Source organism: Fistularia commersonii, chromosome 24 (assembly GCF_037954325.1).
Source record: "Fistularia commersonii isolate RoL2024-O1a breed Wild chromosome 24, RoL_Fcom_v1.0, whole genome shotgun sequence".
Lineage (NCBI taxonomy): Eukaryota > Metazoa > Chordata > Actinopteri > Syngnathiformes > Fistulariidae > Fistularia > Fistularia commersonii.
The window spans coordinates 5,512,893-5,582,125 of NC_141307.1; the positions used below are offsets into that span (position 1 = coordinate 5,512,893).

At 47.7% G+C, this 69,233-nt stretch overlaps 6 protein-coding genes across 8 annotated transcripts in view; 2 read left to right on the forward strand and 4 right to left on the reverse strand.

Annotated features, from left to right (window-relative positions):
- Positions 1-2,504, forward strand: part of nrsn1l (neurensin 1-like) — a 2,878-nt gene extending 374 nt beyond the window's left edge. Inside the window, exons 2-3 of the mRNA XM_086171138.1 lie at positions 1-10; positions 445-2,504. The exon at positions 1-10 is cut by the window's left edge and continues 146 nt beyond it. Coding sequence (XP_086027264.1) covers positions 1-10; positions 445-762 — 328 coding nt within the window. The 3' untranslated portion in view covers positions 763-2,504. The remainder of the gene's footprint in view (positions 11-444) is intronic.
- Positions 2,505-19,219: 16,715 nt separating this feature from the next.
- On the reverse strand, positions 19,220-36,985 carry lpcat1 (lysophosphatidylcholine acyltransferase 1). 2 transcript variants are annotated; one of them, XM_086171589.1, is made up of 14 exons: positions 36,732-36,985; positions 30,532-30,671; positions 29,156-29,370; positions 28,696-28,808; positions 28,416-28,476; positions 24,912-24,970; positions 22,812-22,846; positions 22,660-22,714; positions 22,499-22,581; positions 22,282-22,407; positions 20,808-20,961; positions 20,101-20,199; positions 19,877-20,018; positions 19,220-19,781 (listed from the first exon to the last, which is right to left on the reverse strand). In XM_086171589.1, exons 1-14 carry the CDS (start codon positions 36,816-36,818, stop codon positions 19,654-19,656), a joined length of 1,497 nt encoding a protein of 498 aa, XP_086027715.1. In that variant the 5' UTR covers positions 36,819-36,985; the 3' UTR covers positions 19,220-19,653. The 2 variants fall into 2 exon arrangements, with proteins under 2 accessions (XP_086027715.1, XP_086027716.1); XM_086171590.1 differs by having other exon boundaries at positions 28,696-28,832; positions 36,732-36,957.
- A 2,734-nt stretch (positions 36,986-39,719) lies between these two features.
- Positions 39,720-41,567, reverse strand: mrpl36 (mitochondrial ribosomal protein L36). Its single transcript, XM_086171569.1, has 2 exons — positions 41,441-41,567; positions 39,720-40,216 (listed from the first exon to the last, which is right to left on the reverse strand). The coding sequence occupies exon 2, from the start codon at positions 40,193-40,195 to the stop codon at positions 39,812-39,814; it is 384 nt and encodes a 127-aa protein (XP_086027695.1). The 5' UTR covers positions 40,196-40,216; positions 41,441-41,567; the 3' UTR covers positions 39,720-39,811.
- A 225-nt stretch (positions 41,568-41,792) lies between these two features.
- On the forward strand, positions 41,793-43,983 carry ndufs6 (NADH:ubiquinone oxidoreductase subunit S6). The gene is made up of 4 exons (XM_086171447.1): positions 41,793-41,950; positions 42,875-42,928; positions 43,232-43,354; positions 43,849-43,983. The coding sequence occupies exons 1-4, from the start codon at positions 41,807-41,809 to the stop codon at positions 43,915-43,917; spliced, it is 390 nt and encodes a 129-aa protein (XP_086027573.1). The 5' UTR covers positions 41,793-41,806; the 3' UTR covers positions 43,918-43,983.
- Positions 43,984-49,916: 5,933 nt separating this feature from the next.
- On the reverse strand, positions 49,917-52,578 carry irx4b (iroquois homeobox 4b). Of its 2 annotated transcripts, XM_086171576.1 has the most exons (6): positions 52,289-52,578; positions 51,811-52,005; positions 51,619-51,725; positions 51,383-51,539; positions 50,673-50,826; positions 49,917-50,589 (listed from the first exon to the last, which is right to left on the reverse strand). In XM_086171576.1, exons 1-6 carry the CDS (start codon positions 52,331-52,333, stop codon positions 50,030-50,032), a joined length of 1,218 nt encoding a protein of 405 aa, XP_086027702.1. In that variant the 5' UTR covers positions 52,334-52,578; the 3' UTR covers positions 49,917-50,029. The 2 variants fall into 2 exon arrangements, with proteins under 2 accessions (XP_086027702.1, XP_086027701.1); XM_086171575.1 differs by lacking the exon at positions 52,289-52,578 and having other exon boundaries at positions 51,811-52,082.
- A 13,381-nt stretch (positions 52,579-65,959) lies between these two features.
- On the reverse strand, positions 65,960-68,946 carry irx1b (iroquois homeobox 1b). Its single transcript, XM_086171369.1, has 5 exons — positions 68,506-68,946; positions 67,813-68,055; positions 66,902-67,670; positions 66,731-66,794; positions 65,960-66,033 (listed from the first exon to the last, which is right to left on the reverse strand). Exons 1-5 carry the CDS (start codon positions 68,797-68,799, stop codon positions 65,985-65,987), a joined length of 1,419 nt encoding a protein of 472 aa, XP_086027495.1. The 5' UTR covers positions 68,800-68,946; the 3' UTR covers positions 65,960-65,984.
- Positions 68,947-69,233: the final 287 nt, after the last annotated feature.

The following is a 69,233-nucleotide window of genomic DNA, read 5'->3' on the forward strand; positions in this document are numbered from 1 at the left end:
GATCTGGAAGGTGGGCTTCTGATTTTGACCTTTAACACAAGGGAGCCAAATATATCCGGGTGAATCATAAACGTACGAGAAACAGCGATCGTCTTTTTCCGATGTTTTTCCGTCTGCGGCGCCGCCTATGAAACTATTCCGCGGCAAGAGCCAGAGAGTGAGGAAGACCCCCCGCTTGCCAAAATAAACAGGGATTCCTATATCTCCCATTTTATGCAGTTGTAAAGCACGTTTGTGCATGTGCTTCACTTCCAGCTGCGTCAGCTGGTGGTATTTGTAAAAATGAGAGCACGTGCCAAGCCGCTGCCCGTTTAGTTTTTTTTCCCGCCTCATAAACAGCGGAGATGACCTTTCCTAATAAGCCAAGAAGAGTGCTGAGCACGACCAGAAAAAGGCCCGGGACGGCAAAAAAAACGAGTGTCCTTTCTCCCGCCCCCCTCCCAGGTGTCCTTAACGCTGGGTCTTCTCATCCTGACCGCAGGCGTGGCCAGCCTGTCGGCCGGTTACTCCACTCCCCCCAAGATCGAATCTTTCGGAGAGGGGGACATGTTTTTCGTGGATTCCCGGGCCGTCGTCTTCAACAGGGGGATCCACGTGACCACGGCGGCCGGGATCGGGCTCTCGTGCCTGGGCTCGGCCCTCGCGGCGATGGGGGTCGTGGTCTGGATTCTCCCCAGGGGGAACTCCAGAGGGGAGGCGGCCACCGAACCCGGGGGATTCCCGCCTCTGTCCGTAGCGGAGAATGTACAACCGGCTCCTTGAACCCATCCCTGCGGGGGTAGTTCGAATCAGACGAACGCATTCAATCTCCTCGATTTACAAGTTCACCCTGCGGACTCTTCATTCTGTATCTCACCGAGCTCCATCTCTACAAAGTAAGTTTGAAACAACTTGAACTGTCCAGTCAATCTGTTATCAGGGGACGTTATAGGCTGAACCGATGAGACCGGAACAGAAGCCAGGATTAGTCAACCTTAGAAATCAAAGTAGCAAACCCCATTAAACAAAATGGACAATAACACTCCTGGGGAAATGATCATGTGAGATTTTCAATGGAATTTAGCAATAACACACACCTACACACACGTCTCTGTGTGATCGCACATCATATTCAGCTTCATCTCTGACCTTAAGTCACAGAGATTCACTCTTTTCCCGACAACAGCCCCGATTCCCCCGCCACGAGGCGGAGCACGCAACTGACGACTAGAAATCGTTAGCATTTTTTTTTTTTCCTGGCGGTGATAAAAGCTGGATGCGCTTGATTTAAATGCAAAACCTCAGAGGAAGACAAGTTAGACGCTCGGAGCGGCGTTGACCTACACACCGGCACAGGTGCTGTCTCTGTATTTTCACACATCCCTGCTAATGTCACCCCATCGCATTAAAAGCATGCACTTGCACCGACACATGCACGAGTCCGTGCTCCAATGAAAATATCACTGATTTTCTCCCCACTGTAATCTGGCTCCGTAATTGCCTGCAATCTGTGTCTCCAGGCAACAGTTGGGCTTGAAGTGCTCTATTTTCAACTCTGGACAAAGACTAGCTTCTCATTGGTCCATCACTTCCCCCCTCTTCAGTATGAAGCCATTCAGATTTTTTTTTTTTTTTTTTTCTACGGGTGAGTTTGTGTGTGTGAGTCACAAAGCATCCAAGTGAGGCTTTGCACCGTCAAAGAAAATAACTAAAACAAATTAAAATCTACCTGTATGACCAGAAATTCCATTCTCGGTTTTCAGAAAAAAAAAAAAAAAAAAATTTGGATAAAAAGCGTTTTCTTGTTCTTCTACCCACTGTGTGTGCAGCTTTACTCTTTCAGTGCTAACGGAGAGAACGGCATTTGAACACAGGTCACTGCTGCGAGGCCGGCGAATAAAATAAATGTATGCTCAGCACACCGAGGACACGACGAGATTTGCCGTCTTTTTTTTCCAAACGTTCGCGAAGACCCTCGACCCGGAGCGTGCAAATCGAATAGGGATTTTCTGACTAATTCTGCTGATGGACAGACAGAAAGAAAGGAAAAGAAAAAAAAAAAAAAAAAAACAGCAGAGAAAAAAATTGGGTCCTTGGTGAAAACAAGTCAGGAGGAAATATTGAAATATACTGAGCAGCAGTGGGACACGGGCGGCATGAATACAAATGCGTGCAAACTACTTGTACACTTCAAAATGGATTCATGGAATCTGCATTTGAGACGTGGTACGTGAAGTGTGTGTATGTGTATCCGTGTCTGTGTATGTGTGTGTGTGTGTGTGTTACAAGTGGTACTTGTGCTATTGGGATTCACAGCTGTAGGTGTGATTCAACAACACAAGCAAGTAGCAGGATCCGCCACTAACTCACACTCCTTCTAGATCATACCGTATTGATCAGGTTTGTTGTTTTTATTGAGATGACTTATTTACATATACAAGAATAATAACAACACAAAAACAGGTAAAAACTTTTCTCTTTCAGGACTATTTACTGCGCTGATGCTTGAGCTGCCCCAGATCAGGTTAGGCACCAAGTTAGGCGATGCAGCGTGTGTGTGTGTGTGTGTGTGTGTGTACGTTTGTGTACGTCTTTGTCCAAAAAAACAAAACAAAACAAAAAAAAAGCTTACTGTTCTGTATATTTCCTGTGCATCTTGTATTTGCAAGTGTTAATTGCAGTGCTTATGTCCTCTATTGTAAGTCGCTTTGGATAAAAGCGTCTGCCAAATGTAATGTAATGTAATGTAATAACACTGAACTGTAAGACCCAGATGTACAGAGGCCACAAGCTGCCATCTTTTCCTGTTTCTCTTTGCCGAGTTGTCTAGTCGATGATCTCCTTATTATGAGAAAGCAAAGAGGTTGGAAGCGATGGCGTTAAAGATAACGGCGCTTTCACAGCAGACTCCGCTCACACACGTCTCATTCGCAGGTCAAACAAACAAACAACCATTCAGGAAAAACCCAAAGCACCTCACACATGTTTTCGGACTGACGACGGGTGGGGATCGGAGCGCTAACTACTGCACCGCCTGCTGTCGGGACTTTTAAAACATATTTTTTTCTCTATACCGTATACTCTTATGGTACCCAAACGCCGCGTACGAGATTCGTCCGGCTGCTTTAAGCGTTCGGTCCTCGTCTTCCCGCGGCGAAATCATTAAGGCGACATTCCCACCCGCGAGTTCCATTACAGAGACAAGTTTTTGTCCTTGTTGTCAACACCCTCCCCTCGCACGCGCAGCACATGTTTTCATGGCTGATTTGAGCATGCCGGGTTTATTAGCCAGTGTATGCCAGTGCATAATGTGGTAGAAAAGTGGAAGCGGTGGCGGGGTTTCCTGTGAAGATGGAGCCTGATACGCTCCACTGACTGCAAGGCTGAGCGTGAGTCACTTTGCTGAGGGAGGGAACTGGGGATCGCAGGCCCGCAGTCAGCGTGCGTGTGTGTGTGTGTGTGTGTGTGTGTGTGCGCGCGCGCCTGCTGCACTGATACGATACTGTGGCATTTCATCTGCTGTGGGAGGCAGATAGGAAGCTCAAATGTCTTCTGCACAGTGCCGGCTACTTCTCGGACACACGTGTCAAACTCAAGGCCCGCGGGCCAAATGTGGCCCGTGAGAACGTCTTAAAAGGTCCGATCGTCTTAAAATAAATAAGTCAAATGCTTGCGTTGACCATAAATTACATTTCTCACTATTCATGCCGGTCATGTCACCCGCGATGTGACGGCATCCCGCTATCAGATTGCAGTGCATCCACATTAATGCGAATTGGGAAATACAAATGATCTCTAAATGTCCAGGAAGAGAAAAGTTGATGCAGATGGAAGGCTTTTTTTTTTTTTTTCAAGAAAGATGGGAATGAGTCAAATTCAGAGTTATTTAATTGCCATCGTGCAGGCACGATGAAATTTTGCCATGAGAGCTCCCGGCTCACAGCACGTAGAGGTTTTTTTATGAAAATGAACATAAATAGACAGTTATTTAGATAGTGCGCAGATTTTTACATGGTGCGGATGGCTTGAATGGTGATATGAGTATGACTGAGTTTAAAGTGCAACTTAGTGCAAGGTGGCGGGTCTGAGGATGGAGTGGTTGTCAGCGGAAGGAGTTACATTTATTTTACATTACATTTTGAGGGCAACCATTACGTTGATGTGGGGGTTTCTTTCTCGTTCTCTGATTTCCTCAAACAGGCCCAAAACATGCAGGGGACCCTAAATCGTCCGGACGTAAGAATGGGGAAGGGAACGGTCGTAATTCTCCCGCGCCGCCACTAGACGGGACAAAAAACGACGACGGCGAGAGGAGGGCGGGGGGGGGGGGAAGGTGCGGAGGACCGAAATGCGGCCGTCATATTTGAGCGCTGCCGGAGGTTCATTTAAATTCGAATTTAATTGAGCCGTAGGTGCCTGTTGTTATTTCACTTTTTGGCTAGGAAACCAAATCACACAGAAGCAAATTCCTTAATTCCGCCTCCCCTGGAAAGAGTTTACGACTGCGGTCTCGCCTCTTTAGTGTTCCGCACTCCTGGCTGCAGGGATGTAACCGCATGCATGGAGACATTTACAATCACTGAGGGTAGAATCTCTAATCTCTAATGCATATCATTAGTGTGTGTTTGTGCGTGTGTGTAGGGGAGCAGGAATGATAAAAAAATGAAAATAAAAAAATCACGTGAAAAGCTTCTGACACACTGATCCTGCTGGAGATTTAAATAATGAACAGAGATATGCTGCTGTGCCTCGCGTGTAAATGGGAAAAGCTTCTGTCTTGACGGGAAGGGGGGGGGGCAATAATCAATTCTGCTGTCGGGGGGCCCGCTGCAGGTATTTAATAAATATGCATTGTATATTTGTTGGTCCTGTTATGAAACAAGCTGACAGAATGCGAGCAGACCAACTGGAGGAGCAGCGGGAGCCCATCAAATCTCCCAAAGAAGGAAGCGGGCGGGATGGCGGGATGTTTCTTTGGTTGCCGTGTTTTAGTTGTGATTGTTTTCCCGCCTTGTGCGTTACGGCGGAGCGTCCCGGCACGTCCGCTCAATTATTTCCTTAAAACAGCGGGAGATCTACCCGGGATTATTTTGGCGAGGTTTCTATTGGCGAGCGGCACTGAGAACAGGTCCACCTTTTTTCGAAGATGGTGACGGCGTCGATCGGAATGATTGACTATTTCTTTTGCCGAAAAATAGACGCATCAGGCATACATTACTTCACCTACTGGGAGCCGGACTCCTCATTCGGGAACATCATGGTACCTCACGTTTAGCATACTTTCGATAGCGCATTCATAGGTCCACAGGTAGCGTTCCTGGAGAGGATTTCTCATACTTGAGCGAGAGTACTGGAACATAATTACTAATCGATTTTCTTCTAGACCTTTTTCCGGTTCCTCTGTGGCGTCTCCAAAGCTCGCACAGGATATAAACGTACTTCTTCGATTGCACTTTGCAGAGATCGGTGAAAGAAAGCTTCCAGCCTCTTCTGTTTATACCGATGGTTAAACTATTAGCTTAAGCTACAGCAATCTCGATTAAAGAGCGATTTTTTTTTAATCAGAAGAATACCAAGAATTAGGTGTTTTTATTCTTATATGATTTATATAATACGTTTTTTTTTTTTTTCTAAAAGCATGTACTTGTTGAAACATCACGCTAACTGGCGCTGGTGCGGCACCACCAGAGATGTTAAAGGAAATAAATAAAATCACTATCATTTGTCTGGGTGTGCCCTCGGGCTGAAATTAGCGTTTTCTTCTATAGAAGCCAAACAACTTCATTACGAGTGAACGCATTAGCAATAACCTCTGAGTGGTAGAAATGGTTATGGCTGACCCTGCTGATGTCTCACACATCCAGAAACGGGGGAATGTGATTTCCCGCCGCGGAGCGTCACCGACGGCGCCCGTTTACCGGCGAACACACGCAGGCAGGAAATGGACAGCGCGCGCAGGACAATAAGGACGGCGGCGTGTCGATGGAATTGAATCACGTGCGGTTTCACATCAATAATCGAGTGACGTGAAACCGCACGTGATTCGGTAGCACGACAAAATGCCTCACTTCCTGCCTCGCTGCAAGCTGTGCTTTTATCCCCTCAGTAGGGAAGCAAAGATACAGCGAATCGGTTTACAACATGGAACGAAGTTAATAAAACCCCGATAACGAACCCCCTTCGGGAACATTAAATCATTTCATCCACGCCCATAAAACACGCCAAGGATCACCAAGGCCGGGCTTTATGTATTCTTATCCATTATGCGAAGCCTACTACTGTTTCCACCTGGTTTTAGTGCAGAAAGCCAAGGTTACTGATCCAAACGGGTCTGGAATTTGCGCCCCTAATTTCAGATGGATTCCAAGCGGCAGAAACGACACATTAACATATCGCAATACATTGACTGTGCTGCGATTCTATGACAACAAGCTGTTTGTCACCCGCTGGGTCCCGCCGAGACTCGTGGAAGTTGATGAAATACACCTTGCCAGCTTCCCCGGCCTTGTTGCACCGACAAAATTATTCAGCATGGGTTGCGTAAACTTTCAAATCGTGATTATGATGTTCACTCTCAAGGCCGCTAATGCCGGCGATGCTAATTTGTCCGTACCGTCCCCCCCCCGCAAGTAGCCCCGAAGCGCGGCAGACGCCGAGAGCTGCGGCCGAAACGTTCAGAAAGTCATCCGGAAGGTTTTCCCGAGAAGGTTTTCTTAACCGTAAGAGGGACTGACCGCGGCACAAAAAAAAAACCCTCGCTTCTGCTTCCAGCGGACCGTCTCAGCGAGTATCAGCTCTCAGATGTATATCTGCCGCATCCAAGATGAGGATTTCCACATCCCGCAACCAATCAAGCTTTGATGAGTCGATGTTTGATGATGGTGTGAAGATGAATCGAGACGCGGCGGGCAGACCAACACCCCGTTTCGTCAGCCAGAAGCCTCGTTACAACGGCACATCAAAAACACCGGCGAGATATTCACGGCCGACGCCTTTCCATCACTCACTGTATTTACAAATGCAAAGTGAACGGCTCCTTCTGGATTCAGAGGCAAATGTCAGCCATTAATTCCATGAAGTTGTTGATAGTGTGAGTGAAAAATGATTCTGTTTTTGTTTGTCTTTTCGCTGGGAGTTTTAAACATTGATTACGTTCACATAAGGATCTGGTTCTGGGTTTGGGGAGTCTAATTAATAAAGAAAGAGAAAGATCGGCAATCAAGATCAACCTGATGTCCTGACTTTTTTTTTTTTTTTTTTTAATCCTTAAATTGCAGGTCCCCACATATCATCCATAACTCCCATGTACATCTATCTGTTATCAATCAAAACAAATGTGGTTATATAGAATTAAGGTACAATGGATTCGTTGGTTTGGATGTCAGCTGGATTGCTGTCTGCTGATTCGGAATATTAAATCATTGCACGTCATAAGGAGCCATAACGGTCGCAGGGAACCCCAAATGCACAATGAAACAGGCTCGTTCCTGAGAAAGATTAGGGTTGGAGTTTTCCCAAACGGTGAAAGCAGGTCTTGACACAAAGAAACTTGCAGTGCACGCTTGGTGAACACCTCAAAATGCAGCTACTTTCTCCACACGACATGTTAAGTTACTCACAACTGTGACATAACAATGCAGTTACTTTCACTTTCACTTTCACTTTTGCTTCAGCCTCAGGAGACGTTCGCTTGTGAAAAAAAGTTGTATTTCAATCGTATTTCTCATTTACGAATACGATATTCGCCCCACACGTTGCGTCCGACGCTGTCTGCCAATCTCCAACTTTACAGGATGTGAAGACTCCGTTTCCACCCGAGACTGCGCGTGGCGACACAAACAGGAAGTTGAAAGTCGAAGGTCCGGAAATAAATAAATCAATAAAAAGTCAATATATCTCACAGCCTTTTCGAGCGCCGGGGCGATTCCTCCGTTATGACATTAGGATGCTAATGAGGTGTCTTTTATTGAAGCCGCAATTCAACGGCGACGGTGACGGCGTCAGGTCGACCGCCGACGAACCGAAAAGTCTCAAAAGCGGTGGAGAAGATGAGGCGAGGGAAAGGGAGAAAATACGGCGGCGGTGTGAGGACAGAAAAGAAATGATATTAAAACACTTCATCACACGGGAGGGATCGTTTAAATCATTAGTTATTGATGATATAGAACCACCTCAGAAGGAGTTCTGAGGTGGATTTTCGATCTAAAGTTTAATTATGAATAAGTCTTCATCCGCTGATTTGCTATTATTTAAATATTAATGAGAAAAGTCATAATAAGGCGGCTAATTCAAGGCTGCAGGTGGAGTTGGGACATTTTTAATAAAGCGTTATTAGCAGTAAAAATAGTTTGTGGGATGACTGTCCATGTTCGGCTTCAGCTCCCTAAATGATGGCCCTTATCTTTTGTGTTCATATTGATGAAGCACTCGGAATAGTAGCGGGATTTCTCTTTCTGCCGGTCGTTACTTCCCGTCTGTCACAATCCGCTCTCAGACGGAGCAGTTCTAGCTGTCCGGCTCCAGTTGCTTTCCAAAAACTATCCCCATTCGGGGGAATCTTCGAGTTTCGTGATCCCAAAGGCGGTCACTGACACTCTCTTGTTGGCGTTCTCGCCCCCCTCGCTAACTTTGGCTCTCCATCCGTCGACGCCCCTCTCGCGAATTTCCGATCCAAAACATGAAATGTGTTGTTTGATGCCGTGAAAAAGCAGCTGATTTGTTTGCGAAACGAAGCGCAACGATTGGAGCTCTCCGCCCTGAAACCAGCCGGGAGGGGATAAATCCACGAACAGTAAACACCGGCAGGGCGATGTATATCACGCAGGCTCTGGAAGAGACATCTTTTTGTCCTTCTTTAAGCCGCATCCTCTCGCAGCGCCTAACCTCCAGTCCTCCATCCATCCATCTCCCTTCTGGTCTTCATCTAAAACAGGTTTGGGCAAACTACGGCCCGCGGGCCACATCCGGCCCGTTGGTCTTTTTCATTTGGCCCGTCAAAGATCGGTACAAAATCTATCGTTGACGTGAACGATTGTATGATTGGGTCAATGAATGTGGGAGCTCAAACATGAGATTGTTTCATTTTTGGAGCTATTTGAGAATTTTCCCGGGCTGAACGACACAGATCGGCTTTGTGATTTAGCCTTTACTGTGGACGTACCGACACACATGAATGAGCTAGACGTGAAGCTACGAGGGGTAAAAACGGTTTGCGCCTGAATTGCAAGCAAACGTCAGAGCCTTCAAACCCAAGCTGGTTTTATTTTCAAAGCAAATGTGCTGTTAACAAATGCGTTGTTTTTTTCGTGTGTATCGTGTATTATATGTATCTTGTGCCGACCCGGCCCGCCTGCCAAATTTTAAAAGTCAATGCGGCCCCTGGAGCCAAAAAGTTCGCCCACCCCTGATCTAAAACCTCTTTCTAGCTGGATCTCCAAAACCATCCATCTCAGTCTGACTTTGTCTCCAGAACATCTACCACGAGCTGTCGCTCATCCCCGAAAACTCCAAATCGGCTTCCCGTCTTTATCTCAATGCCGCCATCCCCGAACCGTCTCGTCTCGGACGCCTCCCCGGAAGTTACATCGCGGGCGTAAAAATAAAATGAAAAACCTGCACGGGAGACGCAATTAGCATTCCGTGGGTGTGAATCCGGCGTGCGGTAGGTGGCGTGTAAGATGACTCCACCTGGCGTGGAAACAGAGGACAACTTTGTCGCTCCTGATAAGAATGACGAGGGTTAAATGATTTTTAACAGTTTGACAGTGTTTCCTCTCCCACGGTGCGTTTAAAGATTATCTCCGTTTCGCGCTGTCGATTTTAAAGTCGACTCACGGGAGAGCCCGAACGCGGCCCCGGCCTAATCAAAAGTTTGCATTGCACAAAAGTTACCCCCCCCTCCTTCCCCGTCCTTTGTCTGAAAGCCATCAGCAGATTTGGCACAGTCAAACACCTCTGCATATTTGCAGTCGCCATCGGTTTGTCGAGCATTAAAAATGTTAATTGGAATTTTTAAAAAGGAAAGAAAATATCGCATTACCATCCCACCTCCTCCAGTCACAGGCTGTCAAAATGCAATATTCCAAATTAGATTGTATTTGGATAATCTTTTGAACTGTAATAGGTTTCCAGCCAGCAGGCATATTACTATTGGCACATCATTATTAAACAAAAGTGACACCGAACCATCACTTTGCAGGCGGCGCCAGATAAACGTTCGACACCGTGCAAATAATATTAGTTCTGCTTCCAGAGTCACTGGCTTATCTCTGGTTTGCTATATTGGGTTCATATCCCTGTCGGCTGGCGAGGGCCTTCTGACAGAAGTGTCTAAATTTATGAGTAGCCCATGTGAGCGAGGTGCATGTGTGAATAGGCTGCCGGGTGTGTGCCGCCTGTAACGTGTGTGTCTCGCATTAACGCTTTTATATGTAAATGCCGTGTTTGTGTTGCGCACGTGTGGGCGGGTGGACTCGATGAGTTTGCGCCGGCTGGTGGGTGCGCGTGCAAAACTGGATGCATTCATATGCAAATGCGCGAGCGTATGCGCGCCTGTATGTGCAGACGCGACCCATATCATGGCATAATGAGATCCGCCACTGTTGGTTACCCTCAGACAGTGGTAATTATGGCGGCACTGAAAAGGACTGATGCTGAAGGCGGGATGGACGTATTCCCCGGCACGCGGGGCCTCCGTCCCGCTGTCAGGCTACCGCCGAAGGCGAAATGACGACCTGTCCATTTTGCCACCGGGACGGGAACGGGATGCCGAAAACGGGATATGATAAATTAGACCCGCCTCCGTTTTATAATCAGCTTTACAAACCCCGAGCGCCTGTTATTGTATTCAACACCAGGACATTCACACCGACAAGACGGAGGTATTAGAAACAAACGGCTGCTCGGCAAAAGAAGGTGGCGGGTTCGCTGAGATTAGATACAACAATGTAAAGTGTGTTTTGTTAGGCAACTGATGTGGGAACGATCAATATAGACGAAGTCCGATTAAAAACGGCAATTCGTGCCCGCTATTCCTGCAGTTTGTTTCAATCCTACTTTCGGACGGACCGATCGGCGAGGAGACGATGTGGATCCAAGCAAAAATGGACAAAGTACAAGACCGCCGTAGTTTGCGGGGTCACACACCGGCTGCACAACGCCGGCGAAAACAATGTGTCGGATCGACTGAAGCCCCGAGCGATTTTTTTCCCTCATTTTCCCAGATTTCTCCTGATCATAAAAATGTAGCCATTCTCAAAAGCTAAATAAGAAATAAACCACAGATGATCTCTTGATTTGGAGAAAACTTGGGAGAAAAATGTGAAAAAAGGTCGCTTGGGGGCTTTTTTAATTCACCTGAGTTTTTATGTCATTTCCTGCAAATCAAAAGAGGTATATTTAAATTATTTTTTTGCAGGTGGACACAATTGCAACAACTCGATATGACGTAGTTGTTGTTTTTTTTTTTTTCTTTTTTTTTTTCTTTTTTTCCTTAGAGCCCTTGAAGTTTCACCGCAGTCTTAAATCACAATGGGGAAAAAAAAGGGATGGCTTCGACACGATTTGGAAATATAACAGTGATAGAGCAGTGATTTGTAGGGCACGAGCCGAAACATGCAGATTCCCCGGTAGCGTTTCTCGTTGTCTATCCGGAGCCGCGGCGGCCCGTCTCCGTTTAGAGCGTTTTTCATCACCGCACGCGTCCTTGTCCTACAGCTCCTCCTCGGCAGGAAAGCCCGGCCGCCGTCTGATGTTGCTGACAGGCGGTTCTACATGATAGGCTCTACATCGTGTTTGCACGCTGACAATCGCGCCGGCCCAGTTCTGATTTATTTTCTTGGTACTCGCCTTGAACCTTTCAGCCAATCTCGCCCTCTTTACATCTCTCCATCTCTGGATGGGAGTGTCGCCTGTTTGCCTTCCTGCCTGCCTGCCTGCTTGCCCGCCCGCGCGTCTCAATGGCTAATGGACTATACTGCGCGCTGTCTTTTATGATGAGGGTTCCTTGATCAAGTGCACGTCGCCGTGCCACACATACCCCTATGCAACAAACCCGGGGCCAACGTAAAGGATAAATTATACTTGTAAAACAATATTGTGTGGGTTAACCCCCTTCCGCTATCAACATGCAGCACTCAGACAGCAGGCGCTATCTGTTTCCAACAGCTCCTTACACCTTCCCAAACGGCGGTGAGTCGGTTTGAAAAGACAAGGTCGTCTTTAAAAAGCCAGTGCGAGCGTTCGCGTCGTCGACCCCCCCCCCCCGCGCTCCGTTACCACGTGTTTTTTTTTTTTTGTGAAAATATACAGGAGGAGGCAAAGTTCTCCTCAAGGCAGCATTAACTTGTTTGCTTCTTGGCGGCGACAAGAGCAGCGGGGTGTCAGTTCCTTTTTGAATGTTTCATCTGGTAGGGGATTTATCGGGGGAATAAACACGGCGGGGCTAAACATGGAGGAGGAATGCATAAAAGTGAGCAACGCAGACCATGACAACATGGAAAGTGACTCAGAAGACTATGATATAAGCGTGCATCCTGCCTCCGACACCTACATGGCTCTGTTTTTGGCAATGGAGAAAAATCTCAAGGGGGGTCAGGGGGTGGGGTTACTGTCTGTGGTGTGAGGCCAAAAGCCCGGACAGGAATAGAGTAGAAAAACCTTCGCCAGCATCCCACAGATGTTACGCCGCTCTGGAGTTTCGGCCAGAGGCGGAATAGGGGGGCATGTTATCAGACTGCAGTGTAGCTCTTTAGTACAGTAAAATAAACACAATCAAGAGAAAGGCAACTCGTTACAAATGAAAAAGAATCATGACGTATAGACGTAAACGGCACGTTCCACACACATGTTACTGTATGAAGGATGAGTTCCATTTGTGTCAAAATGCTAAGGAAAGACACCTGAGTGCAGCATCGCCGGGCTGATACTGGTTGGAGAGCAAAGAAGGGCAACCTTTGTCCCCAGAAGCGTCCAACTCTTTATTTCCCAGCGACCTTGCAAACCCCTCATCGTCATACTGGAATGCAACTCATATACAGGACTGTCGCAGAAAATTAGAATATTGTGATAAAGTTCTTTATCTTCTGTAATGCAGTTACAAAAACAAAAATGTCATACATTCTGGATTCATTACAAATCAACTGAAATACTGCAAGCCTTTTATTATTTTAATACTGCTGATTATGGTTTAAATCTAAAGAAAACTCAAAAATCCTATCTCAAAATATTAGAATATCATGAAAATGTAATTTTTGTTTTTTTAATTGCATGACAGAATAACTTTATCACAACATTCTAATTTTCTGAGACAGTCCTGTATATACTGTAATTTCCTTAGGATAAGCCGTGACTTTTTTCACTTAACAAACTTCACGCCGCTAAAACATTTATCCTCGTCACATTGGACCGATGAAATGAGCGGGAAATTCGGAGTCCGTTCAACTCCGACACTGAAGAAGACGGTTTTAGTGCACAAGAGGAAGCTCAAGATAGCAATCAGCTAGCCGGTGCGGCTTATATAAGGGTGCGCCCAATAGTCCGGAAAATACGGTATATATATATATATATATATATATATACACATATATTCAAAAAATGTTGAGTTTCACAGTCTCTTACCAATAGTCCAGTTTGCACAATTTTGTACAGTAATTTACAGTAATACCTACATCACATACATATACACATATATGTGTTTGCATAATATATATATACACACACATATATACACGCAAAGTAGCAATTTCACTGTACAGGGAAGATGTGACAATAAACGGTGAATATTTGAATATAAATGCACAACCATTCCACCTCTCATTCACACATCTGGACAAGTTTTTGGACGGTGGGAGGAATTCATTTTGAATTTCTCAATATACCACAGGTGGGGAGGGTCAGCAAATAAGTAAATGAATACACGGGGTAGGGGAGATGTGTAAAAATATTCAAAAACACACGTGTTTATCGGGCGACCTTGAAGGGAGAAAATCAACAATATATTATACCAATTAAATGATATTCGAGAGACGTGAAGACGCTGCCGGTGCTGCTCCGGGATGACGACTGCTTTGAAATCCCGCTTTGAGAACGCGACGCTGTGAACAATTCCGCGTTCGCAAGACTTTGACGATCACCCTCCATCGCCCGGCGTGCCAATCCTGCTTTGAGTTGTTTTGTTTTTTTTTACGAGGTCAACAAAACGTAGCACTCTTTTTTCCCCACCCGCCCGCCAGCGAATGCATTTTATATCTTACTTTAAGGGGAGGGTGGGGGTCGGAAATTAGCGGGAGCTATAAACGCCGTGATGCGTGACATCGGATAATTGTTGTGCGGTTCTTTATGTATACGCCGTCTGCCCGATCAGATAAACCTGAGAGTGAAAATAACACCATCATGTGGTTTTTATGCAGTCTACATAACACTTTTAGTTTATGACTTCAAACAAGGCATGCCAAACAATGAAATATATAAATATATATTTCCATCAGTTAAAATCCCCGGAACAATTCAAAAGACTAATGTAACACTTTAAAACATGTTGCGCCCATATATTAGTAATGTATGGCATTAAGGGGTTTCCTGTCAGGGCTAATCTTTCCCCGGTTAGCCAATTAATTAAACCAGTTAATTGCGTAATTGTCTGTAGTTAACTGCAAATAATCACAAATTAATCACGCCTTTCCCCACCCCTTTTTCAATCATATCAAAAGGGTTTAACACCTCAAATTTGAAGACTCTTATCAAGAAAGCATGGACGCTGTTTGTTCAATGAATAACTGTAGGAGAGGGGAGGAGGACGTCCGAACGCCGTGACAATAATGAGCAACTAGAAAACGGTCACAAAAAAAAAAAGGAAAAACAAAAACATAACACTAGCCTCCGTTATCTGAACACAAACAACGAAGGACTGGTGCGTCCGAATAAGCACAGAAACAAATCGGGCCCGGATTTTGCAGATTTGTGAATCTGCTTGACGTCCACCAAACATGTGATTTGGATTTTTACTGGCGTCCTTTAGCTGCGTCACACACAGTCATGATAAAAACGTCCCGGGAACTCGGTTTGGCTTGGCGTGAGTCGGCCGACTTGCATGCAGAACCGGCTAAATGTGGCCACTTTAGCAACGTCGCACCTAAATGTTGGTTACCGAGCGACAGGAGTGAGTGGCTTCACCCAGTATTACTAGTGTGATCGTTCACAGAAGTGGTCGTAAAGAGAGAGGAGGAAGACCATCCACCTTCTTGGTCGAAAGGAAATGTGAGTGCTCTGGATCGTACGTCAATATCGGACTTTTACATTTCCTCCTCGGGATTAAGCTGAAGTTTTGTGCCGCAGATTTTCTCAGGAAAACGCGGGATATTTACAGGTGAGCTGTGGAAACATGACGCCGGACGAATCGTCTACTTGTGACTTTTTTCCTAAAAAAATGCAGGTCGAACACACTTCGGAGAACACATCGGATTCTAACATAAGCCTTATGCATTGCTTTATCCGCCTGAAGGAAGTGACGGCGTGGGGAACAATAAGCAAAGCGGGCTAAAATCACAACTTATGTAGAAACAAGCATCTCGGCGTTGACGGTCTAACAGGGGCACGCTATGTTTTTTTTTTTTTGTCAATGAACACTCCGGGGCTGATAATGAAACCGCGGCGCCGCAGCTGAGTGGCGGCGGAAAGCTGTCATGTTTGCGGCGATGCGTCATCAATCACCCGCAGCCACACTGGCAGCGAATCGTCGGGTCACGGCTAAAATCCACCGAAAAGCGGTTTAATCGAATGACGCCGCCGAACAGGAATTCAATGGCGGAATCGGAGCCGGAATGCGGCTTCGATCGCAGGATGAACGGAGAAAGTAGCGCGGCCGGGTATTTTTTCGACAGCGGAGGCTTTTCTTGTTTTATTTGGCAGGGATGGCTCCGGGTTTCGTGCGGGCCGCGCAGAGCGGCGGACGTAGCCGCTGTCATCACTCCCCCAGAGTTGATGGCGCGAGACGGAATCCGGTAGCGTTCGACACGCGAATCGCTGTCCTTCAAGCCACCGGAGGGGGGGGGAGGCTGTTTGTTTTTACTGGAGACCAGCGAGGGGGCGGCGGAAAGGGGCTAGAGGCGGTACTCCTGCAACATTAGCGGCGGGTTGTAGTACTTAGTAGTTTGGGAACAGAGGTATCGATCCGCTTTGTTGATATGTCTCGTGGCCCGAGGGCAAAACAGAGACTTGTAAGAACGGGAGAGAAACATCCATCCCTCTGATGAGTCTTTCTTTCCGCGTCGTCGTGGGATAATAAAAATCGGACCCTGTCAGCTGCAAACAACAACAAGCTAGTTTAGCGGACGCGCTTTGTCTGGTATAAATACAAGCAGCTGAGGCGGTTCCGGCGGTCGTTTTGGTTCCCGTCAATCGTCCGTGACACCCGAATATTGGGGGAAAAACTGAATTTCCCGTCCGTTAACGCCCCTGAGGTTTGTTTCGCGGTCAAATATCCGTTCATCTTCGGGAGAAAGTATCATTCTACAGATGAGACGCCACAATAGCCATTTAAGGATTTGGCTCGTGGGGTCAAGGGGTCATTCGGAATCCTCCGGTTTGCCCGAATGTCTCGGTGTCCAACTCTCTCCGCGATGTCTTTATTAAATACGGCGGAGTTAGGCGAGGGCCCCTGGGAGACGTCCACGCCGGCCTCTCCTCGCACCGGAGAAAACTACATCCGCGGCTTTTTAACCTCGGCGGCCGCCTCCTATTAACCTGCGAAGACCTCGGGAAACCTGGCGCGCGGAAACGCAAACAGGCGAACGCCAGGGCGTTGACCATGAAGCGGCTGGACTCCGAGGCTCGCTCAAAAAAAAAAAAAAAAAAAAGAATAAACAAGACCGGTGGCGGGGAGCTGGGCGTTTGACCTTGCGCGGCGCAGGAGCTACAGTGGATGTAGTGTGATGTTTCTCCCTGGGTGCATTCGCCGGGATTACATTCGGGGGTTGTGTTTACTGTAAGGGGATTTCGCTCGGCCGGGACGACTGCGGGAGACGGATCCCCGAATACCGTGAAGGGATTCCAGGCCTCCCGCGTGCCGGGGCTGCGGGCCGCCGTCTTTTATGGAAGATTCCTCTGAGGCAGGAGTATCTGAGAGAGACTCCAGAGAGGCGCTGCTCAGTGAGCAATTTATATGTTCTCATCAAAGCGTCTTCTTTAGACCCCGAAGGCAGGTCTTAATTGTTAGACGTGATATCTCCACCCCCCACTCCCTCTTCTTACTTTGACTGTTTTCTTCTCCCTCCTCCCACCCACCCACCCACCCTCCCTGCAGCTATTAGGAATTGGATTTGGAGCAGAACGATCCATTTAGTCTCTCTCCTCCATCTCTATCCCTCTCTCCCGGCTTCCACACCTCCTCTGTAGGTTTTCTCTCATCAAAGCTCGGGCTTAATCTGTCTATTTTTACCTGAAGGAATGAAAGGAAAGGGGAGGCGGGGTAGGGTTGAGGGGGGGGGATGAGGTAATGCTTTTCCTGTCCATCAGGTGGGCAGCGGTGCATGGGCTATCCGCCGAGTGCCGAGTTAAGGGAGCTAGCACCCCCATGTGGAACCCGACAAAATGGCCGGTGCGGAAAGTAAAGGCTTGCTCACCGTGAGATCATCCAAAAGCAAAAAAAAAAAAAAAATAAGAATAATCATAATAATGCAGACGGTCACAAGCGGTGCAGCGACGCGCGGTGGATATGATCTCACACAGCCGTGATGGGCGACGGCATCAGCGCTGACAGCGTGATGAGTCAGAACCGCAAACGGGATTCGGATAACCCGTGAAAAGAGGGTTTGAAGGGGAGGGGGGTCAACGGGGTCACGGCTCCCCCCCCTCCCCTCCCGGGAGGCAGGAACGACGACGGAGCACCATCTAGCGGTAGCATTTCTCCTCGAATGAAAGAGCAGCCTCTATATTCGACACTGTTGGAAAGTCCATTTCCTTTGCGTCTACACGGCAGGGATTTAAACCATGGCGTGCAAAATCTCCACAGCTGGAAATGCAGATCCGTGCTTTGGAACACGGAAACCCAAGGGGATGCTGGAAGCAACGCACACTTTAAGAACACTCAGGGTACAGAAGAACTTGGAAAACCTTCCCAGGCTTAGATTCTGCTCTACACCGGCCGGTAAAACGTCTGAGCCCGCCACGCCGCTCAAAACTGACAGCGCCGTCGGGCCCGACGGGACGGCAAGAACTGACGGCCCGTCCAGTTACCATCTAAAGTGACGGGGGAGTCAATTCCGCTTTTTGGGGAGGAGCCCTGACATCCGAGGAAGTCTGGATTTGATCTATAACCGCATTGGAAAGTCACATTAAAAGGGAAAAAAAAAAAAAAAATGAAAAAGATACCATGTGTTTGTTTTATTTGCCATCAGATGTAATTAGAAAATAATAACAGGGCACTTTGGCTGCAATATGAACATTTTGTATCAGCGCAGCATAAAAACAGAGCTCAGAATATGAACCAGCTGGAGAAATTAAAAAGTGGGAGGTTGCCATTAAGACATGAGGTAAACACTCGCTCGCCGGCGGAATCGGAAAAATAATCTAAATCAAAACGAATGCAGTAAAAATGCAACAGCCGTGCAATAAATCCTCCCTCTGTGAAGATCATAATGCCCCACTTTTTTTATTGAATTGGTTTCATAATTACCCTGTAAGTTCAGCGGTATCACAAATCACAGCCTCCGAAATGACCATTAAAATAACTCAAACTGATTTTAATTAAAAAAAAAAAAAAAAAAACAACAGAACATTAGAATCCTAATAAAGGCTCGGTTTTATTACAGAGCTGTTATGGATATGTCATATGCTCGTACTGCATCAGTTCATTCCCGGTGTACCTAATAAATTATCTAATGAGAGTCTATGTTAAACACACATCCGCGGCGTCATCCTCATTAGCGCTGCCGTACGAAAACCCGGAAAACCCAACAGAAGGAGGGGGGGGAGACTAAATTTGGGCAGGGCAACCGAGCTATTATATTTTAATAGCGGTTACGCTGCGAGCTGTCCGGACAGCGCTCGTCACGCTGAGCCCTCCAATCACCCGAAATGTTTGTTTTTCATCGGGTTTCCGGATATCCGCGGCGGCGAGACAGAGTGAGTCTGCCGGACGTCGCCGTTTCATTTGCATATTTTTCCGAAGCCTTCTTTTTTTTGTTGGTTTTACCTGAAATTACAGTTTCTTCTGTACTGTATGCACCTGGAGCAACAGGAAGGAGGGGGGGGGGGGGGCTAGTGTCCACTTGCCTGAGATCAACCACACTGACAGTCTTTAAAAAAAAAAAAGAAAATTGGCAAATGATTAAAAATAAAAAAGAAAAAAAGAAAAAAAATCTCATTTCATTAGATAATTAAATATCAGCGCTCTACTTATGAGGAAATAATCTCAAATAAATATCTGCAGCATATTTAAAAAAGAAAAAAAAAAAAGGTTCTCTTGTAGGAATAAAGTTTAAAAAAAAAAACGGTGGAGAAGACATTCTGCTTCCTTCATCTCTGCCGCACCTCCAGTCAAATCCAATCAGACGTCCTCGCCGCGTCGTTCCGGTTCCTCCCTTTCTCCCCTCGCTGGACTCAAAGGCACGCGTTGGCAGGCCGGCCGCGATGACAGGCAAGGCCAGAGAGCGGGAGGCGGGGGTTCTCGCGGCCGCCTCACTCGTCTTTGTCGTGACTCTGACCGTTGCAGCCCGCTGGACGGCAAAATCCGCGCGGGTGCGACTGGAAGCTGAGGTAGTCCGTGACAAAGCGCGGATGCCGCTCGATGAAGTGGCGGAGCTCCTCTGCCGGGGGAAAGAAGGGGAGGACAAACAGAGGCGCGTCACACGAGGGAAGGGTTTAGCGTGTCGGGAAAGAACTACAAATGCCGGGTTCCTACCGTGTGCGACCGTTTCGGCGTCCGGTCTGCCCAACGCCAAGAACAGCCGCGACAGCTCCACGTCTTTGACCCCGAGCATGATTTCCAAGATGGTGGCGAGGTCCTGCTCCTGCACATCCCCGGCGTCCTCGCTTTCATACATCTGCGAGGGGAAAGGCGTCCTTAGGTCCGCGAGTCGGCGTTCGGAGGGGAAGCCGAGCGGATTGGGCGGCGGGCGATCCTACCTCGAAGGCCAGCCGGAGGGTCTCCATGGACTTCGATGGTCGGCAAACAGTGGAGAGAGCGATGACGTAGTGCCTGATGTCTATCTGGCCGTCGCCATGCTGGGGGGAAAATAACAATAACATTCTTCAATCGGAAGAGAAAAAGCTTTCAAAGGACTTATATGGACCATATGGATGCGAAATTATCTTTAAGGTAAAAAAAAAAAAAAAAAAAAAAAAAAAAAGCACGCCATGTTATTTCCTGCAAAGCGTTGTTTCTGAATATGAACTTTAGTCCTGGCTGCAGTTTCTCCACAAGAGGGAGCTGCAGCCGCGCTACCACGCATGGTATTTCTGGAATCTGTGTCATAGCTGAAAATATTTCTGGCATTGAAAATATCTCTTGCACCCATCATGCCTTGATGTTTGGAAGATAAAAAAAAATAACTCTATGCTATTTAAAACATTAAGATTCCCTTCAGTTTTTGTTACATTTTACTGGAGCCTTTAAAAAAACCAGGAGTCGCATTGAATCATTGGACTGTATTTTAAACATCAGCGTTTTATATTGCAACTGTTTTGCATGAAAACAAGCAAACTTCTCAAGTCTTGTAGCTGATGTTTAACATTAATCACCAACTGGCAGGAAGTAAAGATTGGGTAAGATAAGAATCGCCTAAATGGCGGCTGGCTCTGCTCCCTCCGCGATCTGCGCTTCAGTGACGTACCTGTCTGAAGAGGCCGTGGACCTGCGTGAGCGTTTCCGTCACCGGACGGTTGACAAACTGGGCGAAACCGTCCAGACGGAGCCGGTCTCCGTGCAGCTTCCGGGCTCTGCTGGCCAGCTCCTCCAGGGCCCGCTCGCCGGTCGCCGCCCGCAGCCTGAGCAAACACAGAGGAGTGGTCACGGACCCGTGCGCGCTCACTACTCGGCAAATGCGGCGAGAAAAAAAAGGATTGTTGCTCTTTACGTCCTGAAGTATCTGCACGTGTTTGCATTTAGATGTCGTCTAGATTGTCAAATTCAAATCGAGCTTTTCAATGTTCGATTCAAATTTAATACATGATCAAACAGGATTACTTCTCATTTTCTTATAAACGGCAAGTCTGTTATCCTGGCGGGCCGGACACGGCCGCAGCCATCGGGCGACAGTCACGAGTTTCACCCTGAACTGGTCGCCAGCCAATCACAGGGCCACATATAGAGACACACAAGCTCACATACACACATCTCGCACATCTTTCATCTTTTATGAAATCTAATGACTTCTTTATTTAGACAATTTTTGATTGTTTGTTTTACTTTCATCCAGGTCATCAGATGAGTCTGGTTAAAAAAAAAAAAAAAATGAAAAAAATGAAATAACAAATAAAAATATGATCAGATGAGTCTGATTTAAAAAAAAAAATTGAAAATTAAAAATAATAAATAAAAATATCATCAGATGAGTCTGGTTAAAAAAATTAAAAATAAAAATAAATGATAAATAAATATGTATTCAGATGAGTTTGGTTAAAACTAAATAAATGAATAAAAATTATAAGTAAAAATATCACCAGATAAGTGTGGTTAACAAAAAAAATAAAAATAAATAAAATGATAAATAGAAATATCACCAGATATGTCTGGTTAAAATGAAAATGAAAAAAAAAATAAATAAATAAATAGAAATATCACCAGATGAGTCTGGCTAATAAATAAAAATAAATAAATATAAATAAATAAATGTGATAAATAAAAATATCATCAGATGGGTCTGGTTAAAAAAAATTAAAATAAAATAAAATAATAAATAGAAATATCACCGGATAAGTCTGGTTAAAAAAAAAAATGAAAAGAAAATAAATTGATAAATAGAAATATCAACAGATGAGTCTAGTTAATAAATAAGATAAGTACATAAATAAATAATTAAAATATCCTCTGATGAGTTTGGCTAAAAGTAAATAAATAATAATAGTAATAATAAATAAAAATATCATCATATGAGTCTGGTTAAAAAAAAAAAAAAATTGAATAAATAAATGATAAAAATATCACCAGATGAGTCTTGTTAAAAAAAAAAAAATGAAAAAAATAAAACCATAAATAATAATAGGAATGCATTTCTTCCCGGTCCCCACCGGAGGCCACTGTCGCTCCTCCATCTCCATCCCCGCCCCACGCCCTTCGGACGGGTCAGCCCGGATTCCCCAGCTCACCCCAGGCGGCACACCAGCTGATTGAACTCCAGCAGGCTGCTGTGGTCGTAGATGCGCAGCGGACCCTGAGCCAGGCTGATCTGGCGGTCGTCAAAGGACAGGTCGATGAGCGGCAGCTCCAGCGCTCTGGCGGGAGGGGGAGAACGTGTTCAACGGAATACAATAACAATAACAATAACACCAAGAGAGACAGACGTGCGCACAAAGGCATTCTTACTTGGCCATCAGCTTTCTGACGTTACCGGCAAACAAAGCGGGGTTTTCTCTCTCCTCGGCCGATGGCGTGTAAATAGGCAGGTACTAAGAAAACACGCGAGCGTTCACCGGTGAGGAGGCTGTGGCGATCCGTGACACGATACGATAAAACAGCAGCCTCACCTCTATCTCCATGTGGTTGTGAGGTTGGCACAGAGTCAGCCACAGAATCTTGAACCTGGAAGATAGAAGAGTAGAGTGTTGACGGACGTCACTGGTGTTTAACCATCCACGAGCCACGTGTCCTGAAGGGTTTTGGTGTGTGTTGCACTCACGCCCCGGGGCCCTGCCACGTCCATGTAACCGTATCCTGTCGGGGAGGAAGGAGAGAAAGGAAAGGAAGTGAGACAAACGCCGCGCCGCCATTCTGTAATCCTGAAAATTAAAAACACGTCGCTTGGCATGATTGCAAACTGTGACATACAGTTCATTTTGCGGAAGCAGCGAAGCACAAGTACTTCTTTTCAGAACTAAACTATTTCTGGGTATTATTGTTATCGTAGGGATTTTGGTCAGTTTTCTTTTCACGCATTGATTTTTTTTTCCGTTTATCCATTTGAATTTGCATCATTGTGTTTCCCGCCACAGGGTTTGTGGCCTATTTCTACTTTAACAAAGAATAGGCAGACTTTTTGGACTTCGGTCGTAACTCGTGATCAATAATCAATAATCAAATCTTTGACTAGATTAATGACATAAATGACATTCTCCATATGTGCAATAGCTCCCTTGTCTTTAGGCAATAAATGTTTTACTGTATAACAACCCCTACTTGTATATGACGACATGTAATCATATACATGTACTTGTAAATATATATGTATATACGTTTAGATTAGATTTGATTAGATTCAACTTTATTGTCATTACACATGTAAGGATAAGGAGTCAAGAAATGCAGTTAACAGACGTACAGAATGTCCAGTATTTATAGAAGAAATGCCTTTTTTTTACAGCTGGTGCAAGTAGCAATTGGATAAGATATGAGGAGAATATGTACATTACATATATTTTTAAATATTTTTATATAACTTTAACTTTATTTATTTCAATCTTTACCGTTCTTTTTATTTTATTATTTGCTATTTTATTCTTGTTTTTTTTTGTTTTTGTTTTTTTTATAAAGAGTTCTATTTTGAATCTTCCCCACTTGACTCTGTAGCAGGAGCCGCTTTCAACAAAAAGCAATTTCCCCCCGGGGGATCAATAAAGTATTACGATTCTGAACACAAACTTTCAGCCAATGAAGCAAACTTAAAAAAAAAAAAAAAAGAGTTCATTGCATGAGAAATACTACGACACAATAGAGTAGGGTTTTACACTTGGGGATGAAAACCTGAAACTGGAGCTGTGCTGTTAAGAGAAGTAGCCATTTGGGAGGCAGGTGGGGATTTTAATCGATGGCGCTATCAAGTTGCATAAAAGGGTAAGGATCGAAATAACCGGACCCGACAGCTCGAAGCCGGCATATCTTTGTTTCTGCTCTACTCGGTCGATTTTTTTACCTCGTAAGTGAGTGAGTCCCAAACTTGAACTGAAAGACAAACCGTTGAATCGACTCTCAGGGCCTGCTGAAATTAGGAGAAGTCAAGGATCGCCTGGGAGTTTAAAAGGCAACTCCGCTGGAGCTTTTTTTGCCTTTCAGAATATTCTATGCCTGCATAATGTCTCCAGTCTGACTGATATCCCAGCCCTGTACTTGATACTGAAAGCAAAATATCAGGAGATTGACAAACTTGGGATTTCTCAACTGTCAGACATCAGTTGTGAGCATTCAGACACACAAAGCTGATCCTCTCAGCTTGTTTTCAGCTCTGCTGATGTTAAAAAAAACGTCGTCGAATCCGGCCAATCAGGTTGACATCCTGTGAGGTATCATTTTACCGTAGTTCTATTTTTAAAACCTGTCCAAAAGTGCGAAAAAAAAAAAAAAAATCTGAGCACGGCAAGAGAAGACGGAAACGCTTGCTGCTAAATTGTGGCTAAATTCGGTACAGGGGAGTTGGGGGGGGGCTGACGGGCAAACTGCGACAAAAGCGGACGAGAAAAACCCAGGTAAGATAAATGAATAATTCAGGTGGCGTCGGGAGCGTGTACCACCACAGAGATGCGACACCCGTGTGTGTGTCTGTGTGTGTGAGAGAGGCGCGCGCAGAAAGAAGAGGATGGGGCGGATGAAATAACATCCGACGAGAACATGAAGTCACCGAACAAAAGGGGAACACACACATACACACACACACCAACGTGAGAGAGAAACCATGACATCATAGCTGTGTGACGGGCGGAGGCCAGCCACCTGTACGCCCGATTTCAGAGCTACGCCGGCTAAAAGAGTGAAGCGGGAAGGGCGTGGCTGGAAAAAGCGTGTTTACCAGTTTGTTTGGGTAGCGAAGCACCACCGGCTGCACCGGGAGCCCCGGGATGAAGGCACCTGAGAAAGATGGCACAGAAAACACACACACACACACACCGTTATCATCTGATCGCTTCATGGCACTGAAGAAAATGGAAAAAACAAGTACCCGAGAGCCACGACTCTTAACCTCATTTAACCTCTTAACCAACATTGTGCTTCATATTTGAAAATGCTATCCTAATTTCCGTGTGTACCGAAGCATCTTGCGACCGCTTAAGTCAGGGGCCGAAATTCAAAAGTGGGACAAAGTCGCGGGCCAACATTGATATTTATTGAAAAAAATCTTCCTCCAGATATAACAATGAACCTTTTCATAAAGACCAAAAAAAGTTTTGCTGAAAAACTAAATATGGAACAAGCATAGCTTAATACTATACAATAACTTAATATTGCACACATGCAAAATCCCGTTTACTGCCTAAGTAGCAGGGTGGCAGTATTAGCATTAGGTCGCTATGACTACTGTACACACAGGAGAGGGCGTTTACGGGTCCTGTTGTGATTTTCGTGCCAAAACACCAGAACAAAATTCTGTTATTTTTTTAAAATTAGCGATACATGCAAATAGTCATTTGGTATGGCTTTGCGGGCCAAATATAATTAACACTGCGGGCCAAATTGGCCAGAGTTTGACACCTATGGCTTAAGTGGTTGAAAATAAGTAGCGAAATATAAAAAAAATAAACTAAAAAATAAATAAAATAAATACTAAATAAATAAATAGATGGATAGATAGATAAATAAATAAATAAATTGATTAATTAATTAAATTTTAAAAATGAATAAATAAAAATAAATAAAAAAATGAAGGAGGACCCGGGAATCGAACCGAACATTTCCTCCTTGTGTGTTGAGAAAGACACTGCTCGTGGTTCATCCATGATAGATTAATAAAGAAAACAAATTTCCCCGCAAGAGATTAATAAGGTATAAATGATTATGAATGATTATTACTAAACAAATGAGAATCCGCCTCAGGAGAGCACCCTGATGCTGGATCTAAAAACATGTTTTGGAAAGGAGACGAAGGTAGTGGCCCGGAATAGCAGCCGTTAGCCAGGAAGATGGGAAAATCCCTGTTACGAGACATGGATGGATGGACGAAATCTGATATTTGGGCGCAGGAGAGCGACAAGTAGGGCACAGAAGGAGAGAATAGAGGGTATAAAGGCTGCTCGTGGATGGGGCGTTGTTTTTGTAGATATCGCTTGTTGAACAAGATGATTTTTTCTAGGTGAAAAATTGATGGGAGTTGTAATACGGAGGCGTTTTCTATTGAGCATCTGATTGAGCAAAGAATAAAAAGCCAGACATTATGGAGATATCCTGCGCAGCTGACGTGTTTTGTAGAGACGCATAAGCGTTCACCCTCTCGTCCGCAAGTCCGGGCAAGTCGAGGTCTGGAACGAAGCTCCTCCATGTTTTTGGAGAAAAATTGTGGAGAACGCGGGACCTTCCGGCTGTGAGGTGGAAGCGCAAAACCAGTAACTTAAGTCGGCAGACGGCCCCCTTGAAATTTGTAAGGCATGACAAATAATAAGCAGTATGACAAATCAGCAGGATGAAACAGTTGAAGGTGCAAGCAGAGACGCAGATATCCTGGTATAAATAGATATTGGAAAAGAGGCCTCAGAATATTGCGATATTGCTCCTTTCAACTTTTATAAATGCCTTTGGAGTAAATGATAATGAATATTTATCACTTCCCAGTGTCCCTATGTGTTGCGTGCTCTGTGAACTGCTCTGTCAGCTGTCAGATGCTGCTTCTCGCTGCCAAACTTCCCCTCTGGGATCCATGGAGTTTGGATTGTCTTATTTCAAAAAAAACCCTTTTTGAAAAACGGGACGGGGACTGGAGGTATTTATCCGCAGACGTTCATATTGCACGGACAGCAGAGGAGAAACACCCAGAAAGAAAGAGTGGCGCAACTGGCAGAGCAAGCTGGATCAACAAAACACACACACACACACACACACACACAGGCATGCAGAGCCATTTTTCTAAAACAGCATTACATTCATTTTCCGGTGAGCTATCCTAAAGGCTTGCAATCTTCCCCCTTCAAAACATTTAAAAAGTAACAAGTCGCAGGGGAACGTGTTTTTCGCCAGCTACACAGAAGCAAGTCCCCGCACCATGAGCAGTACCTGGTGCACGCACAGACGCAGACAAAAACAGGACAAAGTGTGGCCAATGGGGCTTACTAGGAATGACAGAATTACAGACTGGAAGAAAGGGGATTAGACAGAGCAGGCCGGGAACAATGGCTGACAGCATAACTTGGTTAATGCAGGATATACACACATAGAAAGAGAGACACAGGAGGTGGCTGCACTACAATAAGCACAAAAACAAGCTGCGGCCAGAGAGTGGTGTGCAACAGTTTTGTATATACGTGTGTGTGTGTGTGTGTGTCCTGATGAAACCGTACATCTGTACCTGCGCCCCGACCAACCGAGCAGAGCGGACAATCCCATGCGTTCATTACAAACAGGTACAGACGCACTAAATAAAAGATAAGTCCCGAATCCGGCTAAAAGACTTCCACGCGTTGGGTTTTGCAGAATTTACTGTGTGACTTCCCGTAAATCCTGAAAGGCTGTTTAAATTTTTGCACATGCTGCTGAAACCGAGAATAACAATGCGTGCCTCGTCAGCTTGCAGAGGGCGGCTTCATAACACAAGTTATATTTACAGTGCGGAGAGACCCTTCAAATTGAATTCATAGATCAATACTTGCATCAGGATAAACACCACCGACCTGATATAAAGATCATATTTACTGCGAGGGACGATGCATCCGCCACGTTTCATGTAGATTTCATATAGACCGTCATAATATTAACGTGTTAAAGTAACTTCGCTGAACATATAAGGCTGATGAAGTAAACTGTTATTGGGGTGAATTTCAAGATGGAGAGATGTAATAAAACCTTCGGAGCGTCTCGTTGAAGCGCCGCGGCCGTTTGCGCGCACGCTCGTGTCTCTGCCGCTTCAGTCCGACTTCAAGATTTTATTGCTTGATTTATAAATCACTTACTATATTGAAATGTGATATATGGCTGTTCTTCTGCTCACGACGCTCGCCACGGCAGCCGACGCGTGCCGAATCCAGGCGTAAAAGTCCCGCTAAAACCCGGGCAGCTGACGCCCTTTCATGTTGCTATGGATACAAGCCGGACTGATGAACAGTGGATCGACTTGAATTAAGTGTGCATTAAGTGTGCGGGTCAAATCATCAGAATCGCCTCTAAGATCACATGACGCCGCGGCTAACAGGTATATGGTCTGTATCAAAGTGGTTGCTAGTTGTTTTTGTTTTGTTTTTTTACCTTTTTGTGAAAAGATGAGTGGGAATTTTGGTTTCAAAATAATTGAAATGACCTAATGTTCGTCCACGGCACACATGAACGGCGCTACGTTTCACCCGGTTTCACCAGGAAGAGCATGAACACATACCAGCCTTGAAAGAGATGAGGCCGGACCTGTTGGTGCATGTTCCCTCCGGGAAAATCATGATCTGAAAGAAAGCAAATAGTCATTAAAATGCAAACAAATGGATCCGGCTCTCTGTGACTTTTAGTAGTTAAGGCAGGATCCTTGCGTGGAAATACTGCTTACTGTTATTTTTTTCAATTCGGTCGTGGTGGGAGCTCATTGTAAACCACGGATTCGCCACATCAGGGAAGAGAGTGCCACTTTGTGTGTGTGTGGGTGTGTGTGTGTGTATTCATATTACCTGAGGCCACTCTCCTGCAGAGCCGGCTCTCCTCTTGATCTCCTGAACAGTTTTTCTCCTGGAGTCCTGGTCCGAGCGAAACACCAGCACTGGCCTGATGTAGCTGATCAGAGCTGGAGACACCGTCCGGGAAAAGGCTATTTATTAAAACTGGATCAAATACATGCTTTTTTAATTATTGTTGTTTTATATCAACAAATAATGTCAATAGACCAATAATATCGTCAGACAAAGTCAGAACTCAACTGGATGAGCGTAATTTTCCTGCTCCAGGAGGGTTCGGACTAAAATTTGAAATATAGAAATGGATTGAAATCAAAGATTGAAAAATGAGGGGACGTTTACGGCAACGAGAGTATTTATGTTTGTTTGCATGCTGACATTTGCGAATCAGCTGAGAGCGCCATCAATCTGGTCCGGTCTAATTGCCGCTGAGGCGATGGAAAAGTGTATTACTCACTGCCCCAGACAGGAATGCTCCGACTCTCCAGCTTGGTAACGATGGAGCACATGGTCATGGTGACCGGGATGGCGTCAAAGTAGGATGAGTGCGGCGCCACGGTGAGGATGGGGACGGCTGAGGCTGCCGCCCGCTCCCCTTTCACCGTTATCCAATGGAAACCGCCGCAGAACCACATGGCCCGCATGATGACCCGCAAGCAAATGTCCACGAACCTGAGAGAGGAAGGACCAACATGAAACTCGAGGTTTTTGGAGGCAAAACCTAATTTTACACATGACATGAATAGATTGATTAATTTTACCAATTAATATTTAGTTCATTAATTAACTAATTAATTAATTAACTAATTAATATATGAAATGTATCAATATATAAAAAAAATATATTTATATTATATTTTATTTTAATATATATATATATATAAATATATATTAAAATAAAAATATATATATATATATCAAAATATATATAATTTTCATTTCAATTTTGTTTATTTTGTGGGCATTTCCAATTGATCTTTATGAATGATTTCTCTGTGAGTCTTAAGGCTGTTTCCTGAGTTTCCTGACATTTAACTGCTACGAATAGAACACTTCAGTTTATTTTCACAGGCTTTTCCAAGAGATTTCTGTGAAATTGCTGACATGTAAGAAGCGTTTTTGTTTTGTTTAATTATTATTATTGAATTAGCAAAGCAGCACTATCTGTGTCGATATTGAGGATAAACAGAATCCATGATAGTTGGAGGATGTGTAATAGATACAGAAACATTTCCCCATCCTTCTTCCTCCAGGCACTGACAGCAGCAAGACCCTGGACTTCCAACAGTGTGACGGCGCTCTACAATGTTTACTCCAGCTGCGGGAGCTCACACAGCCTTGACATATCTTCGTGTTTCTACCTGCCGCTGGCCTCGGTTTGAGCTGAAGTGCACGGCTTCGCATATTTTCATTTCAAACATATTTCGGTAAGCCTCTGAAGAAGGGCGGATTTTTTTTTGCTCGAAACGTCATGCTATAATAAATTTTTCTTTATGTAAAAATAAATTATTTTTGGAGCACTCTCGGTGTGCAGATTTTTCCGAGCCTTTATTTGGTCGATACTTTTGATCCGGCACCCGTCCCTAACTGGGTAGCGGTTGTGCATGTTTTTCTTTTTTCTCAACCTTTTTTTCCTCTTGCATATTTTCAGCGCACGCCTTTTAGCACCTCTGTGATACGGATCCCCATTTCTCCTCGCTCGTATCTTTCTGAACTCGTGCGATATCCAACCCTTTTGATATTCACTCTTCCGAAAATAAAATTTAAAAAACGATTATCCCTGTTAGACATAAGATTCTTTGACCTCCCCCCCCCACACACACACACACACACCATCTCCACCGTGACTGCGGTTCCACGGCAAAATCAGAACGTCCCAGGGATGCCGCGAAGGCGAACGGCCATGCCAGCAGCATGAGGAAGGACACCAGCAGCAGCCGCACAGGAAACACTGTGACAGACATCAGTCCGATCTGCACAAAGAGAGACAGGGCAGAGAGAAAGCGAGACAGAGCGTTCAACAACAATCCCTCGAGGTCTTACTGTACATTCCTTTGTGCCTGAAAGAAACGCGACATATCTTTCAGTGGCAGGAGGAGGAGACGCACATTCCAGTGGCTCCTTTAGGAAGCCTCCGTGCAACCCCAGCAGCCCTGGAATAAGACACTAGTGCGCCCAAATCACTCGGCAACCGCACCCCCCCCTCGTCGTCACACGCTCCTCCACAGAGCGACGGTGCAGCCACCGCTCGAAACAAATGCATGACGACGTCTCGGCGTTTGATGCGCGCTGTATTGCAGACAATATTATACCATGAAATCATTGTAGGGCTGCAAATGTACTTGTGAAAGGAAGGGGCTGAAAATGTGAGCAAAGCTGGGAAACATTTCCATTTTTCTCTTGTAAAAGGACTTACTTGTGTGTTAGAAAAAAATAAAATAAAGTTTCAAATTCGGTTAGATAATCAAATAGCCATAACGTTGGTTCCTCCACCTTCAGTGTGTGCCATAATACTGAAAGCGCCCTTTGTTATCATTCTACACACAGTTCAGAGCCCCGCTAATGTACATATGCATGGGCCATTTAATATGCTGTTTTGCAATGCAACAAGATTTATTGGCTCATATTAATTTTTTAAAGTATTCATGACATGATTTAGCCTGCAGTTTTAATGGGCGTATTAATTTCAAAGGGGCCTCCGATCAGCATTGCTTCTTTGTACTCTCAGCCTTTGCAGAATATATTTACACAGCGCAGAATATATTGTCTGGGCATATTGGGTCACTATATCCGATGAAATAATTAGAGAGTAGACAACTACTACTAATAAAGCTGGAAGAGCAAAATGATAATCCTGCAATTAACTGATTTGGGGGGAAAAATAAAATAGAAAATGTCCCGGTGGCCGGTTTCATGGCAGCTCGGCCACCATCGGCGTGCGAGTGTGTTTGAGTGGCATCCAGTTTTTTAAAAAAAAAACAAAGATACATGTAAAAATGGTACTATTGGCAACGAGTCCCCTTTCAGTCGAAAGAAGACGGTGCCGTAAAGGATCAAGAAACGAATGAAGAATCAAGAGCACCTTGAATCTGTGAGAAATGACGACGTCATTAATATATATTCAGAGGAAATGCTCTGTCAAGTGTGTTGATTCAAAAGCTTTCTGCGTGCGGCGGAAGCAAGGCGGTCTTGGTTCGTCGGTTCCTCCACGTTAGCGACGTATCCTTCCTATCGGCCGACCCTCACCTCCGGTCGAACGCGGCCGGTTCGGATCGATGAGGCTCCATAAAGCCACGGAGAGGTTGACAGAGGAGACGGATGGCCGGTCACGTCTCCTCTCCCCGGGTGAAATCCCAAAGATTGTTGTGTGTCTGTTGTGCGTCGCGGCAGACGCTGTAAATTCTGACGTCGCGAGCCCCTTCTCGTTCGATCTCTTAATCGCGTCTCAACACGCTCCCTCATCGACCTGCCCGGCGGTAATCCCTCATCCCCGGGGTTCCCATCCCTCCGGTCGGCCTTCAATCTCCTCGCAAGTCGTCCCTCGGCCGCACCTTCATTTGTCACAGGGCTCGCCTCCGCTTCCCGCTCTATCCATTTTGTCGCCGCTCCGGGGATTCATTTCTGAAACCCCCCCCTTCCTTCCTGTGCATCCCTCGCTCCTTCTGGAGGAGCCCAGGTGCACACTGCAGGCCTGTATTAATAAATAAACAGTAATGGAGGTGATTTATGATGCTCTAACGCCTCTTCCTGCCTCCCCGCCCCCCCCGAAGCCTTACGCTCAGTACGCTCATCACAGCCTAACAAATTCATCTGGGAGGATCCGCTGACATTTCCTCAGGAGGTGGCATGACAACGAGTCGAGGCGTGGGGGGATAGAGGGGAGCCGTTTCTGGTGTTTTATGGGAGAACCGGTATATCCGTCGCTGGCTAGCTATTTGAAATTTACGGAAAGGACCGGGCCTCTGTGGTGCCGCGCTTGCCTGTCAAAGAAATTTACCACAAGTGCCACAATCCTGAAAGCTAATAGGACAAAGAGCTCTTCGTTCCGCGAGCGCAGCGATACCCCCTCTCTCTCGAAAAACCTCCTCTGATCCACGCGTGATCGTTTTGCTGGTCAGGGAGAGCAGAATCGGGACCGTATAACAGTCAGCCAGCGGCGCGTTGACAGGATTTGAACATTTAAATGTGGACACATTTTTCAGGAAACTGAGGTCAAACCGTGGATGTAAAAAAAAAAAAAGGGTAAAATCCCAGTAAGTTGAGAAGCTTAATAGTTAAATCAGGAAGAATGGATATAAAAAGGTGCGAGAAAAAATGCAAAAAATTAAAACCTGTAGCCTTGAAAAAGAGACTTTCAAAAGTATGTTGAAAAGCGTTCTCCTGGAAGCAGCCGAGGCGTCTGAGCCGGTCTGGAGCCGTTCTAGAGCCGGTCTAGAGCCGGTCTAGAGCCGGGCATTCCCTCCCCTTTGCACACAAATATGTCAAGTCAGCTGCATTCTAATGTAAACACGGGCATACAACTGCGTAACACGCAAAGCAAACACTCACACATGCCGTGAGCAATGAATGTCCCTGCCGGAAACTCCGGGGCCGAGTGGAGTCACACTAAAACAAGTCAGCCTTAAAATGGATATTCCGTGATGTTTAACCTGGTGGTTTATCCAAATTAATTTCTTTTGACAATGAAGGGACGGTTAGGGGTTGGATCACTTTGCCGGTGAAAACACCTCTGTCTTCTCGCTACAAAACATACAGGACTGTCTCAGAAAATTTGAAGAAGTTCTTTATCTTCTGTAATGCAATTACAAAAACAAAAATGTCATACATTCTGGATTCATTACAAATCAACTGAAATATTGCAAGCCTTATGGCTTACATCTTAAGGAAATACTAAAATCCTATCTCAAAATATTAGAATATCATGAAAATGTAATTTTTTTTTTTTTTTAAGATAAAGAACTTTATCACAATATTCTAATTTTCTGAGACAGTCCTGCACAGCAGGTGTGGAACCGAGACACTCTTTTCCAAGTCCTGAGCGTGCCCTTGCACCTGCAGTATCCCATCCATCTGCATCAAGTTCCCACCCAATTTTTAGAGCTTGACAGCAAGTCTCCCAGGTCACGATCTTATGTCTAGCAGAGGGAAATAAGGCCTTCCGTGCGTTTTAAAAGTCGTAACTCGAGTTGCAAGTCTGCCATCATAGCGTCGTCTCAGTTGCGCATTCGTCTCGTCTTTTTTTTTTTTTTTGCACTCCAAACTAAGACGTCTTCTGATCTTGGAGTCCGAGTTCTGAAAAGCGCCCCGACTTACGGTAATTGTGCATCGACACAAACAGCGTTTTTGTCTGCAACATGGGCCAGAAAAAGCGTGCCGGATGTGACGATACTGGGAAAACCAGAACGACTTTTGCAGCTCTTTCTAGACGTGCACTCACATCCTGTTATCTACTCGTCCATTTCTAAAAACGCGCCCGGCTCCTCCGGGCAACACATAGATGCTCTGGTACCCCACAGCGAAGGATAATTGGTCTCAGTCCTCTCTCCGGTATGAGAAGCACTGGGAATCCTCCCGCTGTTTGCGGCGGCGCAAAGACGTAGCCACCGTGTCACGCAGGCCGCGGAAAGGTCAGGCGTGGAGCTGAAGCCGCTGGCCGTTCCATACATGTAATAGATTTATATACTTCTGTAAAATAAGATTTACAAACTATCGAAGAAACTATTTTTGGTCCGTCGTAAAACCAAGGAAGGAGTTTGTCACAGTCACTGGACATCACATGACGGCGATGTCCAGTATTCTGCAATGTGTGACTCGGCTGGGACGAGCGTGACGGTCTTCCAGTCCGTTTCATTTCCTACTCCCGTTGCTCTAAATATACCGCTGCTGCAGATGGCTATGTTTTCTGAAAGTCAGGATGAAATATTATTTTCCAGGAGCGCTCAGTTCCAGATGAGGAATGTGCCTATGCATGATGAAGCACTTGTCTTCTCACACAGGCCTATTAAAAACACACACCGTGTCATTTATTTTCATAGCTTTGTTGCTTTCAGCGGCTCGTAAGCGGTGTTTCCGCCGAGGGAGAGATCGTGTTTGTTTACATGTGACACGTTAGGTGTGTATGTGTGTGTGGGTGGTGCGTGCACAGATACACTTGCGCGAGGTGAAAAACACACCTCGCCTGCCACATCAGAAGCACATCGGGAGGTGGGAATCAGACACGGAAAGGCACGGCGAGCTACATTTACCGTCATCTGGTAAACGCACAACTGTTTACAATCTTCTGCGGAGCACAACGGAAAAACTCCCAAAGACACATACCAATAAAGACATTCCTGCAGAAAGACAAGAACGGAGTAAAGTGCAGACGCAGCATCGGCTCGGCCAAATTTTCTTTTTTTTTTTTTTGTTTTTTCTTCTCAAAGCCACGCCAAAACCTTTAGCTGTCTATTGTGAAATCGCGTAAAAAAGCGAGAACGCTTCAGGCATTAGCATTCACCACAATGAGGTCAATAACTCGATCCTGATGGCCCGTATGTTTTCATTGTGATAAAAGCAGGTACCTCCGGACCCCGGGGCCGTACAAAATAACGCAAAACTGTTAAAACCGACGCGCTGGAACACAGGAAGTGTTCTACAAACTCTCGTCCGTGTGAAAGCCGAAACAGCACAAGGCTTGAATGGAAAAATAGGACAAAGGAGATTGTTATACAAACTGGATGAAGCCGAGTCATTGGAAAATGGAGCGAAGGCAAAATCATATTTAACACAGGGATGTACAAAAACACGATTTGTATACCAATGGCGGCGCGTGCTCCGGCGTATGGTTTATCGACTCTGCTGTCGTATTTATTTATTTTCATTTTACCAGACCTGGATCACCGTCTAGTTGATTTTCACATGGATTTAGTGATTTTCGTTGCCATGGTTACGCAGGACTTTAACAAAAGTCACTCCACACTTGTCCAGATCCACACGCGTGTTTGATTCATCCTTTTTTTTTTTTTTTTTAATGGTTTAGGGAAAGTTTCAGCAGTCCACTGGAGAAAAGCAAGAGCAAAAAAAAAGCCAGCTATTCAACATGACTTCACTAACCGATTGATTATTGTAAAATTCAACCCGTATGTTTGAATTCCGTGTTCAACATAGGTTTAAAATCCTGCAACATTCTTGGAGGGAGTACTTGAACTCCCTCAAAGTGTCTGAGGATAAGCCATGCAGAAAAAGTCAACAAGCCGACCAAACCGCACTCCTTATTCCACAGTGAGTACACCTGACTGACTGGTACCCGTTTATACCGAGACTAGAAAGGTAAACAATCATTTGAACCATGTTAAAGAGACGCGACACGACATGTGATACACGTCACCCTCATCGCTGTCATGAAGGCATGAGGTTTTCAAACAAATACACACACACACAATGTCATGCCGATGGCTATGCAGTCAAAAACTACATGAAAATGCCTGATATTCAAATCCAGCGGATCACGATTCCAGTGTGACTTTGCAGATCCAGGAGGGGGGAGTGTGAGGCAGACCGGCTCCACAGTGGCATCGCTGGTTTGCAAAGAACACTTATCAAGGAGGCAGGCACGGAGTATATACAATAGACATTTAGTTTTGGTCATAATGACTAAAAAAAAGATGTTTTAAGAGTGCCGAATGAAAGGCCGGGATTCACAAAACCAAGAGGTTTCTCACTTTGATTCAATTTCTTGTGGATTTTTCTCTCACAAAAAACCCATTCACAACAACTGACATGTTTATTTTCTTTTTCACTCCCCCCACGCGCACGCGCACACACACACACACACACACACACACACACACACACACACACACACACACACACACACACACACACACACACCTGCTCTGAATAATGACTTGTTGATAAATGTGCGTGGGGAAACTGCCTCCACAGACAAAGCGTGGGTCGGTAACCGCTGACAATGAGATGAGGGGTAGAAAAATGAAATAAAAAAAGACATTTCCAAGTAAGGGGGAATACTCGTGGGTCGCGGCGTGTCCTACCGTGATCTTGTCCCGCAGGGTGAAGCTGGGCTTGTGGACGAAGGGGTTCGCCGGCAGGCTGGAGGGGCGGCCGCCGGCCCGCTTCATCGCTGGCGCGGAGGAGGGGAGCACGGCGGCGGGGGGCAGAGGAGCAAGCCGTGCGCCGAGCTCTTCGTCGCGGGCTGGAAGTGGTTGCGTCCCGGGCAGCCCTCCGTGGGGTCCTGGAGGAGGAAGCGGAGGAGGAGGAGGGGGAGCCGCTGTGAGACGATGCCGCCGCCCTCACACTCTCACGCCGCGGGCTGGAGAAGACGGACGGCGCGACTTCCGCTTTTCCAAGTAAAAGCCCCGGGTGGAGGGAAGAAAAAAAGAAAAAAAAAATGCTCCCGCCAGAGTTCCGACCCCGCAAGTAAAAACGTCGCGGAAGAGATTTATGAATCCGAGTGGAGCCTGTGTTTTGCGGGGGTGGACGCGTCGCATCCCGCCGTGCGGGGGAGATGGATCTGCGGCTCTTATTCTGAAGGGCGGGGAGACGCTCAGACACCCGACAGATCTGTTTCTGCACATTTATCTATGGATCATTATCAATAAACAAAACTTTAAAAAAAAAAAAAAAAGAAAAGAAAAAACATGACATGATCTTGTCCCAGCATGAAAACAAGCAGTCACTGCTGAGGAGACCAACACATTGTTTAACTTTTGATGAAGTTCAAACTCAACCTGTAGTTGACTTTGACACGTTATAGTTTTATTTGTATTTCTTATTCCCCTCCTTCTTACTATTATTTATTATTATGTTTTACTTGAAACTCTGGCACAACAATTTCCTTTGGGATAAATAAAGTTGTTCTTATTCTTAGTTTATTTTCTTATGATTTGACGTCTGCGTGTGGAAAAGCTTTGAGATGTCTTCGGCCTGCGGAAATACCGTGCCTTTTTTGAAGTTTCCGCCTATTTGATCCGCCCTTCATCGCCAGTTTCTGCTGGGTGTTTATACTGAAAATCTAGACATCAAATGGAGAAAAAAAAAAAAAAAAAGGTTGAGAAATGCAGTGTTTGCCCTCCACAAGTCACCACATCGGATTCTACAAATGCTTCAGACCCGCATTCAATGTTTGGGAGAACGTGAAGCAATTCTGCTCTCTGTCTGAAAATAAATAAATCGGTTACCAAATAGCTTTCATTGACGTCTGTGTTCATTTGAAAATAAATACCAACCCACAGTCAAACAATTCTGGTAAGTGTTTGTTGTCAAACACCCCGACCGGCCAGGTTTCACTTGCTGCCAGGTGTGCAGGGACCCAAGGTGCTGTTTGACTTTCGGGGGAATATTGAAAAAAAAGTTGCAGATATTGTAATATAAACAGATACGGATTTATTTGGGTTTAAATTTTCGAAGAGAGTGGCTTTCCACTTAAAGTTGTGCGTAGGATGAAGAGGCGTCGGTTCCCGTGTTTTCATCTTTCCGAGCGGCGCATTAGCGCCCCCGTGTGGTCAAACTAAAAAAAAACGGCGGCATTTCACTCCACGCGAGTTCCACGTCATTTGAAAGTAGTGGAGGGGCCTGCAAGGCCTTCTCTGCTGGCCTAAAAAAAAAAAAAAGAATCACAGACTGATTTTAAGTATATCCATCCATCTTCTCCCGCTTATCCAGAGTGGGGTCGCGGGGGCGGCAGCCGGAGCAGCGAGGCCCGGACCTCCCTCTCCCCCGCCACATGGTCCAGCTCCTCTGGGGGACCCCGAGGCGTTTCCAGACCAGCCTGGAGACATAGTTTCTCCAGCGTGTCCTGGGTTTGGGTCTCCCAGATGGATATGCCTGGAGGCGTCCAGGAGGCATCCTGAGCAGATCCTTGAGCCACCTCATCTGGCTCCTCTCTACGCGGAGTAGCAGCGACTCGACTCCGAGCTCCTCCTGGGTGACCTGACTTTTTATGGAGCCCTTAGGGAGAGTCCGGCCCCCCTGTGGAGGAAACTCATTTCGGCCGCTTGTTTCCGCCATGTCGGTCACTACCCACAGTTCGTGACTATAGGTGAGGGTGGGAACGTAGAATGACTGGTAAATTGAGAGCGTCGCCTTTTTGGCTCTGCTCCCTCTTCACCAAGACAGACCGGTTCAGAGTCCGCATCGCTGCAGACGCCGCACCGATCCGTCCGTCCATCTCCCGCTCCATCCTCCCCTCACTCGTGAGCAAGACCTCGAGATACTTGAACTCCTCCACCCAGGGCAGGACCTCTTCCCTGACCCGCAGTGAGTATCGTGGTCTCGGATTTGGAAGTGCCGATCCTCACCCCGGCCGCTTCACACTCGGCCGCGAACCGTCCCGGCGAGAGCTGGAGATCACGGCCTGATGAAGCCGATAGAACTGCATCATCTGCGAAAAGCAGTGACTCGATCCTGCGGACACCAAACCGGATTCCCTCGACGCCTTAGCTGAGCCTAGAAATTCTGTCCATAAAAGTTATGATTCAGTCAGATTTTAAATTGCAACCTCAAGGCCTTCGAGAAGGGTACGGTAATATCAGCGTGTCACACGCCGTTTAATTGAATAGTCAGTCTACTAGCCAGAACTAGCTGGCTGCATCTGTAGCGAGCTGCACAAACACATAGTTGTGTTGATAGAATTGCTAATTTGTCAAGAAATTGATGTGGTTGCAAATTTATTGTCAAAGCCATTTTCAAGACGGACTTTTCAAGAAAACGCTGGACAAACTTACAAAGGTCGGGCAATTCCGAATCCACCAGGCTTGTTTCGAAGAAAAAGCCATAAAAGAGTTATAGATGGGTGGATTGATGAATGGAGCGCTACTGAAGGCCTACGTGTGAAATACACAGCCCGCCACTGTTTGAAAGAAATGACCACCATGCGCTCAGTCGTCAGCTGTACAAAAACATACCGAAAAGTCATTTTAAACAGTAACAGCAATATCGACATGTTTTCATTTCCATGGAACAAGCCATGTTAATGCATTTTGGCTTGGACGGATAAAAGAGCGGGAAAGCTGAGAAATGGATTCAACAAATAGGTTTATTGATGCAACACATTTTGTTCAAGTACCCTCATCTCAATACAAGAGTTTCCCAACATCCTCATCATGACATGTTTTCAACCCTGTCTCTGCTTGTGCCTCGGATGCGTCTTGCAGAAGACGTACAAGTGCCCCCTCCGCCGAACAAAGAAACAGTCTTTGCAGCGCCTCCTCAGGGCAGACTTGGTTTTCATTCCAGCAGAGGGCTGGACGCAAGGAAGCTGCCGACACTGTCCAAAGATACTTGACGGGGATCCGCACGGGACGGCACGAGCGGGACAAGGGAGCTGAATGGAACTGCTCTTGGATGATGAAGCGAACAGTGAAAGAGGAGCTGTGTTGACGGTCCACAGGCCCCTGGAGGCACTTGATACAGGTGATGACGCAACGGCTAACCAACTGATCCGGGCAACTTGGCGTGTCAGGCTGGTACCGAGCCGCTTCAACAGGTGAGACGCCATGGTGTCGAGGCTTGATGGAATCTAAAATGAGACAACAGATAAAGTCAGCGCCAACATAACCATTTTTTACTGGTGTTGTATCAGTCTCAGGTTATGTATATTCAGTCAACGGAGCTGGACATTATTCTGGTTCACGCGAACGGGTTAAACCGGGGGTCGGCTGTCTGATGCGGCTCCCTGTGGCTTTTGAAAATAATCGATAAGTATTTCCTTAAAATGTATTTTATTTTAGTTTATTCATTTTTAAAATGTCATTTTAAATTTGAAGATTAAGGCGATCTTGTAACATCTAAATAAAATGTGTTAAAATGTTTTTGTCGCTCTAGCGTTTTTGTAAAAGGATGACAGCACAGAGAGAGGACAGTAATTTTGGTTTGCTGCCAGTGTGATAATTTATATTTGGCTTTCTTTCCTAAATAAAAGAAGGACTCAAGCAGACATTGAGTACTTTTCTTAAAAGTAACCTTCGACCAAACGTCTTTTTTACAAAGTTCAAAATGCTTTTTGCATGCAGAAATATAATTTTGTTTCCTCTGCAGTTGTTTATATATTCATATTGTCACATGCAATGTAGAAATGTGTTCCCCTGTACAGTGAAATTCCTACTTTGCTGTCTGCACTGCATTTGGAAACAGCATAAAGGCAACTAAATATATATAACATTATATGCTGTCTTAGTTCATTTTAAATTTCAAAAGGGTCTTGTGGCTCCTGGTGTCTTCACAACAGTGGGGAAACGGGTTCAAATGTCTCTTTGAGTGGTAAAGGTTAAACGTAATTTTGTAAAAAAATAAATAAAAAAAAACAGACGAGAGGAGGAGTATGAATGTCATCGGAATATGTTGGTTACGCTGTTTTCCTTTAACCATCGACAGTTTGACACATTTGAAACCACGTCTGTTTTGTTTTTTGTCTTGTCTATTCCGTTTGACAAAATACTTATATTCTATCATCAGACCGAAGCCGGGGCTTTAAAATCACTGAACAGGGGTAAAGAGCGAATTCCACTAATCTTGCATCGATCCCGAAAACACCACAAATCCTACAATATACATCGGTTTCGTGCAAAAATCCACAAAGTGGGGCGCTGCTAGGTTATGTTGAAAGACGTTACAGCCACCTTTTCAGCGGCCAGGGAAACTAGCATGACAGAGGGACCGGCTCGCAGCAATCCGGAACGTTAAAGCAGTCCGAACACTGGTCGCAAGCGTGAAATAAAAACAAACTCAAATGACGTCTACAAACCTTCCTGAAATCTTTCGAGGGTCAGAATATGCGTTGCGCCTGTAAAACGTTGTGTTTTGTTTTCACAACACAAACAAGGCTAAGCATGCCTTGCTAGGAGTGACGATCGGACTGTTTCCGGTTTGGGGCTTCATAATTTGTATCTTAGCCCCGAGTTTAGTCTTTCAGGCACAGAAAGTTTCGAAATTTACTGATAAACTTAATCTCCTCGCCCTAGCTGAGATTATTTTGGTGTATACTTCATCACACTATTTTTTTTTTATTAAAGCAATAGAAGACGAGTTTGTTTTGCCTGACAACGCAGCACCTTGGAAACAAAATTCAGGGTGAAGTCAGACCGGAAATGCGTTTCATTCGGCTGTAAACATGGCGGCCGCCGTCGGGAGAGCGCTGTCCTTGAGTAAAAATGCTAAACTTTTAATCGCACCTTTGAAACTCTCTACTGTACCCGCACTTCGCTACAGCCTAGAGGTTTCACAGACCGGAGAGGTCATCACTCATACCGGCCAGGTAAGATTTGGTGGTGTTATTCTCCACGATTCTATAAACGGGGGCCCTGTTGTTAGTTAACCGTTAGCATTGTGTCAGTGTCGCATCCGCCTTTGCACATCCACATATTCAGGCATCGTCTGAATCCAGTGCTTCTCAATTATTAGCTGTAACGCCCCACTTGGAAGAACAAAACATTTAGGATAGAGGATAATCATAGAATGATTTGTCTCTAAAGTTGTTAAATGTACACTTTTACATAACGTTGCATCCTTATTGACATCAAAGAAAAGACAAAGGAAAGTAATATAGGTCAACTGGCAATAAAGACTGACTTTATTAACATTGTTTTTTTAATCAAATAGAAGAAATGTAAAAAAATTAATCTTTATTAACGTTATAAACATTCTTTGACTGACAGAACCGTATGATACCGAAAAATAAAATAAAATTAAAATGATGATCAATTCAAATTTATAAGCAGCATAAACTCAGCACACTTCTTTTTTGTTTCCTTGTGATCTGTTTCCTCGTCTTAGCTTTCGGGGGACTCTTGCTTGTCTCATTATCTTTGTCTCTCATCGCCTGTCTTATCATCCCTGTTAAATATTTTCCATGATGTGTTTTGAGGGTTTGTTCACTGCACTTCATGTCTCCTGCTCCATGCTGTGCGTGTGGTGCAAAAAAACCTTCACCATAGAGCTTATCCTCTGCGCCATTGACATTTACTGTGGATGTGCAATTACACTTTATTCTAATGCAGCAAAAATAAGCATGTTCCCCCGGGGTCACACGCATCGCCCCACTATTTGAGAGGCAATGCCAGTCGGGTTAAGGTTTAACATATCCTGCAGTTGGGGGGAATATGGGAGGAATGTCGATGCATGGCAGAAAAGTGTGTGTGTGTGTGCGCGCCATGGTGCAACTTGTGTTTTCTGCACCCAGGTTTACGATGATAAGGATCCCCGGAGGGCCAGATTCGTCGGCAGACAGAAAGAGGTGAAGAGTAAATCTGTGGAGCCTCTTCACGTTTCACGAGTTCGATGTCGACATACAATTACTTACGTAAAATAAATAAGCATTTAAAAGGATTTCCCCATATAGAACCCCTCTATTTACTGCTTGACGTATACATTGAAAATAGATACACAGTAGATACAAAGTGTAATGTAAACTGTTAGATCATGTCTGTCCAGGCAGTCACAAAGTGTGTACTTGTTAGTTCATGAAAATCAAGGCTTTGTCACTATTTGATGCATTTAACTTCACTCACTAGCACTTTACGTAATGACTTACGCCAAGGTGAACAAGAACTTTGCCATCAAGTTGGTGGCAGAGGAGCCCGTGACTGATGTGGAGGCCAGAGTGGTGTCCTGTGATGGAGGTGGAGGAGCCCTGGGACACCCCAAAGTCTACATCAACCTGGTAAGAAGCGGAGCTGAACTGAATTGATTAAAGAAAACATTTCTTTACAATTCAAATGAACTCACCAAAGATATAATACTGGCCTTCTGCCACAATCCAAGCGTTTTCCTTCTATTCCTGTGAAACATCATGGATGTACTGTGGACGGTGAACTCCTCTTCACCCCCTGTTGAGGACAAAGGGCACTAATGGCATTTTTGTCGGGTCTGTCAGACAAGTGTCTCAGAAGAAATTTGAAAGTGGTAAAAATAAGCCTAAGATTGACTAAGCAGTCATTTCACTGTCAGAAAAATTGGATTTTAGTTTAATTAACCAGCTTGTAAGTGCATTTACTGCTTATTCTTTGTACATTTCCTCCCAAATTGAATTCCATGTCAGGTCAAAATATCACGTTGTCATGACGGCACTCCCAGATTTGAGCGAAAGCCTCTTTGTACAGAAACCATAAAGGAATTTTTACCAAGACAATTTTTTTTTTGTATCTGTCTCTGCAGGATAAAGATACCAAAGTGGGCACATGCGGCTACTGTGGGTTACAGTTCAAGCAGAAGCATCATCACTGAAAGTCATCCCTTGTCTTTGCTTCTCTGTGTAAATTTCCGTACTGGTGAATAAATTATCTGTCTCAAGTTGCATGTGCTTCTTCGAGCCTGCCGGGATGAATTAAGTAACATGAAGAACAATACCTTCCGTGGAAATTCGTGCTTTTCATTGCAATTCAGAAATGTATAAGCGTCTCTCATTCAAGTGTCTGATGTGAAAATTCAAATTTTCTCCGCAATTAAATTGGGAGTGAAACTGGTGGGTGCTGTTCTCCCATATGACCAGTAGGTGTCAGGAGTGCTCTTCAGCCAGAGATCCAGATCTAGGCATTATCAGTGCAGCATTAAGAATCAACCATTTCCAATTTGTAATGAAAAAAGTCCTGGTGGTGTTCAAAAAAAAAAAAAAAAAAGGAAAATATGCAAGGGTGCATATCTTCTGTTTCTTTTTTGAATTTGCGGCTATTTTTTTTCCGTAAGTGCTACTATTTTTTTCAACAAATCATAATCGTAATAGGATTCATCTCCGGCGTTTACCTGAAGAAGTGCAGGGAGAACCCTAGCGTTTGGCGCTCCGGCCCCGAACAATCGTCTCTGTCGAGTCTCGCTCTGCCAAACCTGGAGGACGTTCGGAGAGCCGGCCTGATAAGACACAGCAGCGCGGAACAATACATGTTTGAAGAGGATCATATTATATATATTTCATCAGGCTTATCCTCCATAGACCTCTGCATGCCAAATTGGCCTGCACTTGCTTGCACTCCAGACAGCACTAGCCTGTTCTGTCCCCAGTGATGCAGCCAGTGGAACTGCATTTTCCACACCATAGAGCTCAGGTCGGGAGGAGTAGTCAGGCTGATATAATTGGCCCTGGTGACTTCTGGAAGTGAGGCTTAGCTTGTAGTTAACCTCATCTATAGTCAGCGCCTTTAGGATGATTGAAGGGGCGAAGGATTCATTGTTGAATCGAGGCAGGGAGGCCAGGTCGGTGTCAGAGAGCCGCCTGGTCGGCCTCGCGGTCAGTTAGCCTGAGCAACTCAGAGGCGGTGCCTGGTTGAGTTGCGGGCGATGCCAGGGGCGAAATCTTCAAATGAAACTGAGCATGTGAATTGCACTGAATTAAACAGCACCGTATTTTGTGCTGGATTTAACGGCGCTCTTTAATTATCCATGGCTCTTAAAAGGACCGGCGGACTAAATAGAATATTACTAACATCATAAGCCCGGTAACTTCAGATAATGAGGGTGGATTGAACCAATTTGCGGACGGTCCCGTTCACAGGTTCAACCCTGAACTGTCAAAATTGTCGGGCTTGTCCGCGGCCTCATCTGGTTCTCCGCCGTTATACTGCCCACAATAATTGCAAATACAACTCTAAAGCATAATTTGGCCTGCTCTATTAGGTCAGGCCACTCAGACAAAGATACGCTCATTGTTTAATATTTCCAAGAGAGATAATGGAGTTAAATGCCATTGAATTTTTAAAACACGGCGCCCCTTCACAACAATCACTCATTGGACAAAAAAAAACATTGCTCCTCATCGCTGTAATTGCCCCATTAAAATATTTCTTCTTCAAGATGTGTCATATTACAGACCCGCAGGCTCATTATAGAGCCGCCTGCAGCCAATTATCTGAACCTCCGTGTCTGGAAGCCACTGCGACCAAAAGGGGCTTCGGGCAGATCTGGGAGCAGCCCGTCGCCCCGCGATCCGCGCTCGCCGTACGAGCGCGCGCGACAGAAAACTGACCTTTGGTCGTTGTCTCGAGGCGACTTCCCTGAGCCCCGCTCTGGAGTCAGGTGACAGAGCTTCTGACCTTTACCATGGAAATAATGACTTGTTCTTGTGCCAGGAGCTCAGAGGGTTACCACAGGGAGCGAGACACCTCTGGCAACATGTGACAGTTTTTGGAGGAGAAGAGTTTGCACTCAGCACTTTGATAGCCCCGGAAAACCAAAGTGTGTGTGACAAGACGCCAGAGACTTGGAACTGCGTGTATGAGCACTGCCGTGTGTGTGTGTGTTTGGGTGCACCAAAGAGACACAGACTGTGTTGAAAGGAAATAGGTGTCAGACAGAAGGTGCAGAGAGGGCTAATTTGAAGTTGTCAATACTCGCCTGTGTCGAGATTCCGGCTAAAACGCCGAAAGTAGACGACAACGACTCCGAGTATCACGATTTTAATCCCAGGATTTTTTTTCTCGCTTCTCGTATCATGTAGAAAGAGGACAAGTAAACATTATCCGACCTGCGCGGCTCTTCGCTGTGCCTTAATCACGTTCTGGGGAGCGGGCCTTCGGTGTCGGAGACTCCAGCCTGCGGGATGTGGAAGTGGGGCGGAGAGAGGGGCAAGGAAGAGGAGGGAGAATGGGGGGAATATGCCGGAGGTGTAAAGGGGAAAGGACAGAGAGGAAACGAGAAAGACGGCCAGCTTGGAAGAAAGTAAGGTGTGTGTGAGAGAGAGAGAGAGAGAGAGAGAGAGAGGTTGGGTCGGGGCAGGAAACTGGAGGATGTGCGAGAATTGATATCCAATGATAAATATTGTACAGTAAACCGGTTCGAATTAGGGAGCGCCGGCAGGAGCCCTCCCAGCCGAAGCCACCCTTCTGTAGGTGTGTTCCCGTCAACCAGAGTGCAGGAAAAAACATTTTTAGACGTCCGCGGGTTCGGTGTGACGGCCGCGTCGTGGGAAAACGCATCTTGCAATGTCACAATACGGGGTTTTGTTCTTCTGGCTGCCAAGGTGACGCGTGTTTACCGTGTTTAAGACGTATTGAAATGTATGTGTCAGTGACGGCGAGCGCATTTCGTGAGATGTTGCGCGTGAAGCAAAAATAAAAATGAAAATCTCTGCTTGGCTTGTGACGAGAAGCGTCACGAGAAGCATCACAAGCCAAGCAGAGATTTTCATTTTTATTTTTGCTTCACGTCTCATCACCTGGACTCAACTTAACTTTGGTGCAACGAGGCTGTAGAAAAATTCCCAATCTAGTTATTAAACTGCTTTGCAACTTCAAAAAAAGAATGTTTCACAACTGCGCCTTTTCACTTTGAGACTGCTGCGGGAGCGGGCATCCGCACACTGTTTCCGTAATCCGGTCCACTGGAAATGCACGGGAAGCCGGACTTACAGGCGGCGGTGGATCTTCTGGTGTAAAAGGGACAAACGGGGGGCGTTTGGACTTATTCCGCAAACATTCATCCATTCGTTCATCCATTATCCAGACTGCTTATCCTGCACGGACCGGTCGCCGGTCTATCACGGCGCCAGCTTAAGAGACATACGAACGGGTCCGGACAATTCACAGCCTCCTTCGTGTTTTTAGGCCGCGGGAGGGGAACATGGAGAAGGCGGCCTGTCCGATCCGCCGGGAAGCGCCGCCCAACCGGCTACTCGCCGTCCGGTTTCGGCATCGCTTTGAACTGAGCTCTTTTCGTCACAAACGGAAGGAGTGACGGGGAATACCCATTCAAAAACACGCCGTGAGAACGGATTGCATAGGACGCCTGGCTCCGGATGTGAAGGTGTGTACTCAAACCCTCAGGCCCAGGAGACGCGTCATGTCTCCGACAAGTAGGCGCGAAGACAAGTGCGAGAATGCGGGACCACTCGGCTCTTGGACACCCGCTTATCTGCTTGACCCGGAGCCGGACCGTCTCCTCTCTGGATCACGCCGGAGGTTCTTCGGAAAGGAAAACTCCAGATGGCGAGCAGGAGGAAAGAAAAGTTTACAAAAATAAGAAGTCAAATGTCATTGTTTATCATCTCAATTCTTACTTATTTATGAGGCAGAAAGAGAATGAAATTCTCGGATGAATTCATCCTGAATTATTTAATCGGAGTTGGTTAATTCCATACAAAGCCCGGGAAGATCCCTCCTCTGTTCTGATAAATACTTTATCACTGTTCCAAAATCGAAAAAAAAAAAAAAAACAGGACAAAGATGCCGGAAGAAAAAGAAAAAGGAAAGACAGACCTCCTCGGACGTGCTTTGTGTTGGGAAAGTGTTGGTTTGAATTATTTGCGTGTTAAACACCTCGCCTTTTCTTCAATAATTGAAGCAGTTGGTTTTTCAATCAACCCCTTGCTGCCGATGATGCCAGATTTGGTTTATTTCCGATTTTTTTTCCTTTGACAGATATGCCCATGAGAACAGAGTGGCATTCGCTTAGAGTTACTTAAGGGGTTTTTATGAAGAATTTGCGTGTGTGTGTGTGTGCTGCACATTGCACTCCCGGGTTGACAAAGTCAAAACCTGCCTAATGAAAGGGGACGCATGGCTGATTGCAGCTATATCTGGAGCCGCGGTGGAAGTGGCATCGATTTAACAATTTAGCAGCACCCTCCTCTGTGTGTTTCCATTAGTCACGGCTGAATACGAGCCGCCCCCACCCCCTTTCACTCCCTTAAACCGCACACACATGCACAGAAGTGTTTGACGCAGACGCAGATCCGAGGCCGCGGGGGTATATTCCGCCGTTCCCTGAATGGGATTTACAAGGAGCGAAACAGGACCGCCGGACGGTTCCGGCAGCACGGGCTGCTAACGGAAGGCCACACTCGGACAGCTTTGCCATGCTGCACAATACACTTTTTATTTTTGTGACTCAGTGTGTGTGTGTGTGTGTGTAGGCTGTAGTGCAAGTGCACGGTACTGTAACGCTTATAATTACTTGTTATGTGTCGGGTGACAGTTCTTTCACCGGGGGCTTGGAAAAGTGTGGAAGTGGTGAGTGCGTCAGGGCTTCTAGTTGCCAAAATATAATGATTTATTGTTTATTGATTGTTCACTAAACGCTCCGCTCAGCAGCCCGCTGTCGCCGTGGGATCCCCGACTGCAAAAGCCATCTTCGTAGTACCCCGTCTCCTTTTTGGACACGGCTTCCCGGCTACCCCGCGTGCATTTTGAGGAATGTTACAAAGCCAAATGTGCAAAATGAGTTAAGGATAAATGTCCAGGCGACTCAATACTTCATGGAATACATTCATGTGCAGCTTTTGGAGAGCAATTTCTTTGTTCGGGGCGAGTCTTTGCACTTTTGACACCTTTTCCAATTTATTTATTTCTTTCGTTCGTTCATCTGGCCAGTGCCGGCGTGCGCATCGACCGGGAGGTCGGATCCAAACGCACAAGAGGATTCGCACCCACCCCCCCAATAAAAAAGAAAAGAAAATACACGACAGGCGAGACAGGATCTCTTTGGCGAACCATCAAACCCTCAGAAATAAAGCCTAGTAACTTAGTGTCTATAAGCAAATGTGTGAGGGTTACAGGCTTCGACTGCCCGTCGCTGATCTCAGCGCGGGAGAAATGAACGCATCTTGGAAGCGGTTACACACCGCGTTGCAAAGACACAACGTGTAGTCGCGGTGACCCTGCTAGACATATCAGGGATTCAAGCTAATCTTCCCCCGTGCAGCGGTGAACTCGGCCCCGCGGCCACAAACCCCCTTCCGCCCCCGTTCCGGCATCAGTTTATTCACATGGCAATAACATATCGTTTTGCAGCGTGCAGTAATTTCTCCGTGGCACGGCGGAGCAACAGGAGGTAGCGGTCCAAAACGGCAGACCGTCTGACTCACAGTCCTCGGATCTGTCCAACAGTGACAGAAAACATTACGCTCCCGAGGCCCGAGCCAAGCTCCGAACCTCTGCTTGTCTTTTTCCAGAAATCATTAACTGGTGGGAGCGATGACTTCTTGTCTGGATGGGACATTTTCAGCGTGGGCACATCGGTCCAATCCGATTGACTGTGTGTGTGTGGGGGGGGGGGGGGGGGGGGGCGGTGCACGGCAAGGGGGTGTAGATTGGGCGCGTCTGGGGGGGAGGGGTTTTTTTGGACGGGCGAGCGCCGGCTCAAAATGGAAGACGATTTCACAGGACGTGTGTTTTGAGGGTTAATTTTTGAATCGCCACACGGGACTGAGCTGCCAATCGAACCAAATCCATTCAATGACTGAAAATGCGAAAGCGTCCGGTGGCGTGAGAGGGCGGGGGTGCATCGGCGGTGCACAGGGTGGGAGCGGGGGGGAGGGGGGGGGGTTAGTGAACAGTCAACATGTCGAGTCACAACATCGAGAGACTTCACGTGTAAAGTCGGGCTGTCTTTTCTCAGCGCGGCAGGCGGACTACAGGGACAACGTGGACCCGACGCTGTCGAAGGATTGTCCGGGCGTTCTGCTGTCCATCACGCCTTCGCCTAAGCCTTTCCACAACACGTCTGCTTTCTGCCGCTGCTGGAGGGGCCGCTCGTGGAAAACCCCGTCCACCCACTCCCTGAGGGTGGCGACCGGCGACTCCTGTTCCCTGTCCGCCTTGGTCAGCGCCATGTTTGACGGAAACCCCGGAGAGGAGGACCCCGTGGATGACAGCATGCAGGGGGGGTACTCGGGCTGCGGGCCGGCGCCCAAAGACACGGCGGTCTGGGCGATGGACCAGATTTTGGGCTTGGCGTCTGCGTTTCCGACATCCGGAGCAGGGTAGAAGGCGTTCCGATCGGGGACGGTTTCGGATTCGGGGGACAGTCTCTCCGCGCCGCGGAGATGGTCCGAGTCGTATACGTGCCCACGCGGGAGGTTGGCCTCGCCGTCCTCCGGTAGAAACGGCGCCTTGGGGTCGCAATCGGAAGCGTCGGACTCCAGCAGGTCGAAGTCCTCCAGGTCACTTTGCAGGTCGGCACACGGTCGATCTGAGGAGCGACGCAGGACAGTCGTCGGTTTCTCATCGAAGGCCGTCCGGATCCTTCCGCTTTACCCCGGACGCCCGACTTACCCGGTGCCCCTTCGTCGCCTTTGAGCGACTTCTCTGCTTCGTCGCTGTCCTCGTCGCAGCCTCGGTCGTCGGAGCTCTTGCAGGTCCGCGGCGACCACGTCACCTTGTTCTCCTTCTTCAGCCTCCGGCGCGCGTTGGCAAACCAGGTGGACACCTGGGGGCGGGAGAGACACCCAGGCGAGAAGACGCTAAACGGAAACGAAGGGAACAAGGAGAAGGGACGGCTCCGGGGTTCTGCCCATTAAAAATAAATCAGCAAACACATATTTTCCCTCTCGCGTGTGATGTCATTCGTCCTCCCGGATCATTTGGGTGTCACTCGCGTCTGCCTTCTCTCAAACACAACGGGAGGCGTGCGCGGCCTCGCCGCAGAGCCATTACAAAGCCAGGACATTACACCGGCGGGAACCTCCGCCGCACCGAACCACCCACGGTTACGAGGATCGTTACGAAGCCACGGGTCGTGATTTCACGCATTTTTCTCCAGTGAGTTTAAAAAAAAAAAAAAGAAGTGTTTTTTGGCAGCATGAACAATAAGAAGAAAGAAACGCTCAGTTGTTCTGGAAAGAAAGCAGGCGCCTCATGAGATCAATCTCCCAAAAAAACAGCCCTGATGGACCAATAGCGACGAGCGGGAGGGCTGGGAATGGAGTCGGGGGGGTCTTTGAGGAGAAACAGGACCCCGATGAAAACCGCGGCCTCGAACACACCTGCGTGAGCGTCATCCGGGTGATGATGGCCAGCATGATCTTCTCCCCCTTGGTGGGGTAGGGGTTCTTCTGGTGCTCCTGCAGCCAGGCCTTCAGGGTGCCCGTCGTCTCCCGGGTGGCGTTTTTCCGACGCGAAGCCCCTTCGGAGGACCCGTACCTGCAGGGGGAGGAAGGGGGAGGCGGCAGATGAGCTGGTATTTTTCTACTTCTGACCGATTTTAGGAAACAGAACTTACCCGTATCTGTCATAAGGGTACTGTCCAAAGGTGTACTCATATGGGTAGTAGCCCGGCGGCTGAGGGGTCCCCATGTGCACGGAGGAGGCTTTTGGATCCAGCGGCCCCTAAAAAAAAAAAAAAAAGTTGCAGAACATGAGCCTGGCTTCACTTTATATTTCTGATCACGTTATCGTGCACGAAGCGGCTCACTCTTGGGTAGAGGGATGTGGCGTCCCCGGGGCAGGCGTTGTAGTAGGATTGGCGCTTCGGGTAAGCGCCGCCGTAGACGCCGACGCCGGTGCCGGTGCCGGCGGGGAGCTGGTGGCCCGGGGAGCGCAGCGCCGGGTGTGAGGACGGGGATCCGGGCTCCAGGCAGCCGGCCAGGGAGCCGGGGGTCATCAGAAACTTGTCGGGTGGGGCAGGACAGGAAGTTGAACCAAACACGTCCCGGTGCGTCATTACGCGATAATATACAAGCGCACTAAAACAAGGATCAGCAGAAGCGCCGGTCTTGGCTCCGTCTCGGTATTTAAAGATAAAACAATCAAAAGTTTGGTCGAATTGACAACATTTGGGGAGAAACCCGCGCGTCTCTGCTCGGACACACAAACAATTCAAGAACTTCGTGGAAGTGCACAAGTATGACACACTACTGGATCTCCCGCGGCCGTGGGATCCGCGGGCGTACCTGCGGTGCGTTGGAGAAGGAGCATCCCAGCTGAGAGTACGCCATGGCCGGGCGGGAGCGGAGGAGCGCCGCCGGGCGCCGTCCTCACCCGGGAGTCCGGTTTCAACTCCGGATAAAAACAAAGAATTCGGTTTGAAGGTGTCGGTGATCCGGCGTGGGGCTGCGGCTGTCTACGCGCGGCGTGGGCGTTTGCGCGCCGCTTCCATTTTACGCACGGCGCTCGGGAAAGTGTGGAAAAGTTCCTTCCAGGGCGAACCCGTCCCCCCGCCCTTCCCGCGTCCACGCAGAGAGTGGATCGAACCCCGCGTCTCCCGGCGGCGTCCTCTTTGCTTTTTAAGGCGCGTCCGCCTGACGTCATCCCGCACGCCGCGCACGACGCGCACCGCACGGCGGGATGCTGGAGCTCCCCTCGCGGTCCGCTCTCAGCTGTTTAGCGAGGGGGATGCGGATCCACGCACACACACACACACACACCACCCGCCCCCGTGCGTAATGAGGATGGGATATAGCCTTTTTTTTCAGACACACACACACCCATTAGTCCCCCATGCGTAATGAGGATGTGCAAGATCCTTTTCACACACATGCACGCCATCTCACGTTCACGCACAAACCCCCGTGGCCGGGAGCGTGATGCGTTGACAGCCCATCGACACGGGATGATTGATGACTACAAGCTGATATTAGCATAATCGTTTTGCCCTGTAGTTTGGATAAGTTGTCACCACGGAGAAATCTCCCTGTCACCCCACATATTCATGAGTGGGGGGTAAAAAAAAAACCCATCTCAGGTCTCCTCCGAGCAAATTAATCAAAGAATAAACACCCTCCTGCATCCCCCTGAGTAAGCACCTTCACCGACTCAATGGCTTGTCATGTTTTTAATAATAAAAGCATAAGCCATCCTGCTGGTGTGGAAACAATTTACTCCACCAACCCCCACGGCGCTCGGGGAGAAGGTTTCAGGTGTTAAAACCTTTTTTTGGAGACAGTCGCATGAGCGTGACATCAGAGGTCAGGTGTCGGCGGAGGTCAAAGTAGAAAGCTGCGTCATGTTGGAGCGCAGAGGTGGTGCAGATAAAATAAAAAGTAATGAGGAAGGAGACAGGTGAGAGGAGAACCAAAAGGTGCACGGCGGGAGAGCGGCAGTAAAGTCTTTTTATCATCGGGTGGAGGGGAGGGGTTGAAAAAAAAAAAAAAGGAGCGAGGGGATGCGGAGGGCTAAAAGGACAAAATATTCCCCGAGCACCCCGAGTGGAGGCTCCAACAACGGAGCCGCATCACCAGAAAGCATCTCCGCCGCCGCCGCCGGGGGGACGGCGTCCGCGCGCAGACGCTTGATTGACATTCCATTTGTCCCGAGAAAGGTGCTCATATAGGCGAACACGGGCGCCCCTCCCCCGCCGCCTCATCTGTGCGCAAAACCCGGTAAACCGTGTTTTCTCCCCGGCATCGCCGTCGCACGTCCGCAAACAAAACACGTGTCACTCAAAGAGAACGGCGATTTGCGGAGGCCACGACAAACAGGCGCGGCTGCAGTTTAGGCCCCAAAAAACAACGAGAAGAACGAGCATCGGGGTGCGGACGGAGCGAGCCGAGGCCGAGATGATGTTATTTCCACCTTTTTGAATATTCAATGGGCTGCTTATATATTAATATATAGTGTGTTTATAAATTTATGGCATTCCTTCGGTATATATATTTCTGTAGGCCCCGGATTCGTTAGACCGTGATTATATCTTTCTGATCCGGCTCCCCTCACATCAATCATTCATTCACGACGCTCCGCCGGAAAAAGAGAAAGAAAAGATAATTCGGTTTCTTTCTTTTTTGCCCTCCCTTCATCCCGCCCCTGCTATTATGGGGTAGGTGGGGCGTGGGGGTTAATGACAGAAGCATGTTAATGCGGGAGGAGGAGGAAAAGGGAGGGCCGGGCAACGCCGCCGTCTGTTTTGGGGGCCAGAGAACCCAAACAAGTCCAATCACAAGTTCTTTCAATCAACATGCAGCACAGATGAATCTTCTACCTTATAAGTCGGAGTTCCATGCAATTTTAATCTCTGTTTAACATGCGGATGCTTTTTGAGCCTTCGTTGTTGGTTTTAGCCGTTTCACCTTGATGACGGATATCAGCGAACGACGCTCGTGAAGTGAAGTGAAGTGAAGTGAAGAAGCGAAGGGGGAAAACACGGCTGATGCTCAGCTTGGTTTACTCCACCAGGTTTTGGAGGAGAGGAAATCACACGCAAATAAATCAGAATTACAGCCTGACCAATACAATTGGGATAATTATACCAGTGGGGGGCTGGAGGTCCTCCAGCAGGGGAAAAATCCAATTTAAATGACATTTCCTGCATTACTACACCACCTAACCAGCAATGCCAAACTGGTCTCAATTAGTCCAGCAAACGCAGCTATTAGACCAAGAACACGTCACTAGCAGGAAGCAACTGGGCGGAGAGGGAGCGCGAAAACCAATCGTCTTATTCGAATTCGAGCCGTCTCGGGGGCTAACTGGACAGCCGGAGCCTCTCGAGGGTCAGACACGGAGAAAACACACGGATTAAACCTTCTGCCGGCTCATCGGGGTATGAATTAAAAGGTAAGAATAAGTGTATTAAATCTGAGCCCCGTCCTGCTGACACATCACAATAATAATAATCACAATCATAATCAATCACAATGACGTTCGCGTTTGTGTGTGTGTTTCACCCTTTTTGTTATATCAAGCGACCAACTTACAGACTCTTTTCTATTGTGCCGTTTTGACCGTCCGAACGTCACGATACTAACATTGACGTAACCGTTGAACGTCGAGGTGCGACTCCGTTCGAGCAATTATTCATTCTGTCCTTTTCTGCGCAGCTCGCGGGCCCCCAGGGGCCGGGGGTGCCGGAAGGCGGATGCGCCCTGGAGCCATCGGGTTACAGGCCCACCTATAGAGACACCCAACCGGTCACTCTTTCATTCACACGTGAGGACGATTTGCGGGCTCCGATGCACCTCCTGCATGTTCTTGGACGGTGGGAGGAGAACGTAGAGACGCAAAAACGCCCCGCTTAACTCATCTGACGGAAAGAGAAGTCACGGTGGCGCGTCGGATGTTTCCGCGTTTGCGTGTGTTCCCGCCTCGGACGCCCTCGGGAACGCTCTGAAAATGGCCGATAAGGAAATGACTTTGAATCTCACACCTTGAGAGTCAACGCGAGGCTAAACTTGCAGCTGCAAGCTTTAGCTCAGCGCTGGAAGAGCGGCCAACATCAGCCTTCAGCTCCTCCGCAACTGACTCACATTGGATCTCTCCTTTGCCCAGCTTATTCAGAAGAAGTGAAAGGTAAAAATGATAAATTATGGCCTCGGGTGCCAAAAGGCGTCCCGGGGGGGTGATTAAGCCCGCCGCCGCTCGATCTCCAACGCGCCGTCTGTTTATCGTCCGCCGGGTCAAAGGTCTCATAACTCCCGCAACTGTTGACTTTCGTGTCTCAATAACAACGTCGCGCTGTTTCCGTCTTCGCTCCCAAAAGATGTGAGTCACTATTCTGGCCGGTTTTCGCTCCTCCGTCTGGACGCGGTGGATTCCCACCGCCTCGCCGGAGTGTCACGATAATAACCCGGGACTGAAACAATACTTGTTAATCATTACCTCCTTTCCATCGCTCAGAAACAACAACAAAAAGAAAATATAAAAAAAAAAAAACCCAGACGACAGCTTACGTTAGACTTTCAACCGCGACGGAAACTTCGCTATTTCGACAACAGTTTTCCAAAAGGGCGGCTGAGGTCTCCGCGCCGGGACCGGTGGGGAAACACGAGACAGAAATGGAGTGTCGACGGCCATGTCTGTCAGAGCGCACGCATCACCGGAGTGACGGCACTCCGTCACCCTGCCCTCCCTTTGGGGGGAAACGCTCGAGAACAAGAAACCTCCCCTCTCGGTAACCGGCGGGTATAAACCGAGAGCGGGCGGTGGCCGGGGCGGGACGGGGGCGCAGATGGACGGCTGCGCGGGAACTAGAATTGGCCATCGTCGGACACGGGTGTCGGATTGATCCCAAGTGGTTGCCATCCACTCGAATGTTTGGAGTCCTTCCTCCGCCCATCTGGGCAAAACGCGTGTGTGGCCCTCGGAGAGTGCGGCGGGGGAGGGGTCGGATGGGCCGGGGTCGGGTTGCATTTCCTTCTAAAAGCGAAAAAAGACATTTCAAGAGACGCCGGCGAGGAGGAACGCGTTCTTTCTCCGAAGAGGAAGGTGCAACCGGCGCATCTCTACTTTCCGGTCCGGCTGGAGGACGGCGGGGATGCTCCCCGGCGGAGAGGACGAGCGATAAATGGATCATGAGGGATGAAAATAGGACTCGCTCCTCGCCGCGGGGCGCGACCTACAGCGGCTGTCTCTTGTTAAGCACAATAGAAGCAACCGAGTACAAGAGCAAGGCGGACTCGGCCCCGGTCCGCAAACAAGGCTGCCAACACCGAGTCCCCGTTTGACCACGGGGCAGCAGCCGGGGAGTCCGCCGCACCCGTCTAATACCGCCTTCGTGGAGGTCCTGGAGCCGCCAACTGGGATACTATAAATGCCCCGATCTGCCTCATCAATGATGTAGGACACGAGAACAGAGACAAGCTAACCCTCTTAGTCGCTCGCCTGGTATGCGTGTGTGTGTGTGTGTGTGTGTGTGAGGGAAGTGGACAGAGATAGACAGAGGCTGGGAGACGGGCTCGGGCTCCAGGCAGCTCTTAAGAGTGTGTACAGTTTGCGTTGAGCCCTGGGAGGCCTGCCGTATTCCTCCCCATCATTTCCACTTCATTACCCCGGGAGCGAGCATACATTATTCAGCTCTTTAAGCCTCGGTCCGCAGGGACCGATACAGCCTTTAACAAACACTTTAATCCACCTTCACTGTTCCGGTGATCCTCTGTCTGCTGGCAGATCTGATTATTTGTCCATTATATGTCTCGGGGATACTTGCCTTTCTGGCTTCCGATCGGCCCGCCCCTCTTTTCCCCGATCGATCCGTCGATTTCGTGACGGATGTTATTTCTAGACGAGTCGTAGCGTTTTGGTGTTTTTCTCATCCGCTCATCCCTCGTTCCGAACTTCGGCAACTCTTCGGCCTCGTCCCAATTTTTGACCCCGTGTCGCTTTCCCTTTCGCCCGGGACGTCAGCAGAGCCACCTTCAAAAATACACCAAACACATTTTGCGCCCAACTGTGAAAATAAAGTAACCCGTACAGCTTGGGGGTCTGAGAAAGTCCAGATTTAAGTAACGTGACGGTGTTGTTTTAAGTGAACCAGAGCCCCAGTGCGAAATTAGCGGTTCGACATGTTTAAAATGTTGCGGTCGTTCATTTTCCGACCAGATTAGAGAAAACAAAGCGACAAAATGACCCGCCGGGCCAATGGCCGCTGCAACATCGAAAGAGAAAGACAAAAATCCCGGACTTCCCGGAGAAGCAAACACCGGGTCCGACGTGCCCTCCGTCCACCGCGCTCCGCCTCAGAGGCCCGATGAAAAAATGAAAACAAGCGTCAGAGCCGTTCCGTTTTCAACCGCTTCAGAACCTAGAACTCAGCTGCCATCCTGTGGTGGTTCAGCAAAGTACACTTTTGCTTCAGTGTGTGTGTCGAGAGAGTGTGTGTGTGTGTGTGCGGTAGCCTCAGGGCGCAGCGGGCTCAACTTGCAGTGGTTATTGACCAAGGTGAAGAGGTCTCCCACAACTCTGTGACGGACCAAAGAGAACACAGTAGGTCTGCTTGTCTTCGTGCATTGGTGTGTTTTAGCATGTGTGTGTGTGTGTGTGTGTGTGTTTGAACATTTCATGTTACATAAGCGACTAGACCTCCCAAGACTCGTGGCCACCAGCGGCGTCCACCACAGCCCCCTTGTCCCCCCTGCATTATTAGCTTTTTTTTGTTGACGCTCCTTGTAAAATACTTGGGATCACAGGAAAACAAACGCGATTACATTAAACTATCCAAATATACACCATAATATAATGTTTTGAAACCAAAACAAACAATGATAATCATTTTCCCATATTTAAGGATACATTGAAAATGAATGGAGAATTATTTTTAATAATGTGTCATCTGCTTAATGCACTTGTGCTTATTTGCACAATAAAAGAGGCAGACATTGCAAGACATAAAGGAAGAAATATGAATTTAAAAAAAAAACGTATGTTTATGAAGATTCCTCGCACAGTTAAACTATGGAAAATGTGGGAAATCTATCGATGCCGAAAAGCATGAAGTTGTCCATAAATAATAATCTAGAATGACCCATTTGATGTGAATACTCAGATCATTTAATAACAGTAAAAAGAAAGTTGTACATTTAAAGTGAAAGCAGAAGTTAAAAAATGCGACGTATTTAATGATGCGCCGGATTTCCGAGGAAACTCCCGTCGTCATTGACCGCGGCCTTATAAGACAGGAAGTTGAAGAGCAAACATGTCGGCAATTCATTTCCCGGGAGAATACGACCGCCGTCGGACGCATGAAACAAAATCCCGTCCCGTTGTCCGACAAGGGGGACCCTCGCCGGTGGGGAGTTGAACGCGCTAAACAGACCAAAGATCTCCGTCTATCGCGGGTTGATTCTCCAGTGATCGTCTATTTGCCTCGTTCCCGGCGAAGGCGGCTGAGCGTGTGATCTCCGGCTCCCGCGTCTCCCCCGAGCCTCCCACTGATCACGCACCATCAAACGCCCCCTCAGCAAAGTATTAATCCACACCGAATGCTCTAAGAACTCGTGCGGTAGCCGGACCCCGGTGTGATAGCAGTCGATTAAGTGCCGTTCTTCTGGAGCGCCGGCGTTCCCCCCGGAGAGCTGGAGAGGAGCGGGGCTATAATTCCCTCAGATTGCCCCGGTGGGAACACGGCTGCCGTTTTTCTGTGTCCTCTCCAATCACATCACTGCTGGAGAGGTGGGAAAAGCATCTGTGACAGGGAGAAACCAGATCTCTGCTCGCCCCTCCCCGTCTGTGTGTGTGTGTGTGTGTGTGTGTGTGTGTGTGTCCTCCATAAACAGTTGGCAGGTTTTCCCTTACGCTGTGCACGTGAATGGAGCTACACACACATCTGAGAGAGGGGGTGGGAGGGGAAGCTGGACAGGGTTAATATACTCCATTAAGCTCTATTACCCTAAATGACTTGGGCAGATGAATGAGTACTCACATTACCCCGGATCTGAGTGTGTGTTTGTGTGACATAATGTGTGCAAGCACGCACACACACACACACACACACACACACACATCTCATGTGTAATTACATGGTGGATCGACATGACCTATGAGTCATCTATCATTATCAGCAAAGCGGCGTCCGGCGGGGGCTTTCAGAGACAACTGTACGCCCTTATCTCATCACTATTACCAATCTATTTAGATAAACAAAAATAAATAAAATGTGTCGGTTAAACCTTTACAACGTTCAGAACCCAGTTCCTTTAAGCGACAGCGCAAACACACTAACGCCTCCTCTGTTTGTCGCATGTTTCTTTCTGGAAGGGAAGGGACACAAACTGAAAGAGCTTCATATGAATTCAGTCACTTTTTGAGCTAAAAGTGATACAACGGAGTTCTGACGAGAGGTTTGTTTAATACGAATAAAAAAACGCAGCGCCGATCTTGCGACCCGGTAAAAAATAGAGTCGGCAATTACAGGAAAATAATGAATGCCGTATCACACCGGTGTTACGTTCCCCTCGGACCGTCACGGGGACCGAGACATCCGACCATCCGCCCCCCTCGGTCGTATGTTTTTGGACTGCAGACCGCGGTACGACGACTGCGACGGCGCTCTTCCTGCGTGTTTTGGACTCGCGGGAGGAAACCCGAGAATCCGGAGGAACCCCGTCAATCATATAAGTTGTTTATAATATACATGAATGTACCAGACAGAATCTGAGCGACTCCTCCTGCTGCCCCGTGAAACTTTTTAACTCCGAATGACCGTTTGCAAGTTTCACGCTAACCGTCATCCTCCTCGTGGGCTTCCACGGCGACGTGATCCGTGACGTTTCCGCGTCAAATCCGCAAATCACCGGAGGCGCGGACGAGTTTATTTCCCGAAAAGGCCTCCTCTGCGTTTGGAAGCCCCCCCACCGCCGCACCCTCGCAGCGGTACACTACGCTAAGTTGCTCTAACAGTGCGGTGGATAAACATTGTTTCAAAATGGCTGAAAGGAGCCAGCGATGCGAACACCCCCCGACCCCCCCGCCGCCCCTTTTCTCCTCTAATGTGCTTCTTCCCCCAGATTATTGCCGTGAATGGCCGGACAACAACAGAAAGGACTTATCGCTCCCGGCCTTTCATGGTATTTTGTTGTGTGTATTTTCCCTGTATATTATATTTGTCTCTTTTAAAGGCATTGACAATGTTTGCTATTTGTCTGCAAGGTACTCGCAGCTGCAGCCCAACAATACGCGCGGGGCTAAGAAGCGGCGGTCTGTAAACTCGGTATTGTGGCTCTTGTTGAATTACCCATGAGTTTTGATACTTTGCTTTTGTGCAAAACGCTTAATTCCACTAATCCCCATGGAAGAACAGTGAATGGCGTAAATTCCCTATGATATGTGGGCTCGGCTAAACATTTGCTCACTTACGTATACATTGGGTACATTAAATTATTCTTTTGAAAACATTACAACAGATTTAACCCGCTGCCCCGCTTATCCCGCTATGACACGTATTAGCTTGGTTGGGCCCGGGATTTCCATTTCAAATTGCAGCTCAGCAGATAGCATTTTCACACACACACACACACACACACATGCAGATCAAACATTATTCTGGGCGGGCGGCTTGTTTCTGGAGCTCGGCGAACTGTTAGTTTGGAAAAACGATCGGTTACATAAAGAAAATTCCGGGGAATATTAACTTTCGCCGTCATTATTTCTTCCCGCCGACCCTCGCGCCCCTCCCCTCCGGGTCAAACCCCGTGTTTGGCGACCGACCGCCGTTCCTCCGTAACGCACCCCTCCTTCCCGCCCCCCTTTCTCCCCCCCCCCCCCCACCCTTCCCCGCCCCCCTAACCCTGCCCACACCTCTCAGCGCGGCTATACACTCCTAACTTGTCTACATTTACCCCCTGCGTGGGCTGACCGACGGCGCCGTTGCGCGGCGAGTCCCTCCTTTAGCACTCCGCCATTCTCCCCGAGTCGGCTCATGCTCCCTGTTTTCACGACCTCCGACCCCAGGCCATGGCAACAGTGGCAAGAATGTCAGGAGTGATTGGCAGGATAAAGAGCGCAGCGCCTCTCTCCCGAACAAGCGGATTTGAGACACTTTGAGGGGCCAACAATGGAGGATTTGGGCTTGATTGGATCACTGATGAGCTGATGACTGTCAAAAGAGCACGTCGTCTTTACATAAGCCCGATTATCTCTGCGTGGCGGAGGAGCGGCGGTGGGAGGTGGAACTGGCGGGGAGCTCACCCCCATGCCGAGCGCCTCGAAAAGGGGATAGGCCAGCACACGAGGGCCGGGCCGCGGGGCCCGGACCCCTCTCATCCGCCGGGGGGCCTTAAACAAATCTATTCAGGCGACCGGGGGCCCGCACACATGTGGATATAATCACAGGAGGGTGGCTAAGGATGGGAGCCCGAGTGTGTGTGTGTGGGTGGGTGGGTGCCACGCATAGAGGACAACATTGTTCCGCGCATGACCGTCCCATCGAGACACAGGGAAGCGGAGAGAAAGGGAACGAGGGAAGGATCGACGGCGAGAGCGAGATCCTGACAAAAGGGCAGTAGGACAGGAGAATCAAAGACAAATCCCTGCGATAATCTGCCTCTTTAATAGGGATTAGAACTCACCAAAGAGCCTCTATCAGAATACTAAAGCGCCAATGAAGACTCTATTCACACTGTGAGTTTGAGGGGCTGCGAGAACTCGAAATAAAAAAAAAAAAAAAAAAAAAAAACTCAGCACAGAAGAGCTTTTGAAAAGTTTTCGGGCCAGGTTGGACGACAAACAACCGACATGAATGGCAAACTCCAGACTCCAAAGAAGTTTCAAGCTGCTGCAGCCAGAAGAGACTAATCATATTTTGGATCTGCTCACTTTTCCACCTTCTTTCATAACAAAGCATGTTTTGGATGCGCCGCGGCGCCGATAAAACAGCCTTTTGATGTGATTTTCAGCCCCATCATGCTTCGCTCGCCGATATCCAAACTTTGAAAGAATAACATATTGTTTGGGTTCTTGGAAGAACAGATCTGGCTGGGACAGAGTGTGGAAAAAGTGAAATGTGTGTGTGTGTGTGTGAGAGAGAGAAAGAGAGAGCGGCTGATATTCTCCTCAGCAGCGCTGATGGCAGTCTGTCAGAGCTGGCAGAGGATTTGAAAAAAGGGTGGAAAGGAGTGTCTGGCTGGCTTCCACGCTCCGCTCACATCAATGGCGGCTCTCGCTGCATCATCCCTCTCCTTCGTTTGCTCCCTTTTGACTGGAATTTGCTCTCGCCCGTTTCCTGATTCGTCTCCCGGCTATGAGCGCCGCTTGAAGCTGTCGCGAGGAACGCTCACTTCCCATGCTTATGTCACTTGTGAAGTTTTTTTTTTTTTTTTTTTTGTGATGAAAAGTGTGTAAGGAGGGCTGAGCCATATGTTAATAAGTGTAATGTCATTTTATTCTATTTATTTATTTGTTTCATGCTTCCGTCACACAGGATTCTGACATCTGCATCCAGTCGCTCGTGACTGCTACCGCAAGTGCTTTTAACGAATTAATTTCAATATCTTTCATAATAACTTTTCCTATTTCCATTGTTTTTTCACCAGGGTAAAATAAAATTAAAAAAATTAAATGGGGTTTTCAAAATGTTGTCAAAACTCTGCAGTCTGAGTCACCTTCATGAATCAGCACTGACTATACAAGAAATCATCATGAAATGATCAAGAAGAAGGAAAGTTGCACAAAAAGGAGAAAGGATTTGACTAAAAACAATAAAAATATATCAGTATTTTATCTGTTCACTTTCCTGTTTAAATCATATTTGGAAGGTCATTTGAATTGTATTAAATCAAACGCAAATAAAATGCTTTCCTGGGAAATATAGTGGAATGGCTTCACTTGCCAGACACATCAGTTTGGAAAATGAATCCTCTAAATGTTTTATTTTTTAAGTTGCGGTGTAACATGTGTAAATGTTATCACATTTACGTGGAATAAATAAGAAGTAAGTGCGTTTGAGTTTGAGCGTGGGGACGACGGAGACGGACGACCGTGTTTTTCTTTCCATACCGAATGTCAAGATGAGACGGGGCGTCGTTTAAACGTGGAGATGAATTCCCCGCCCGGCTTCTCTGGTGAAAAACACAACAAGAGTCAGATTTGGCTCACCTGAGGGAACGTACGTGCGCGAGGAGGGCACGGATCGCGTTCCGGCGTGGATAGCGGGTCTTTGCATTCGTGGAGAGGGCGGCGCGGTGGTCGGCGCTTCCTCCTCGCGGCGAGGAGGTCCCTCGTTGGAGGCCTTCCTGTGCGGAGTCTCCATGTTCTCCCCGGCGTCTTCCCTGGTTTCCTCCCAAAGTCCAAACACATGCAGGAGGTTCACTGGAGACCCTACGCGTGCCAGACGTGTGGAATGACAGGGTGAAAGCTCTCCTGTTTCTATACAACACGAGTGACAGCTGGCATCGGCTCCCCAAACCCCAAACCCCGGGGAAGCAGATGATGAATGTACGCCCGACCCGAAAGATTTTCACCACTTGAGGTAAAAGTGAGTTCCTGAGATGATAAATAAACCCAAAACAGGGCCGGGGGAAGTGTTTTCTCGGGAAAACAAAGAGGTGAAGCCCGAATTCTCATCTCTCTTTATTCCGTGTTGAACCGCGACCGCCTGGACGTCGTCTTTTGCTTTACAAACTCGCTCTGATATATTTATCTCGCAGCATCCGTCGTCAAGCTACATGTGTGTGATCAACAGGAGTGTATTCTGGGGAAAAATAGAATAATCTGCGCTGCTGGAGGTGGAAGCAGATTCGAGGGAAAGCGCACACAGATACACCAGCCAAGGAAACGGCGGGGAAGATGAGAAAAGGCTACAAATATTCGGGAGAATCTTGATATCTGGCGATAACGTGTAAAATGTGTTCAGGGTCGTACCGACCTAAATATCGGAGGGAGGGAAGGAAAGAGGTTAGTTCATATTCCATTGTTTCTCCAGTGCCAAATTAATGACGAGAAGGGCGTGAGGGCCGATCCAAAATACCCGCCGACGACAGCGTCGCCTTCAAAATGTCCAAGAAAACAATCCTCGCGCGCAGCTTTCCGTTCCCACAGAAATAAGAATCCACAGACGGAGAGGGGCGGAAGGCTCGAGACCCACTTTCAGATCTGATTTCTTTGGCCGGACGGCTCGGGTTCGAGGACGCCCGAGGGTGTCTTTTTTGGGAGGTTTGAGAAAACACCCACGGAAAGGAAGAATCTGCAGTGCCACAACAACTCTGCTCCTTCACACACACACGCGTATACTCGTTTTCCGAATACATTTTAAAGTAAAAAAAAATGCTGTATTTGCATCTTAATCTAAATTTTATCCCCGCTCGTCTTGTCTGGAGCCCCGAAGAGACCAGAGGAGCCCGACGCACCCTCGGCCGCCAATCCCAGCAGAAACACAGCTTTGAGAAACGCCTGCTAATAACAACCCCCGACCCCCTGCCTCCCCCCCTCTGTCTCTCGACCCCCCGCCTTTGGGCCCTTGAACGTTGAGGATGGGTCGGAGTGACACACACACACACACACACACACACACACACACACACACACACACAGGCCGGCCCCCCAGCTCCTCTGAGCTGCCGCCCCATACTGGGCGCTGGCCTTTCCTGCCGTCTGATCCATATTTCAGAGGCGGCAGCGGTGGCACCGAGGGGGTATAATCCCACTTTAAAGCGAGGAGGCCCCGGCTGGAAGCGCAGCCGGCGGTTCAGAGGGGGTCCTGGAAATCTTCAATTTCAATTTCCAACAACGTTTTACTCCTCTCCGGATTTCAGCCAGAACGCAGCATTTCTTTTTTTTCGAAACAGCGTACGATTTATCCGGCGAGGGCGGTGCGACGGCGACTCGGATCGACGGACCGATCGGATGAGAATTCATTTCTCCCGCATCCGGATGTCGACGGTGGTGACAATCAAAACCACAGTAATGAGATATATGATAAACATTTGTATTAAAACTCATCATAATAATAATAATAATAATGCAAATTATCAGCTCGCATCTGAAACAGTGTCCCCACGGTATTTCTGTCACACCTTTAATAGTCCTTCCCATCTATCATTTGGAAAATAATCAATAATAATAATGACTATAATGACATTTATTTAGTTCCCAAAAAATATATTCTTTAAAAGACAAAATCCATATCCTGTATTTACAATTGTCTCGGTGCTTCCGTTCACAGCGGAGGAGAAGAGGCACGGAAAAAGAAAAGAGGGGTAAAACAGGCAAATCTGGGAAAGAAAAGAAAACATCTTTTTTCCGCGTGTTTTTAAGCTAAACGGTAATACTATGACCGGGACCATGGGGTGGTGGGGGGCAGGGGTCGGGGGGTCGCCCCGTCAAAAAATAGCCTTCATTAAACTGTTTTCAGTTAAATAAAATCACTTTTCTTCTTCTTTGTCGTCGTCGTCCTCCTCTTCTTCTTCTTCTTCTCTTTGTTTTGTTAATTTCTGCTTTGTCTTTTCATAACGACGTGGTGAGGGCTCGCTGTGCTGCCGTCACGTGATGAGGTCTGAGGATGAAGAGGGAGGAAGAGGAGGAACAAAAAAAAAATCAAAATCAAAATTTAGAAAATCAGAGAGATGGGGTAAAAAAAAAAAAAAAAAAAAAAAAGATTTTCCTCCAAAATAGAAAATAAAAAATTGCATTTAAAAGTTCCGCCTCTCCAAAGAGTAAAGCAAATCCAAAATCAATTTGGGTTAGTTTAATTCCATTGATACGAATTAAATTGTGTGTGTGTGTGTGTGTGTGTAAGGTGGGAGTGAAGAGATAAAAAAACAAACAGCAGAAATTGTTTCATGCCTCTCACCCTCAGCCCTGATGTGTTCTCTTTGACATGCATGAGGTGCATCCGTGTGTGTGTGTGTGTGTGTGGCGTGAATAAACGCCTGCAGATTATTTAAATGACAGCTGGAGATAAGAGGCCCTGCAGAATATATATATATATATATCTGTATATATATATATATATATATATATATATATATATGGGTGTGTGTGTGTGTGTATTAGTTCCTCTGATTGACGGATAGTGTGTGTGTGTGTGTGTGTGTGTGTGTGTGTGTACAGTGCTCGATCACATGATTCCGCGAGGTCAGGCGCGGCTTCACCGCCTCTTTCCATTTAGAAAGAGAAATCTAAAAACTAAAAATGTCGCTCCAATTGATAAATAAACGGAAAAAAAATCAATCGATAGGGAAATCGATTACCTGTCAGTGATCAGCTGGAAGGGCGACTTGTGCGTGTCGTGCGGCCTGTGCTCGCTGTCCTCGTCTGGCGGAAGGAGCAGACACAAGAGGCCGTGCGTGAGGATGACGTCATCGTGAATATAATGCCCGTGGGTGACGTCTCCGAGTGTGTGTGTGTGTGTGTGTCCCTACCGTCCCGCTTCGGGCTGAGGCTGCCCGACGATTCCACGTCGCTGTCGTCCTCCGTGCCGGAAGCGACGGCCGCCGGCGGCCGCGCGTCGTGGCGTGGGCCGCCGTGCGTGGGCGGCTGTCCCGCCGCCGCGCCGCCGAGCAGAGTGCGCATGTTCAAAAGCGAGTTGGCGTTGAGAAAGGCGGCGTTGGCCCAGTTGTGGAGTTTCCCGATCTGGCAGGTATAAATCCCAGGTCCCGGGAGCAGCGCCGGGTGCCCGGCGGGAGCCAGAGCCGGCGGGGCGGCGGGGGCCGCGGGGGCCGTTCTGCCGGAGCTGTCCGGGGCCGTGGCGGTCTCGGCCAGGGACCAGATCTTGGGCTTGCTTTGCGGGGGCCTCTGGCACTCCCGCCCGCCGGGGGACAGATCCGCGGCCAGTTTGGCGACCGGCGACTTGTGAAGGGCCAGAGCCGCCTCCGGTGGCCCCCGCGGGGCCTCCGGTGGCCCCCGCGGGGCCTCCGCCGCCAGCGTCCTGCCGCCCTCCGAGGCCTCCCCGTCGGCCGAGTCCGCGTCCCCGCGGCCCCGCGGCGGCTCCTCCGGTCGCTCGGCGTCCACGGTCTCCAGATCGATCTCCTCGTCCTCGTCGTCGTCGCTGCCGTTCTTGCCGTGCTCGTCGTGCTCGTCCTCGTTGTCGCTGCTGAAGATGCGTCCGTCCCGGTCCTCCGCGCTGCGGCCCCACGTCACCTTGTTCTCCTTCTTCAGCCGCCGGCGCGCATTTGCGAACCAGGTGGACACCTTCACAACAACAACGAGGAGAAGGTCAGAGGGAGAGGAGGGGAAAAAAAAAACAAAAAAAAAAACGCCGCGGATTCCCCTCCACGCCACGCCACGTCGCGGGAAATCACGACAAATATTCCACGAGTGGAAGTGCGCCCACCTGTGTGAGCGTCATCCGGGTGATGATGGCCAGCATGATCTTCTCCCCCTTGGTGGGATACGGGTTCTTCTGGTGCTCCTGCAGCCAGGCCTTCAGGGTGCTGGTGGTCTCCCGGGTGGCCGTCTTGGCCCGGGACGGGTCCCCGTACGGATACTGGCCGTACGGGTAGAAGCCCTGCGCGGCGTGGACGGGCAGCGGGGCCGGGTGGGACCCCGGGCCCTCTTTCAGCTCGTACTGGGAGCCCTGGGAGCGGCGAGGACCGGAGAGAAAACTTGGTTGTAATTAAAAAAAAAAAAAAAAAAATACATATAGGCCTTTTCTGAAGGATGAAAATGAAGAAGTCATAAAAGAAGAACAGATGTTATCACAAAAGTAAACAAAGCTCGCGTCTATAATTATATCCCCTTTTTTCCTGAAATTGATCATTAATAATTAACGGACCGGACTGACGGTTTTCGGCTGTTTTGCGTTTGGCCTTCAAACAGCTTTGAACCCCAAAAATCCGTTCACTCGTATTTGCGCCTCATTTTTCTGCAGGAACGAAAATAAAATCCAGCTTGACGAGAGACCATGAATGTGGACGTTTTAACAGACAGGCGGCCTAAGGATGGAGAGTCGGAGGGTCACGGATGCCCGGACGCGCTCCGGCGGCCGGTCGGGGCGCACAGGGCGGACGGGGCTGACGGGGCTCACCATCTGGGAGATGAGGGCGAGGTCTGTGGCTCCGCCGTACGGCAGGAAGGCGCTGTAGTTGTGGGCCGCCCACGGGCTGCCGTACATCCCCAGCACGGAGCCCACGGCCGCGGCGGCGGCGGCGGCTGCGGCGGAGGACGAGGAGGAGGAAGAGGAAGAGGAAGAGGAGGAGGAGGAGGAGCAGCTCACGCCGCCCTCGGTGGCTCCGTCCCGGGCAGAGGTCGCCCGCTCGCCCGCGTAGACCTCGTGGGGGGCGCCGAGGAACTGGGGGTACCCCAGCTGAGGGAAAGCCATGTCCGGGGAGCCCGGAGAAAGAAACCTGCGGATCCCCGAGGTAGAAAAGAGGAGGCTGCACGGCTCACCGGAGTCCTCCTCCTTTTTATTTTAGGATACACTCAGGCTCCGCTCCCCACCGGCACCGGCGTCGCGTCGAAGCCGCAGTTTGGCACCTGGAGTGCGGAGCGATGAGCGCGTCCGGCCGCCGGAGCCTGTGGATGTGGAGCCGAGTGACTGATTGGCAGCCCTACTTAAGCTGCAGGCTCCTCCTCTGCCCGGGGCCGCGATCAGTGCATTGGTTAGCTTAGGGCGTGCGTGTGCGTGTGCGTGCAGCCGACAATATGACTGCAGCCGGGAAGGAGCCGCGGATTGTGCGCGTCTTTGCGCACGCCGCGCTTGTGGTCGCTCAACTTCATTTTGTTTTCCTTCAAGCGCCGCCTTCGTCACTCCAT

What these genes read in the sequence shown, in the direction of transcription:
- lpcat1 (XM_086171590.1), bottom strand. Translation starts at nt 36,818, where the DNA reads ATGAAGCGGGCCGGCGGCCGCCCCTCCAGCCTGCCGGCGAACCCCTTC. An exon ending in ACAACCACATGGAGATAGAG is followed by an intron (nt 22,582 to 22,659) that starts GTGAGGCTGCTG and finishes GTGTTTTCTTAG; the next exon opens with TACCTGCCTATTTACACGCC. An exon ending in CGCCGAAACGGTCGCACACG is followed by an intron (nt 19,782 to 19,876) that starts GTAGGAACCCGG and finishes TTCCCCCGGCAG; the next exon opens with AGGAGCTCCGCCACTTCATC.
- mrpl36 (XM_086171569.1), bottom strand. Translation starts at nt 40,195, where the DNA reads ATGGCGTCTCACCTGTTGAAGCGGCTCGGTACCAGCCTGACACGCCAA.
- ndufs6 (XM_086171447.1), top strand. Translation starts at nt 41,807, where the DNA reads ATGGCGGCCGCCGTCGGGAGAGCGCTGTCCTTGAGTAAAAATGCTAAA. An exon ending in TCATCACTCATACCGGCCAG is followed by an intron (nt 41,951 to 42,874) that starts GTAAGATTTGGT and finishes TTCTGCACCCAG; the next exon opens with GTTTACGATGATAAGGATCC. An exon ending in CCAAAGTCTACATCAACCTG is followed by an intron (nt 43,355 to 43,848) that starts GTAAGAAGCGGA and finishes CTGTCTCTGCAG; the next exon opens with GATAAAGATACCAAAGTGGG.
- irx4b (XM_086171575.1), bottom strand. Translation starts at nt 52,059, where the DNA reads ATGACGCACCGGGACGTGTTTGGTTCAACTTCCTGTCCTGCCCCACCC. An exon ending in TACCCTTATGACAGATACGG is followed by an intron (nt 51,540 to 51,618) that starts GTAAGTTCTGTT and finishes CTCCCCCTGCAG; the next exon opens with GTACGGGTCCTCCGAAGGGG. An exon ending in AGGCGACGAAGGGGCACCGG is followed by an intron (nt 50,590 to 50,672) that starts GTAAGTCGGGCG and finishes GTCGCTCCTCAG; the next exon opens with ATCGACCGTGTGCCGACCTG.
- irx1b (XM_086171369.1), bottom strand. Translation starts at nt 68,799, where the DNA reads ATGGCTTTCCCTCAGCTGGGGTACCCCCAGTTCCTCGGCGCCCCCCAC. An exon ending in CCCGGATGACGCTCACACAG is followed by an intron (nt 67,671 to 67,812) that starts GTGGGCGCACTT and finishes GTTGTTGTGAAG; the next exon opens with GTGTCCACCTGGTTCGCAAA. An exon ending in TTCCAGCTGATCACTGACAG is followed by an intron (nt 66,034 to 66,730) that starts GTAATCGATTTC and finishes CTTCATCCTCAG; the next exon opens with ACCTCATCACGTGACGGCAG.